Source organism: Mesoplodon densirostris, chromosome 3 (assembly GCF_025265405.1).
Source record: "Mesoplodon densirostris isolate mMesDen1 chromosome 3, mMesDen1 primary haplotype, whole genome shotgun sequence".
In the NCBI taxonomy this organism is placed as follows: Eukaryota; Metazoa; Chordata; class Mammalia; order Artiodactyla; family Ziphiidae; genus Mesoplodon; species Mesoplodon densirostris.
In genome coordinates, this window is record NC_082663.1 from 140894231 (window position 1) to 140952639 (window position 58409).

Sequence of the window (58409 nt, forward strand, 5' to 3'; positions counted from 1 at the left end):
GGCTTCAGTTTCTGCATCTGGGAAATGGGGCAAGGCAAGCCTAGTTGGTCTCACTTTCTTCTCCCCTTCCTCTTCCCTTCTTCTTCCTTCCTCTTCCTCCCTCTCCCCTTTCTTCTTCATTATTATTAGCATCAGCATTATTATACTGTTATTACTACTATTATTACCATTACCATTACTAGTATCATTACTATTTTTATTATTTGGTTGAGTTCGAAGTGTGCGCCTGGCCTGGACGACCCTAGATTCTAATTGAGGTAGACTCCAGTCCTTGGGACATCTGGTCCATAACCTGCCAGTCCTGGGAGTGGGAGTGGGGAAATAGAGAACTCCAGCCACCAGGGGAAGTGGCTGAAAGCCCATCCACAGCACACGCTTATCAGGTGTCAGAAGACACTACAAGTGGTGGAAGGAAAGCATAGAGAATTCAGAAATAGATTTTAGGATGTTTGGTATTTAGTATGTGATGTCGATAGCAGACAAGGGCTTTGGGATAAGGACATTGGTCTCTCTGGCTTTGCATCTGGGAGAGAATAAATGAGGACTCTCATCCTCCATGGACAGAAATAAGCCAGAGCCAGACTGAAGCCTTAGATGTAAAAAAAACACACCAAGAAACTTGACAGATATTCTGTCTGTGTTGTTTACCAGGTACCACTTAGAACTAGGCCTGGCATATAGTAGGTGCCCATTAAATAATGTTCACTGAAGGAATGACGTCATTGCCTCCTCCAGCAGCCCTACGCGAAGACCTGAAGACCTGGTTCCGCGGCGCGGGCGCTGTCCACTGTGCTGAACTCAGTGTCTCCTCCCTGAACTGTCCACGGTGCTGAACTTTTCATCCCTGCCCACGTACCTCCAAAGAGTTGGCACCTCCTTTGCGCCCTATGTATTACTGAGCCCTCCTCAGGCCTGAGAACGCAGTGAGCTCTCGGGAAATGTCCTACACTCGCGGACCACTTTCCAGAAAGCTTTTAGTCCCCATTAATAAAAACACCATCACAGATTTTTCCTGTCTTTGGCTCACACTTATTGACCATTTCCACAAGCCAGGCATCATGCCAAGTTCTCTGCGTGCCTCATATGACTGGAGAGTTCCAGAAAACCTAGGCAGTGGGCACTATTAGTGTGCCCATTTTACAGATGGACACACTGAGGAATGAAGAAGATATGGGACTTTCCCAGAAGTGCTGGATTTAGGGATTCAAACTCAGGCCTCCTGGACTCAGGATGTACTGGTTCACACCTCACAGAGGAAGCTAATTGTGTGTGGGAGGCAAGTGAGGTACAAGATAGGGAGGTGGCTAAGACTGCAGCCCTGAAGATGAATCAGAGCCAACACCGGAGGCATCCTATGAGGTTGTTGAGAGCAAAGATCAGATGCAGACACCCCTGGCTGTGTGGTATCAGAAACAGTAAGAGACAGAGGGATTTGTGAAGCCTTCCTGGGAGAGGGGCAGGGGAAAAGCCATGATGAATGGGGAGATTGTGATATGTCTCTTTGCTGAGTGGATGAAGGAAAAAGGTGATCCCAGGACAGATTCTCACCCCATGGTAGGGACTTAGGTGTCCCCAGGTTCTGGGGGCTGAGGGGAGGCTCGACTTTCACTTTTCACTCCCAGTAGGCTGTGGAGTCAGGCAGCTACACCTCTGGCTCTGTGGCACCAGGCGAGTTGTTGAACCTCCCAGAACCTCGGTTTTCCTCATCTCTAAAATGGGTTGCTCTGAGGATTAAAGAGGGCAATGGGCATAAAAGTCCTCAACAGTGTGCCTATAGAATGCTGGATAGATGGGGCTTGTTGTAGATATTATTATTAGTTGTGCAGTAAACTCACTCTCAGACGCATTTGCTAATTTATATGCAATATTCAGTCATCAAATATTTATGGAACATTTTAAACATTAAGTGGCCTGGCAAAATGTCATGATGCACATAGGAAAGTCTAGAACCAAATCCCTGTCACCACGCTTTTGCGCTTGCTGTGCCCTCCACCTAGAGCATGGTGTCCCTTCTGCTCAGTTCCCCCTCATCTTCTGAGACTCAGGCAAATCATGATGATGGCAACAGGGTAGGCTTCCCAGAGGAAAAGAGCCATAGAAACGCTCCTCTCCATCTCCCGCAGCCTTTTCCCATCTCTCCCACTCTGACCCCACTAGCATGAGGCCAGGAGTAAGGCTGGGTCCCCAGAGCCAGGAACAATGCCTGACATATAGTGGGTGCTCAATGCTTGCTGAGTAAATATATGAATGAATTCACAAAGGAACAAGGTGGCACTTGCTGTTAGCAGCCTCAGAACTCTGCCAAGACTTAGCAAGTGGATTAAGGTGAGGGGGGACAATGGGGCTCCACATAGATAAAGAAATGAGAGGTGGCAGAGGCAAGGTCTGTACAGGGTGGTCTCCCACGTGTTAGTGCAGCATATGCACACAAGAACTTGCATTTGTGTGTTCTTCAATGTGTATTTGCTCGTGTTACCAGTGCAGGCAAGTGAGTGTATATGGGTGTATGTGTGCATGTGTAGAGGGACATGTACTCATGTGCACCATCTGAGTGCAGGTGAGGGTCTGCATGTATGTGCTGGGGAGTGGGGTGTGACTGTATGTGGGACATGCTGGTTTGTGTGAGTTTAGGTACGTGCAGGTTTTTGAGTGATATGTTAGGTAGAAACACATGTTGGGGTGTGTGATATGCAGTTGTATAGCCTGTGTATTTTTGTTTACTTGCAAACATGTACACACTCATGTGTGCATCATTATTCACCTATTCAAAGTGACTGCTTTGAGTGTCCAGGCAAGTGTTATCACGTGTGTACATATATGGCCTTGGCATTTGATCATGTGTATACATGTGTTTCTTGGGATTCAGGGCCCTAACAGGCATATATATATGTACATGCCTGAGGGGTAAGGCATGGGTAGATCCTTAGGCGACATGGCTATTATGAACATTAATCACACATATCCGTGTGTGTGCATGTGTGCAGACACACATGCCTGTATTGTGGGGACAATGTCTATGGCGCAGAGTGATGGTGTCCAGTATATATGTATGTGTGTGTGTTCAAATGGGCATGTGAACCTGTACATGTGTCCATGAATGTGCAGTCACAGACACGTGGTCTTCATAGAGACTTGGTGAATTCTGAGCATTTCTGTCCACCCAAGGCAAGTCCGGGTTTGAACATACCAGTCCAAGTGTATGCAGATGTGGGCAATCATGGGTGGGCCCCTGGTTCGGGGGCAGGTATTTCCTCAACTCTAAGGATGAACTCAGATCCAAGAAAAGCCCTCTCAGCCTAGTTGCCTTGCTCCCTCTTCTTTCCCCCTCAGCCCTCAAGGCCTCCCACTCTGGGCATCTCCCCCACCCTTCTCAGCATTTCCCTCTCCCCACTTCTCCCAGTCTCCCGGCACCCAGCCTCTCCTAGCATCCACTGCTCCCTTTACACCTCAGGGCTCTACCTCCCACCTCATCCCAAGCCTTGCTCTTCCCAGCCACCCCCTCTACTCAGCTGGTGACTCCTTCTCTATAAGTTCCACAAAATCATCCAACACTCTTCTTCCCCTAGGCCTCCGATTTAGGAAGCCTCACCCCTCTTACTGCCTCCGCTTCACACCACCCCTGCAGCCAAGACTCCAGTGTGCATCAGAGTTAAGGGTGAGATTCTAGAGAAGCCCAGCTCCGAAGACGGGGGGGTGAGGGGCAGAGAAGAGCAAGCTTGGAGGAGTCAGCCAGCAACCCACATACCCCCTCCTCCAGTGCTATCCCCTCCCAAGAGTTAGGCAGCTCAGAGGATGGGGAGGGGCCAGGAGGGGGCGTTGGACGTTCACCTCCCCCTCCCCTTGGGCCTAGTCTGTGAGGGGTTCATGGGGGTCCACTCCACCTCCCGACTTCCCTAATTCCCTAGACTAGGGGCTGAATGAGTTGACTTTTGATCTTACTGGCCCTTCTCCCACCATCAGCCCCGACCGTTGGGAACGAGCTCAAGGAAAGGAGGCCCCTGTCCCTTTAAGAACACCCGCGTCCACGCCGGCCCAGCCCCGCGCGCGCAGCACACGGGAAGCCACCGCTGCGGGGAGCGGGCGGGCGGGGCTGGGTTTGTGAATGGAGAGGCATAGGAGGAGGGGGGAGGGGGGAGGGGCAGTGGGGGAGGTTCCCAGCTCCTGGGCCTGCCCACCCGGGTCCAGGAGGAGGCTGGGGTTCATATCTCTCTCCCTGTATCTCTCTCTCTTTCTCTCTCTCTCTCTCTCTCTCCCAATTTTTCTCTCTCTCTCTCTCACACACACACATACACACACAGCACACTCCCGGCAGCCTAAGGTCTCCCTAAGCCTGCCATCTCAGGCTTGGCAGATACACCCCTTCTCCGACCCCAGGCCTTCTTGAAGGGAGTAGAGGCGAAAGGGGTGGACCCCAACCCTTAAAACCCAAGGTTGAGACCCCTATAAGCCTTGAGCCCTGTTTCACCACCACCCCTACCGCCAAGGTTCCCTGCTGAGAACTCAGAATTACCCCAGACGCCTTGGTCCAGGTGGGCTGGCTTCTCCCCCACCCTGCCTCAGGGGTTGGGGGAGGCAGTCATGCCCCTCCCGAGTCTCTTTCCCTCCACCCACCCCAACGCAGAAGGTGGGCCTGGGCGTGGGCCTCGATGCAGATGGCGTTCCGGCCCCAAAATAGCTCCACCCCACCTCTCCTTTCCTCCCTCCAGCGCAAAGTGGGTGAGGTGAGGATGGGTCGTGAGGGGTGCAGGGTGGTACTGTACTTCCAAAGGGTCGGCTCCCTGCGGAGAAGGCCGGATTTGCATGCGGAGGGGCCAGAGAGGGCGGGGAGGGGGAGGCCCTCGGGCGACTGCCCCAGCCTCCACTAGAGAAGGCAAAGAGTTAACCGGAAAAGTGACCCCAGACCCCCAATCACTGCCCTCTCATAATGCTGGAAGGGGTCTCCCCCACCCCAGTCCTCTCCACTCCCAGGGTGTGGGATACCTAGAGCTCACGGTAGTCCTAATGACCAAGCCCCTCTATCCAGATCTTACACGCTCAGGGCTTGGAGACCGCTCCCCCTGCACTCCTCTCCGAATTCCCAGCCCTGCCCGCAGCCCAGCTCACAGCCCAAGACTCCTTCCAAGCACCCTGCAGGATTCATTTGAACTACCCAGCCCGGCTCCTTCCACACGAACCCGCTATTAACCAGTTCTACACAGACGACCCAGTCTAGACCGTTTCCAGATGGAGCCCCAGACCCCTGCCCGCGTCCACACGGGCCTCCGCGTTCAGCCGTGTCCACACGACCCCAGTAGCGGCAACCAGGACCCCCTGAGAGCCCAGCTGCATCTACACTGATCACCTTCTCAGGCGCCCTGACGCTTCTACAAGGGCTACCCCCTCAAAACCCAGCCGCGTGTACTCGGGTCACCCCCTCAGGAACCCAGCCGCATCCACACGGACCCCGAGCCCAGTCCTGGTCCACATCGGTTCCCCGCCCTGCAGCCTCGCCTCCTACCTCCAACGCATAGTAGAGACATGTCTCCAGAGTCGCCGGCGGGCCGGCTCTGTCAGGTCGGTCTTAGCTGCCGCTGGGTTGGGGCATGGCGGGGGCTGCAGCCCGCGCTCAGCTCACGCCGGGGCCCGGCCTCCGCCGCCTGCCATCTTGGTTCAGCACCGGGGGCGCGGACAGCTCCTGACGTGGTGCTGATGCGGGGCTGGCGGGCGGAGCCTGATGGGGCGCGGGTGCTGCAAGCTCAAGGGTGAGGGTGGGGTTTAAAGGGCCGGAGCCGGGTGGGAGCTGAGGGCAGCCATCACGCAGGCTCCCTTCTGGTTCTGCGTGTTTTCGTCTCTCCTTTAGCTCTCAATCTTGAGTCGTTTGCTGTCTCTCTGCTCTCCCTGTGTATCTCTATTCCTCTGTCTCTATATCTCGTTCTCTTTGCCTCTGTTTCTCTGCCTCTCTCTCTGGGTCTCTCTATTCCCCTGACTCTTTGTCTCCCCGTCTCTCTCGGTCATGTGTCTCCCTGTGAACCTCTCTCTGTGTCTCTGCCACGTCTGTTTAGGTCTCTCTCTGTCCCTGTTTCTCTCAGCCTGTGGATCTTGGCACACACTCGGAATGGATTCCACCCTTCACTCCTTTGTGTAACTGGCAAACTCCTATTCATCCATCAATGCCCAGTTTGAATATACTCTTTTCCAGAAAGCCTTACCTAATTCCCCCAAACCAAGCACTTACTCCACATTTCTGGACTCCCCCAGACCCCAACCCTGACCCCAACACAGCTCTGCTCACCACCCCTCCCCACACATCCAACCAGGCAGTTCCGTGTGAGCCGGTGCCCTAACACACCTAATACAAAAACCTGTTCATTGTGTATCTCCAGTACCTAGAACAGTCCCAGAGGCTGAGGCCCACAGAGTCCCCAGCCCCCAGCACACATGACAGAGCTTCATAAACACAAGATGTATATGGAGTTAGTCACAAGGGAGGCATGTGTTCAAAACCCAACTCTGCCTCTAATCACTGGCATGACCTTGGGCAAGTCATGTGACCATTCTGCCTCAGTTTCCCTGCCTGTAAAACAGAGATAACAGGACCTACCTCACAGAGTTGCAGGAGTTATTATATAAGTTAACACCTGAAAGCACTTGGAATAGTAATGTATAATGTCAACCATTGTTGAGAATCTCATTGCTTTCAAAATTTTTATTACATATTGATTAACCATAGGTAAGGAGTAAGAAGCAGCAATGACAGGCTTGAATAAAGAACAATACCATCATAATGGTAGACCCCATAGGCCACTGTCCCTCCCCAATCGATTGTCCCTTCCCTCTGAAGGAAGAGCTACGTCTAATTTTGTTTTTCATTCCCCTACTTTTCCTTAGAGTTTTACCACATATTTATCAGCAAACAGTACAGGGTTTAGTTTTGTGTGTTCTTGAACTGTCCATAACTAAAATAAAACATTCACATTGTTATAACTTGTTTTTTTTGCACAACATGATTTTACTGATATTCATCTGAGTTTCTTGTGGTTAGCTGTAATGCATGCATTTTTCACTGCTGTATAGTGTTCCTTTGAATTAGTACATCTTTGATTATCTATTTTCCAGTTGGTGGATTTTTTAAAAAATAAATTTATTTTATTTATTTATTTTTGGCTGCATTGGGTCTTCATTGCCGCACGCGGGATTTCTCTAGTTGCAGCGAGTGGGGGCTTCTCTTCGTTGCAGTGCACGGGCTTCTCATTGTGGTGGCTTCTCTTGTTGTGGAGCATGGGCTCTAGGCACGCAGGCTTCAGTAGTTGTGGCACGTGGGCTCAGTGGTTGTGGCACACGGGCTTAGTTGCTTCGTGGCATGTGGGATCTTCCCTGACCAGGGCTCGAACCCATGTCCCCTGCATTGGCAGGTGGATTCTTAACCACTGAGCCACCAGGGAAGCCCCAGTTGGTGGACTTTAAGATTGTTTCCACTCTGGGATTATCACAAACAAAGCTTTTATAACCATTCTCAGAAATGTAGGCTGGTGCACAGGAGTAGTGATGGCTGGATCATAGGGCACCTATATGCTCAGCTTCATGAAATAACATTCAACTTGTTTTTGACGTGGCTTCAGCAATTTACATCACATCAGTACCATATAAGCATTCAGCTGCTCCACATCCTTGCCAACAGTTTGAATTGTCTGGGTTTTTGAATTGTTCCAAAATAAGAGGGTGAAGTGTGCCTCATTTTGGTTCTGATTAGCTTCCTGATTGCTCATGAGGTGGAACACTATGTGATTTTTTGGTTTCTTCTTAGGGTGAAATGCCTGTTGAAGTCTTTTATCTATTTTTTTTAATGTGACTGTCTTTTCCTATTGATTTATAGTTCTTTATCCATATTAGATATAAATCCTTTATTAGTTTCACGTGTTGTAAAAATCTCCAATTTTGTGGCTTGTTTTCATTCTATTCATGGTGTCATTTTCTGAACAGAAGCTCTTATTTTTTATCTTATTTTATTTTTTTAATTGGAGTATAGTTGTTTTACAATTTTATGTCAGTTTCTGCTGTACAGCAAAGGGAATCAGTTATACATAGCCACATATCCACTCTGTTTTAGATTTCCTTCCCATTTAGGTCACCGCAGAGCATTGAGTAGAGTTCCCTGTGCTATACAGTAGGTTCTCATTAGCTATCTATTTTATATATAGAAGTGTATATATTTCAATCCCAATCTCCCAATTCATCCCACCCCCCTTCCCCCCATGGTAACCATAAATTTGTTTTCTACATGTGTGACTCTATTTCTGCTTTGCAAAACTCTTAATTTTTTTTTATTTATTTTTTTTATTTATTTTTTTAAATTTACTTATTTATTTTTGCTGTGTTGGGTCTTCGCTTCTGTGTGAGGGCTTCCTCTAGCCGTGGCAAGCGGGGACCACTCTTCATCGCGGTGCGCGGGCCCCTCACCACCGCGGCCTCTCTTGTTGCGGAGCACAGGCTCCAGACGCGCAGGCTCAGCAATTGTGGCTCACGGGCCCAGTCGCTCCGCGGCACGTGGGATCCTCCCAGACCAGGGCTCGAACCCGTGTCCCCTGCATTAGCAGGCAGACTCTCAACCGCTGTGCCACCAGGGAAGCCCAAAACTCTTAATTTTTTTTTTTTTTTTTTTTTTTTTGCTGTACGCGGGCCTCTCACTGCTGTGGCCTCTCCCGTTGCGGAGCACAGGCTCCGGACACACAGGCTCCGCGGCCATGGCTCGCGGGCCCAGCCGCTCTGCGGCATGTGGGATCTTCCGGGATCGGGGCACGAACCCGTGTCCCCTGCATCGGCAGGCGGACTCTCAACCACTGCGCCACCAGGGAAGCCCCCAAAACTCTTAATTTTTAAAATAACTTTTTTATTTTGGAAAAATTTTAGATGTACAAAAAAAAAAAACAAACTGCAAAGGTACAGAGCTATAAAAGGCACAGAGCATTCCTGTATATCCTTCACCTGGTTTTCCCTAATGTTAACATCTTACATATGGTTATACGGTACATAGGTCAAAATAAGTGCCATTGGGCTTCCCTGGTGGCGCAGTGGTTGAGAGTCCGCCTGCCGATGCAGGGGACACGGGTTCGTGCCCCGGTCCGGGAAGATCCCAAATGCTGTGGAGCGGCTGGGCCCGTGAGCCATGGCCGCTGGGCCTGCACGTCCGGAGCCTGTGCTCCGCTAAGGGAGAGGCCACAACAGTGAGAGGCCCGCATACCGCAAAAAAAAAAAAAAAAAAAAAAGTGCCATTAACATTGGCACTTGTTATTAACTAAATTGCAGACTTTATATTTCACTTGTTCTTCCACTAATGTTCTCTATCTAGTCTAGGATCCAATCCAGGATCCTGCATCGCATTTAGTCATCTTATCTCCTTGGTCTCCTCCTCTCTGAGTTTCTTAGTCTTTCCTTATTTTTCATGACTTTGATACCTTTGAAGAGTGCTAGTCAGATATTTTGTAGAAAGTCCCTTGACTTGTGTTCATCTAATACAAGTTAGATGGAGTTTAAGGGGAAGATCACAGAGGTGGGGTTCCCTCCTTGTCACATCATACCAGAGGTCCCTGATGTCCACATGACATCACAGAGGATGTTAATTTTGATTACCTGGGTAAGGTGTTGTCTGCCAAGTTTATCCACTGTCAAGTTATCATTTTTCCCTTTCCCTGCTCTGTTGTTTGTAAGCAAAGCACTAAGCCCAGCCCATGCTCATAGGGAGGGAATTCACCTCCTGAGCGAAGTTTCTAGGAAGCTCTTTTTTTTTTTTTTTTTTTTTTTTCTTTTTTTTTTTTTTGCGGTATGCGGGCCTCTCACTGTTGTGGCCTCTCCCGTTGCGGAGCACAGGCTCTGGATGCGCAGGCCCAGCGGCCATGGCTCACGGGCCCAGCCGCTCCGCGGCATATGGGATCCTCCCAGACCGGGGCACGAACCCGTATCCCCTGCATCGGCAGGCGGACTCTTAACCACTGCGCCACCAGGGAGGCCCTCTAGGAAGCTCTTAATTTTAAATTCCTTTTTCTTATTGCTGTAAAATACACATAACAGGAACTTCCCTGGCAGTCCAGTGGTTAAGACTTCATGCTCCCAGTGCAGAGGACACAGGTTCGATCCCTGGTTGGGGAACTAAGATCCCGTATGGCTCAGCCAAAAAAAAAAAAAAAAAAAAAATACACATAACAAAATTTACCATTTATATATATATATATTTTTTAAATTTATTTATTTTATTTATTTATTTTTGGCTGCATTGGGTCTTCATTGCTGTGCACGGGCTTTCTCCAGTTGTGGCGAGAGGGGGCTTCTCTTCGTTGCGGTGCGCAGACTTCTCATTGCAGTGCCTTCTCTTGTGGCGGAGCACGGGCTCTGGATGCGCGGGCTTCAGTAGTTGTGGCACATGGGCTCAGTAGTTGTGGCTCGCGGGCTCTAGAGCGCAGGCTCAGTAGTTGTGGCACATGGGCTTAGTTGCTCTGCGGCATGTGGGATCTTCCTGGACCAGAGTTCGAACCCGTGTCCTCTGCATCGGCAGGCAGATTCTTAACCACTGGGCCACCAGGAAAGTCCCACCATTTATATTTTAAAGTGTACAATTCACCCCTTGCCGCTTTCCCCCCTTGGTGTTCATACGTTTGTTCTCTACATCTGTGTGTCAATTTCTTCCTTGCAAACCGGTTCATCGCTACCATTTTTCTAGGTTCCACATATATGCGTTAATATACTATATTTGTTTTTCTCTTTCTGACTTACTTCACTATGCATGACAGTCTCTAGATCCATCCACTCTCTACAAATGACCCAGTTTCATTCCTTTTTATGGCTGAGTAATATTCCATTGTATATATATACCACATCTTCTTTATCCATTCATCTGTTGATGGGCATTTAGGTTGCTTTCATGACCTGGCTATTGTATACAGTGCTGCAATGAACATTGGAGTGCATGTGTCCTTTGGAATTATGGTTTTCTTTGGGTATATGCCCAGTAGTGGGATTGCTGGGTCGTATGGTAGCTCTGTTTTTAGTTTTTTAAGGAACCTCCATACTGTTCTCCATAGTGGCTGTATCAATTTACATTCCCACCAACAGTGCAAGAGGGTTCCCTTTTCTCCACACCCTCTCCAGCATTTGTTGTTTGTAGATTTTCTGATGATGCCCATTCTAACCTGTGTGAGGTGACACCTCATTGTAGTTTTGATTTGCATTTCTCTAATAATTAGTGATGTTGAGCAGATTTTCATGTGCTTCTTGGCCATCTGTATGTCTTCTTTGGAGAAATGTCTATTTAGTTCTTCTGCCCATTTTTTGATTGGGTTGTTTGTTTTTTTAATACTGAGCTGCATAAGCTGTTTATATATTTGGGAGATTAATCCTCTGTCCTTTGTATTTGTTTGCAAATATTTTCCCCCATTCTAAGGGTTGTCTTTTCGTCTTGTTTATAGTTTCCTTTGCTGTGCAAAAGCTTTTAAGTTTCATTAGGTCCCATTTGTTTATTTTTGTTTTTATTCCATTACTCTAGGAGGTTGGTTAAAAAATATCTTACTGTGATTTATGTCAAAGAGTGTTCTTCCTATGTTTTCCTCTAAGAGTTTTATAGTGTCTGGCCTTACATTTAGGTCTCTAATCCAGTTTGAGTTTATTTTTGTGTATGGAGTTAGGGACTGTTCTAATTTCATTCTTTTACATGTAGCTGTCTAGTTTTCCCAGCACCACTTATTGAAGAGACTGTCTTTTATCCATTGTATATCCTTGCCTCCTTTGTCATAGATTAGTTGACTATAGGTGCATGGGTTTATCTCTGGGCTTTCTATCCTGTTCCATTGATCCATATTTCTGTTTTTGTGCCAGTACTATATTGTCTTGATGACCGTAGCTTTGTAGTATAGTCTGAAGTCAGGGAGTGTGATTCCTCCAGCTCCGGTTTTTTCCCTCAAGGTTGTTTTGGCTGTTTGGTGTCTTTTGTATCTCCATACAAATTTTAAGACTTTTTGTTCTAGTTCTGTAAAAAAATGCCATTGGTAATTTGATAGGGATTGCATTGAATCTGTAGATTGCTTTGTGTAGTATAGTCTTTTTTTTTTTTTTCGGTATGCAGGCCTCTCACTGTTGCGGCCTCTCCCGTTGCGGAGCACAGGCTCCGGACGCGCAGGCTCAGCGGCCATGGCTCACGGGCTTAGCCGCTCCATGGCATGTGGGATCTCCCCAGACTGGGGCACAAACCCATGTCCCCTGCATCGGCAGGCGGACTCTCAGCCACTGCGCCACCAGGGAAGCCCTATAGTCATTTTCATAATGTTGATTCTTCCAATCCAAAAACATGGTATATCTCTCCATCTGTTTGTATCATCATTAATTTCTTTCATCAGTATCTTGTAGTTTTCTGCATACAGGTCTTTTGTCTCCCTAGGTAGGTTTATTCCTAGGTATTTTATTCTCTTTGTTACAATGGTAAATGGGGGTGTTTCCTTAATTTCTTTTTCAGATTTTTTCATCATTAGTGTATAGGAATGCAAGAGATTTCTGTGCATTAATTTTGTATCCTGCAACTTTACCAAATTCATTGATTAGCTCTAGTAGTTTTCTGGTGGCATTTTTAGGATTATCTATGTATAGTATCATGTCGTCTGCAAACAGTGACAGTTTTACTTCTTCTTTTCCAATTTGTATTCCTTTTTCTTCTCTGATTGCCATGGCTAGGACTTCCAAAACTATGTTGAATAACAGTGGTGAGAGTGGACATCCTTGTCTTCTTCCTGATCTTAGAGGAAATGCTTTCAGTTTTTGACCATTGAGAATGATGTTTGCTGTGGGTTTGTTGTATATGGCCATTATTATGTTGAGGTAGGTTCCCTCTATGCCCACTTTCTGGAGAGTTTTTATCATAAATGGGTGTTGAATTTTGTCAAAAGTTTTTCTGCATCTATTGAGATAATCATATGGTTTTTATTCTTCAATTTGTTAATATGGTGTATCACATTGATTGATTTGTTTATATTGAAGAATCCTTGCATCCCTGGGATAAATCCCACTTGATCATGATGTATGATCCTTTTAATGTGTTGTTGGATTCTGTTTGCTAGTATTTTGTTGAGGATTTTTGCATCTATATTCATCAGTGATATTGGTCTGTGATTTTCTTTTTTTGTAGTATCTTTGTCTGGTTTTGGTATCAGGGTGATGGTGGCCTCATAGAATGAGTTTGGGAGTGTTCCTTCCTCTGCAATTTTTTGGAAGAGTTTGAGAAGGATGGGTGTTAGCTCTTCTCTAAATGTTTGATAGAATGCACCTGTGAAGCCATCTGGTCCTCAACTTTTGTTTGTTGGAAGATTTTTTAATCCCAGTTTCAATTTCATTACTTGTGATTAGTCTGTTCATATTTTCTATTTCTTCCTGGTTTAGTCTTGGAAGGTTTTACCTTTCTAAGAATTTGTCCATTTCTTCCAGGTTGTCCATTTTATTGGCATAGAGTTGCTTATAGTAGTCTCTTAGGATGCTTTGTATTTCTGCAGTGTCTGTTGTAACTTCTCCTTTTTCATTTCTAACTTTATTGATTTGAGTCCTCTCCCTCTTTTTCTTGATGAGTCTGGCTAATGGTTTATCAATTTTGTTTATCTTCTCAAAGAACCAGCTTTTAGTTTTATTGATCTTTGCTTTTGTTTTCTTTGTTTCTGTTTCATTATTTCTTCTCTGATCTTTATGACTTCTTTCCTTCTACTAACTTTGGGTTTTGTTTGTTCTTCTTTCTCTGGCTTCTTTAGGTGCGAGGTTAGATTGTTTATTTGAGATTTTTCTTGTTTCTTGAGGTAGGCTTGTATTGCTATAAACTTCCCTCTTAGAACTGCTTTTGCTGCATCCCAAAGGTTTTGGATCATCATGATTTCATTGTCATTTGTCTCTAGGTATTTTTTGATTTTCTCTTTGATTTCTTCAGTGATCTCTTGGTTATTTAGTAATGTATTGTTTAGACTCCATGTGTTTGTGTTTTTTACATTTTTTCCTCTGTAATTGATTTCTAATCTCATAGTGTTGTAGTCAGAAAAGATGCTTGATATGATTTCAATTTTCTTAAATTTACCGAGGCTTGATTTGTGGCCCAAGATGTGATCTATCCTGGAGAATGTTCCGTGTGCACTTGAGAAGAAAATTTAATCTGCTGTTTTTGGATGCAGTGTCCTATAAATATCAATTAAATCTATCTGGTCTATTGTGTCATTTAAAGCTTGTGTTTCCTTATTAATTTTCTGTTTGGATGATCTGTCCATTGGTGTAAGTGAGGTGTTAAAGTCCCCCACTATTATTGTGTTACTGTCAACTTCCTGTTTTATAGCTGTTAGCAGTTGCCTTATGTATTGAGGTGCTCCTATGTTGGGTGCATATATATTTATAATTGTTATATCTTCTTCTTGGATTGATCCCTTGATCATTACGTAGTGTCCTTCCTTGTCTCTTGTAACATTCTTTATTTTAAAGTCTATTTTATCTGATATGAGTATTGCTAATCCAGCTTTCTTTTCTTTTTTTTTTTTTTTTTTTTTTTTTGCGGTACATGGGCCTCTCACTCTTGTGGCCTCTCCGGTTGTGGAGCACAGGCTCCGGACGCACAGGCTCAGTGGTCATGGCTCACGGGCCCAGCCGCTCCATAGCATGTGGGATCTTCCTGGACCGGGGCACGAACCCGTGTCCCCTGCATCGGCAGGTGGACTCTCAACCACTGCGCCACCAGGGAAGCCCCCAACTTTCTTTTGATTTCCATTGAATATCTTTTTCCATCCCCTCACTTTCAGTCTGTATGTGTCCCTAGGTCTGAAGTGGGTCTCTTGTAGACAGCATATATATGGGTCTTGTTTTTGTATCCATTCAGCGAGCTTGTGTCTTTTGGTTGGAGCATTTAATCCATTCATGTTTAAGGTAATTATCGATATGTATGTTCCTATTATCATTTTCTTAATTGTTATGGGTTTGTTTTTGCAGGTCCTTTTCTTCTCTTATGTTTCCCACTTAGAGAAGTTCCTTTAGCTTTTGTTGTAGAGCTGGTTTGGTGGTGCTGAATTCTCTTGGCTTTTGCTTGTCTGTAAAGCTTTTGATTTCTCCATCGAATCTGAATAAAAACCCTGCTGGGTAAAGTAATCTTGGTTGTAGGTTCTTCCCTTTCATCACTTTAAATATATCCTGCCACTCCTTTCTGGCTTGTAGAGTTTCTGCTGAGAAATCACCTGTTAACCTTATGGGAGTTCCCTTGTATGTTATTTGTTGTTTTTCCCTTGTTGCTTTCAATAATTCTTCTTTGTCTTTAATTTTTGTCAGTTTGATTACTATGTGTCTTGGCGTGTTTCTCCTTGGGTTTATCCTGTCTAGGACTCTCTGCACTTCCTGGACATGGGTGGCTATTTCCTTTCCCATGTTAGGGAAGTTTTCAACTATAATCTCTTCCAATATTCTCTCGGGTCCTTTCTCTCTCTCTTCACCTTCTGGACCCCTATAATGTGAATGTTGTTGCATTTAATGTTGTCCCAGAAGTCTCTTAGGCTGTCTTAATTTCTTTTCATTCTTTTTTCTTTATTTTGTTCCACAGCAGTGAATTCCACCATTCTGTCTTCCAGTCACTTATCCATTCTTCTGCCTCAGTTATTCTGCTATTGTTTCCTTCTAGTGTATTTTTCATTTCAATTATTGTATTGTTCATCTCTGTTTGTTTGTTCTTTAATTCTTCTAGGTCTTTGTTAAACATTTTTTGCATCTTCTCCATCTTTGACTCCATTCTTTTTCCGAGGTCTTGGATCTTCTTCACTATCATTATTCTGAATTCCTTTGCTGGAAGTTTTCTTATCTCCACTTCAGTTAGTTGTTTTTCTGGGGTTTTATCTTGTTCCTTCATCTGGTACATAGCCCTCTGCCTTTTCATCTTGTCTATCTTTCTGTGAATGTGGTTTTTGTTCCATAGGCTGCAGGATTGTAGTTCTTCTTGCTTCTGCTGTCTGCCCTCTGGTGGATGAGGTTATCTCTTGTTCTCTCTCTCTTACCCACACCTCATCTCCCTCCTTCTGCCAAAGCCCCTGATAAACTGATCACTCATATCCAATTAATTTTTAAGTCCCAGTGTCCCATTTCACTCCCACCAACAACTCAGCTCAATCCAAAGTTACTTATTTGAGCTATCTCTTCCCTCCACTTAATTATGCCCAGCTGTTTTCTCTTGTCCTCTCTTCTCTGTTCTTCCCTCTTTCCTTAGTTCTCCTCACTGTGCATCTACATTCATGTCTTTTGCAAACTCAGACTGTCCATCCATATGTCTGTCTGTCTGTCTTTCCATCTCTCTTAGCTTCTGATGTCTCACTTTCTCTCCACCATCCCATGAAATCCACAGATAAAGATTATTGAAAGAGAGGTGATGGGAGATAGTGTACAGACTGGTGAAAAGTACAACACACACACACATACACACACACACATGTGCGTGCAAAGAGACCCCCCTCCCACTCCATCAAATGCACACACACATCCCTCCCAGCCATCCAAGCTCCTGGCCATCCCCAGGGGCCCTGTTCTTATTAAAACTTGCCAATCCCCGGTGCCAAGAGAAGCTCTGGAGACATTTGGGCTTTGGGTGAGAAAGTTCCTCCTCCACAGCATCTGCTGAGCTCAGCTCTTTACTGGGGAATGAGCGGATCTGCTTCCAGAGTCTCAACACAGGGCAACATTGCTTGGTCGTCAAATAAATTCCCAATCCTTGCTGAGTACATGCAAGGTTTATGGCACTGAGCAAAGCTCCATAGAGGAGACAGATATAAATCAGATGTCAATCAATTTGTTCAGCAAATATTTGTCAGCACCATCTGGATGCTGGGGACTACTCTTGTCAACAGGTTCCAGCAAGTGACACGGTCCCTAGCACGAGAGTTGGAAACAAACAAATAAGCACGCACAGAGGAAATCAAGGAAAATTATGAGGAAAACAGGGAGGGTCCCACGATAGAGAGAAATGGTGGAGGAGAGGGTAACTGCCTGCTGGCAGAGGCAACACGTGAGCTAAGACCCAAGGGAGGAGAAGGAGCCAGGCATGGGGAGAGTTGGGGGAGGGGGATTCAAGACAGAGGACAGAGCAGATGTAAAGGCCCTGAGGTGGGACATGCTTGGTGTGTTGGAGGAATACCAAGGAGGCTGGTGTGGCTGGAGCAGAGTGAGAGATGGAGGAGATGGAGAGGCTGTGAGGAGCCTGGGGGATTTGGGGAGGGGTCTGAGATGCAGAGAGAGAAAGAGACTGAGAGAAGGAGACTAAGTGAGAGGAAGACAGGGGACTTCAGCCCTGTGGGGCAGAACACAGGCTTAGCAGGACCCTAGGCTCCATGGGCAACTTGTGGCCACTGAAGCCTCATCCTCACCCATGAACCCCTAACCCTAACCCTAAACTTAACCCCAGACCCCTCTCTGATGCCCCAACTGCACTGGCGGGTGGTGACTGTACTGTGTTGAGACCAGTCTCAGCACACAGTTGGCACTGCATAAAGATGAATGAATCAAGGGCTTCCCTGGTGGCGCAGTGGTTGAGAGTCCGCCTGCCGATGCAGGAGACATGGGTTCGTGCCCCGGTCTGGGAAGATCCCACATGCCGCAGAGCGGCTAGGCCCGTGAGCCATGGCTGCTGAGCCTGTGCGTCCAGAGCCTGTGTTCCGCAACGAGAGAGTCCACAACAGTGAGAGGCCCACGTACTGCAAAAAAAAAAAAAAAAAAAAAAAAAGATGAATGAATCAGTACTTGTCAGAGGGAGAGAGGAAGGGTTGGAGGGAGGGAGGAAGGGAGGAGGTAGTGAGCAGGAGTACAGTCCACGTGGGATCTCCTGGCCACAGGGAGGATTGTGGGTTTTCCTTGAAGGTCAATGGGTGGCCATGGGAGGGCTTTTAGCAGAGGAGGGACATGATCTGATTTATAATTTAAAAAATCTTTCTGAGGCTGCTCAGGGGAGAAGGGATGGTCAGGATGGGAATGTAGGTGGCAGAAGGCCAGGACAGAATCCAGGTGGGAGATGGTGGGGCCCATGGGAGTGCAGGGAAGGTTTGGGTTCATTCTGGAGTCTGAGCCTACACAACCAGCCAATGGACTGGACATGTTGGGTAAAGGAAAAGAAGTGACAAGGATGAGTCCAGGGTTTGGGACCTGGGCACATGCCTGATGGTGGAGCCATCATCTACCATGCTGATGGAGAACCAGATCTCAGGGTGAGAAACTGGGGCCGGTGCTTTGGAGTTGCTGAATATGAGATACTTACAAGGCACCCAATGAGAATACCCAGTACTGTTAGATATTGGAGTCTGAAGCTCAGGGGAGCGGTTGGGCTGGTGATACAAATGGAAGAGGCATCAACATGAGATAGAGTGTAGTCACTTGGGACCAGAGTGTAGACAGAGGGTAAAGGGCTTCCCAGCTTCTAGGACCAAAATCAAGACATCAAACCCAGGGGTCCACCCTCCACCTGTTTGTCTATCTCTGACTCCAGTCCCTGTTATCTGGGTAACAAGCAATGGGATGTTTGGGGAACATGGAATTCAGAGCCCTTGGGACTGTCCTATGCTCTCATCTTCTTCCCCTGACAGTTCTGTTGTCATTGGCCTTGCCCTGGGGACTGCGGCAGGGTGGGGCGTGGGGGAGAACTGAAGTGGATGAAGCAGGACATGAGTTCCGAGTCCAAGGTTCTCATAATTGGAGAGGAGAAGAGTATTCATGCGGTTCCTGAAGGCCTACTGTGTGCTTGGCAATGTGCTGGGTGCCTGCCTGACATGTGTTATTTCCCTCAGTCCTCTGCAACCAGAGGTGGGTGCAATACGGTGCTCTTTTTATAGATAGGAAGACTGAGTTCCTGAGAGATTGGAGAGACAAGGCTGGGATATAAAGTGAGGCTGGACCAACTCTCAGAATAGGCTGTTTCTGCAGCACAGATATTCATGTAACCATTCATTCATTCATTCAACGAATGCAGCCTGGATCCATATACATGTCCATGCCACGTCCATGGTCGGGGTGGGGCTCTGGGTGAGGGTGCTGCCTAGAGCCTGGAAGGAGGATGTGGAGCAACAGAACCCAGTCTCTGAGGTCAGTGCTGGGACAAAGGAAGGGAGATGACTAAGGGGGATGGAGACTCTGATTGGGATGTTGGGAAAGGCGTCCTAGAAGAGAGGAAGCTGGAGAGTGGCAAGGTCTCGCTAAGCACGGTGGAATTGGAGGAAGGCCATTCCTAGCAGAGAGCATGGCAAGTGCAAATGCTCTGAGGCTGGACCTTCTCATGGCCTTAGTTGTGGCTTTCAGGCCGGTGGTAACAAAGAGAAATCGATGAGGGCAATCTTCGTTTATCACCTATAAAATGGGAATAAAATAATTGGTTCCTAGAAAGCCAATGGGACAAGGTCAGCGCTGATCCCTTGCAAATTCCCAGCCCTGAGCAGCATCACTCTGGGGCGTGACTAACTCGAGGAAGTGAAGGGATTGGATTGGCCTGGAGAGTGCTGATAATAAAAGAGAGTGATTGGATTGATCAAGAGGATGAGGCCTCGAAGGGGGCAAAGAAATGGGACTGGTTCAGACAGGATGGCAGAAGGGGCTCTGGCCTCCAAGGTGGGGCTCAGCCCAAAGTCCCCAGAGTGGCCAGCAGAGGGCAGTACTGGGTCAATAGACGATCCTAAGGCTAGGGGTCACCTGGAACCAGGGACCACCTCCAGGGGAGTTAACTTATTCAACAAGTGCCCTCAGTGTGCCAGGTGCTGCACAGAACTCTACAAATGTTCTCTCGTTTAATCCCCAAATTGATTTTACAGGCAGGGAAACTGAGAGCAAAATTGTTCAGTCTCATACCCAAGGTCACACAGCAGGGAAGTGACAGAGCTGGGGTGTGAACCCAGGGAATCCAGCTGGGACCCTTAACACCTACATTCTCAAATCCTCTAAAATGATAGTTTTGTCTTGTTTTGGGTTTTTTGGGGGGGTGTTTTTGGTTTTTTTTTTTTTTTTTTTTTTTTTTTGCGGTACACGGGCCTCTCACTGTTGTGGCCTCTCCTGTTGCAGAGCACAGGCTCTGGACGCGCAGGCTCAGCGGCCATGGCCCACGGGCCCAGCCGCTCCGCGACATGTGGGATCTTCTCGGACTGGGGCACGAACCCATGTCCCCTGCATCGGCAGGCGGACTCTCAACCACTGCGCCACCAGGGAAGCCCTGGTTTTGGTTTTGTTTGTTTGTTTTTTTAAAGTAAGGGCTCCCTCTCAACAATTATTGAGCTCTTCTTGTTTACCTTACCTATGTGCCATCTCTCCAGGTGTGTACAATCATTTCCATTTTCCAGGAAAACTGAGGCATAAAGGAGTGACTCTGGGAGTTGAGATGGATGTATGTCCAAAGTGAAAATCCCAAGAGCTTGTGAGGCTCATCTGCAGTTGGGCCTGGGTCCAGCTCAGGACCGAAGCCAGCAGGAACCCCAAGCCTCTGCCCCCTCCAGCTTCCAGGCCCCTGCTGCCACCACTGCCCCAGCCAAGCTCCTCGACGTGCCCCAACTCAGAGCTGCACCCCCATTCATGCCTCGCCTCCAAGTCCTGCTTCCCCACCCCAGACTGGCTGGAGACCCAGTGGACTCCTGCCCAGCCTGGGGAGAGGGCTGAGGACACTCGACAAAGGGGCTTCAATGATGTCATCTTTGACAGGTGGGAAACTGATCAGAGATGCCAAAGCATTTGCCCAAGCTGCGCAGATAGTATGAGGTACAGCTGGACCAGAAGCCATGCCTCTAGGATAAGGCTGTGTCAGTCCCCAGGTGCTCAGGGCTCCCAAGAATGCCAGAGTCCTTTGAAAAGGTTTGAGACCCAGAAGCGTACACACTTGGGCTCTAGTATGCAAAAGGGGAACTGCAAAATCCAAATTAACTGATTTTTTTTTTTTTTTTTTTTGCAGTACGCAGGCCTCTCCTGTTGTGGAGCGCAGGCACCGGACGTGCAGGCTCAGCGGCCATGGCTCACGGGCCTAGCCGCTCTACAGCATGTGGGATCTTCCCGGACCAGGGCACGAACCTGTGTCCCCTGCATCGGCAGGCGGACTCTCAACCACTGCGCCACCAGGGAAGCCCTTAACTGATGTTTAACCATGTTTAGGAACAGGATGTCAACTTTATTGGGGTTAAAATGGATGCATCTGGAAAGAGGCCTGGGTTTGGAATGCTCTCCCTGGGAAGACCCCAGGCAGATGGCCTCCAGCTGTCTAGAGAGCTACGTGTGGCCAGTCGATTTCCAAAGCAAAAAGATAACTTACAAGAATAACTAACTGGTGGACTTCCCTGGTGGTCCAGTGGTTAAGAATCTACCTTCCAACGCAGGGGACACGGGTTAGCTTCCTGGTCAGGGAACTAAGATCCCACGTGCCCGTGGGGCAACTAAGCCTGCGCAATCTGGAGCCCACGCTCCACAACTAGAGAGCCCCAGTGCTCTGGAGCCCGCGCGCTGCAATGAAGATCACGCATGCAGCAACTGGGATCCCATGCAGCCAAATAAATTAATTAATTAAAAAAAAAAAAAAGAACTAACCGCATGAGCACTTAGCACATGCAGCATCTGGTTCTTGTTGGGTGTGTTTTAACTCCTTTAATCCCAACAGCGCCCCTACTGGGTGGGGCTGTTATGATACAGGTTCAGTTGATGGGGAAACTGAGGCACAGGGAGGTCAAAGAACTGGAGAGGGACACAGCTGGGATTTGAACCTCACCAGGCTTGGGGTCCGTACCCTTGATCCCTGTGCTGACTTCAAGCTTGTGTTTCACGGCGGCATTAATTTTAGGACAGGAGATGCGGATACAGTGGTGACCGTTTGACTTGAATAGGGTCTGGATGTCAGGGCACTGCACCGCTTGGGGGTCCAGATCTGGAGGATGGTGGGAAACTGGGTCAGGACTCCTCTCAATCTCCTCCAGTCCCCATCCTCCTCCCGGGATTGCAAGCCACCCAAGGCAGGTCGCCTCCGGCACTGGACTGGATGCCTGACAGGATGTAGCTCCGCCCCTGACCACGCCCCGTTTGCCGTCGCTGATTGGACCAGGACAGGTGTAACCACTAGGGCAGTCCTTCATACAACAGGTGGTAGCCAATGAGAGGACGTGCTTCGAAAGCTCTGCCCACAAGGCTCTTCTCGCCCGGTGATTGGCAACCGGTCTTCCCTTCTCTTGCATCCTCCTCCAGACTAGGCCTCCCTAAATGTCTTTAATTCCTCCAACAGGCCTCGCCTGCCTGCTTTTGCACGCGCTGTTCCCACTGCCAGAAACACCACTTCCTTTCTCTTCTCCTGTATAGGCTACTTTCTCTCCCTCTCTCAACTGAAACGTCCCCTCCTCCAGGAAACCTTCCTTGATGCCCAAGACTGGGTGGAGACCGCCCCTTGGGCCTTTGGCATCCTGTGTTCTCATACCAGTTTTCTTGTCTGTTTCCCAACCAGGCAGCAAGTTCTTTAGAAGCTAGAACGGGGTCTCAGAGAACACTGTCTCCCCATTGCCTAGCATATAGGAGGTGCTCAAGAAATATATGTCGACTGGAATAATTAATGAATGAATCTGGTATCAAAGATTAGGGAGCTCTCAGCCCTCATGAAACAGAATGGACCCTGTGGGGCCTTCCCAGTGACAGACCCCTGTGTTCCCCACTTCTTGCTTGTAGAAAAAGATTTAGTCTCTCAGGCCTTCCTCAAGAGCAGACTCAAGCAGTTAATGATCAGAGAAGTGGAAAAGCAGGGACAAAGGAGAAGCAGTCAAGCAGGAAAATAATAACAATAACTTAAATAATAGGTCAGCCATAAAAAGAGTCACAGAGCCCCTAGTTTCTCCTTGAGGGATATGGATAATCTTCTGACACACATTCTTAAGTTGTTTTTGCAGAAACCAGGACCCCACCAGATGGAAACTGCTGACCACAAACATATAGATCCTAAACTGGTTGGAGGCAGAAGATTGATGATTGAGATTCCTGAAACATCACCCTGTTACCTCACCACCAAACAATCAGAAAAATGTACATGAAGTGGTCACACACCCTTTGACCCTCACCCCTAATGTTGCCTTTAAAAACCTTTTTCTGGAAGCCATTGCAGAGATTGGGTCTTTTGAGTATTAGCTGCCTGTTCTCTTTGCTTGCTGCCCTGAGAATAAATTCTGTACTTTCCTTCACCACAACCTGGTGTCAGTAGACTGGCTTTGCAGCGTGTTGGATGAGAGGACCCGAGTTCAGTTCAGTAACACTCTTGGGAGCACTGAGCTAGAAGCTCCTGATGAGGGCAGGACCAAGATTCACCCACTACTGGTCTGCCACTCAATACATGTGTGTGGAACAGAGGAGGGAAGGGGTGCATGTCATTTCTGAGGATGACATTGAATACAGTATGTGCTCAATGACTCATGGCTCCACTTCATGGTCCTCTGCAGCTCGCGGAGCCAAGCCACTCCAGCCAGTCACCGCCCTCCCTACTCACCCTCTATCTAGGGCCTGCCCTGAGGTGAGATTTAGAGTGGCCCAAGGGGGAGGAAGGGGGGGCATTCATGTCCTGAGCTGCTGTTAGGTGTCCAAAGTGGGCTGTCTTGTCCAATCCCCTGTGGAGGTGGAGCTTGGCAGGACCCTGAGCTGGTAAGAGGAGAGGGGAGGTTATTGTCATTTGGGGGCCTCTTTGCACTAATTGGGGGATTTGGGAAGGGGCTGAGAGCCACCCCCAACCCAGAGAGGACTGGATTATAAACAAAATGGAGCCTCCCTCCCACCATCCCACCTTACCTCACATCCTGGTGATTTTATAGAATAAACTGATTGCAAGTGAGCGCCCACCCCTGTCAGGGGACTCCCAGACCCCTCTTTCCTTTTTGCCCTATAGTGTGGTGTCTAAGAGCCCAGCCCCTAAAACTAAGGGCATATGGATTCAAATCCTGGGTCTGTCATGTGATTGTGTGATCCGGGGCACATGACTTACTCTCTGCAATCCTCAGTTTCCCCACCTGTAAAATGGGATGGATAGTTACATGTTAATGGTGTAAAATGCCTGGAATCAGTTCATGGTCCTTTTTACAGTTCACTTTCCACGTCCCCTCTGCTCCCAAACCCTCCATGGCTCCCATGGCCCTCAGGGTAAAACCCACACCCTTTCCTGTGACCCTGCATGGCCCAACCCCCACCAACCTCCCTGGTTCCCCCTCCCTGCATCTCCCTGTCACACCAGCCAGCCACTCTGTGGTCCTCTTTAGTTTTTGAACACAGCCAGCTTGTTCTGGCCTCAGGGCCTTTGCACATGCTGTTCCCCTCCAGAGGAAATGCTCTTCCTTCTCCATATGCTTCTCCTCTGTTGTCCCATACTCATGCTGAGGTCCTGACTGACTCAAGCACTACTTCCCCTGGGAAGTCCTCCTAGATCCTTTCAGGTGTAGTTGAGACAACCCTGTTCCATTCACAGATCCCTGTTTATCTCAAATGCATGAACTTCCACCCACAGGCAACAATTTGAGGTCCTCCTCTATCACCAGCACGCCAGGCTCATGGGTAAGGGGCTGTATGTTTTTCCTTCCATATTCCTCACTCAGGGAAACTGAGGCTCCACTGCTGGGAGGTGCCTTGGAGCAAATCCAAGCATCTCTTTGAGGCAGAATCATGTCGTCTTGGCCTCATTTAACCCAAGCAATATATTCCAAAACAAAAACATTCAGCATCAGCTCTTTCTGCTCTTGGGGAGCAAATTGGAGCCACATCCTCTTCCCAGGAGACCCTTGCTGGTCCACTGAAGAACTTCTATGTTCCTCCACCTGGGACACCACCAGCCCCTCCCTCCCCTTCCAGCCCATCCGTGATCCTTTGGGGAGTCTGTGTCTGGCACCGTCTCCCCCAGCCTGAGGACTCCCTGGGACCAGGCTGAGGTGAGGTTGGCACAGAGGATTTGGCTGAGGGTGTTTGTCGAATTAATGAATCCATGATGAACTCATGTGCACTCTTCAAAAGCCCAGCCTCAATGTCCCTTGTCCCAGGATACCTTCCCTGTCTCCCCACACAGAGCCTTCACTGCCCTACTCCTGACTCCTCCAGCTCCAGGTGCACCCTCTAGCCCAATTCTGAATCCACAGCTAGGGAGCATCTGTGGCCTGCTCTTCTTCCTGCAGACTGGGATTTCCTTGGGGACCAGGACTCAGACCTCTTGAAGGCACAGTAAAGTTGTCAGGAAGTGTTTATGGAATGGATGAATGAACAAACGAATAAACAATGAATGAATGAATGCCTCTTTCAGGGCCTGGAGTCACATACCCTGGGTTCACATCCCAGCTGGGGTACTAGACACTGGATCTGTCCCTTGACTCTCCAAATTCCTTTTTCCATGTATTAAATGTGTTTTCTCAGAGCTTATGGCCCAAGTTGTTGCAAGAATGAAATGAACTGATATATCAGCATACAGCCCTCGGGCTCCCTCCTGTCCCAGATTGAGAGCGATTTGTACCCAGCGGCAGGCACTTTGTTCCTCTCCCAGCACTCAGAACTAGAGTGTTGTCAACACAAATGCTTAATGAATGTTGAAGAACAGGGTTGGTGAGAGGGATGGGGGAGGAAGGGAAGAAAGGCAAATATTAAAACGGCTGACATAAAAAAAGAATAAAATAATGCCATTTGCAACACCATGGATGGAACTAGAGATTATCATACCAAGTGAAGTAAGGCAGAAAGAGAAAGACAAATACCATATGATACCACTTTTATGTGGAATGTAAAATATGACACAAATGAACTTATCTATGAAACAGAAACAGACTCACAGACATAAAGAACAGACTTGTGGTTGCCAAGGGGGAAGGAGGTAGTGGAAGGATGGATTGGGAGCTTGGGATTAGCAGATGCAAACTGTTTTATATAGAAAGGATAAACAAGGTCCTACTGTCTAGCACAGGGAACTATATTCAATATCCTGGAATGGAAAAGAATCCATAATGGAAAAGAATACGAAAAAGAATGTATATACATGTATAACTGAATCACTTTGCTGAACACCAGAAACTAACACAACATTGTAAATCAACTATACTTCAATAAAATAAAATAAAATATTAAGACAAACAAAAAAAGACTGAAACCTAAGTGTTGGCAGGACATGGGTGGCATTGCCTCCCTCACAGGCTACCTGAGAAAATAGCCTGGCCATGTCCTACCCCATGACTCAGCAATTCCACCCCTGGGCATTTACTGGGGGAGAAAAGAGTATAGTTACCAAGAGACATGAACAAAAAGGCTCAAAACAGCTTTAACCATAATCGCCCCAAACTGGAAACAACCCAAATGTCCACAAACAGATAAAATGGACAAATCATGAAAAATTGGCACCCGGTGGTTAAGATAGAAAGGAAAAAATCCAAGTGTTTGTAAGGAGGTTGAGATACTGGAACCCCTGTACACTGCCAGTGGGAATGTAAAATGTTACAGCTGCTGTGTAAAAACAGTGTGGCAGTTCTTCAAAAGCTAAATATAGACTTACCATATGACCCAGCAATTCCACTCCTAGGTATAGACCTAGAAGAACTGAAAGCGATGCTCAAGAAAAACTTGCATGTGAATATTTGCAGCAGCACTATTCACAATAGCGAAAAGGGAGCAGCAGCCCAAATGTCCATCAACAGATGAATGGACAAACAAAATGTGGTAGATCCACATGAAGGAATAAAGTGGTCATACATGATACAACGTGGATGCACCTTGAAAACATTATGCTGAGTAAAGAAAGCCAGATAGAAATGGCCACATATGGTATGAACTGTCCAGATGAGGCAAATCCACAGGGACAGAAAGCAGAAGAGTTGTTGCCAGTGGCTGGGAGGGAGGGGGGATGGGAATGACTGTTAATGGGCATGGGGTCTTCTTTTAAGTATTCTGGAGCTAGATACTAGTGAGGGTCATGCTACATCATGAATGTCTTAAATATTCCTTAATTATACACTTTCAATGGTTAAAATTATAAGTAATATGTTATATTTATTTTACCACAATATAAAAAGAAAAAAATGGGGAATTCCCTGGAAGTCCAGTGGTTAAGACTCTGCTCTTCCAATGCAGGGGGCATGGGCTCCATCACTGGTCAGGGAACTAAGATCCCACATGCTGTGCGTCGTGGCCAAAAAGCTTTTTTTTTTTTTCTGTACGCGGGCCTCTCACTGTTGTGGCCTCTCCTGTTGCGGAGCATAGGCTCCGGACGCGCAGGCTCAGCGGCCATGACTCACGGGCCCAGCCGCTCCGCGGCATGTGGAATCTTCCCGGACCGGGGCACGAACCCGTGTCCCCTGCATCGGCAGGCGGACTCTCAACCACTGCGCCACCAGGGAAGCCCCATTTTTTAAAATAAATAAATAAAACAAAAGAAAGAAAGAAATGATACTCAGGAATACTACATAACCACAAAAAGGAACAATTGCCTGCTCTACAAACATGAGAAGCAAGAGAAGCCAGAGCCAAGAGTGGACACCCTACGATCCCATGTGTGAAATTCAAAATCAGGTAAAACTCACCAAAGTGATGGATGTCAGAGTAGTGGTCACCTTGAGGGAGGGGAGAATCAACTGGAGGGTCCAAGGAACTGGCAGAGGCTGGAAATGTCCTATATCCTGACCCAAGGGTCATCACCTCAATCAACCTCTAATCCTGACACTCATGAACTTGACTATGCCTGTGTTAAACCTCAACAAAAATGTTAAAAAGAGAAAAGAGGGGAATTTCCCGGCGGTCCAGTGGTTAGGACTCCGCACTTTCACTGCCAAGCGTATGGGTTCGATCCCAGGTCGGGGAACTAGGATCCCACAAGCCGTGTGGTGTGGCAAAAAAATTTTTAAAAAAAGAGGGAGAGAGAGAGAGAGAAGAGAAGTGCCAAGGGAAGGACACAAGAGCATCCAGCAGTCCTGAAGTTTGAGGGTTTTCCATTTTCACCACAAATGTCATCACCTTATCCCTCTGGGGACTGATGACTTGGAAACAGGCATGGAGCTGGGTGTGGACAAAAGCAGGAGGGCAGTGACTGGAGTCTGATGCCTGGGATTTCAGAGGTGGTTCCCAGACGCTTTTTCATCTCTTGGGAGATGCTCCCCACACTCCCCAGACCAGGGTTCCCAGACTGGGGGACACTCTGGGACAGGAAAACCTCAGGACATTGAGAACATCAGCTCCCAGATCTCCTGGTAGAGACACATCTTGGCACCTCAGGGCCCTTTAAGACCAACTAGAATGAACAGTAGCAATCATAACTTACAGGCTTGGGCAGAAGGAAGAGCATAGCCTGCAGGCAGAAGGTCCTGGTTCCAGTCCTGACCCAATCAATAAATACACATGAATGAATGAATGGATGGATGAATGGTGGATGAACTAGCTTTTCACCCCCATTTCACAACCCTTTATCATGCACTTCCCAGATGCTCAGCTTTGTCCTGCAAAAGGCCAGGACCCCAGAGAAACCTCAGCCTGATCTGGCCTTCAACAATCTCCTATCCTGCTGGGGGAGACAGAACCTGACACAGACACTTCCATTCCCATTATTGCTGAAAGCAATAATAGAAGAAATCATAGGCAGGCAGGAAACAGGGAAGGGAGCCAAGGGGGAGGGACCAGGATAGAGGAAAGATGCCAGGGCCAAAAAGAGAGAGAGGAAGTGGAGCACCCAAATGTTAGACATTAGATGGCACGTGGCCAGTGACGGTTACACACTGACCAGGGAGGAAGTTGTGCTGAACAGATAATGAAGGGCAGTGGGAAGCTGATCCTTCTTGGCAGATCTTTTCATTTGTCTTGATTGGTTTTGTATACCTCCAAAGATGCGGAGCTCACTCCCCAGGGAGACAGCCCAGGTCTTCCTGGACATGGGCAACTGTCAAAAAGTTTGCTGCAACACTTCCAGGTAGTGGCCACCATGGGTAAAAAGGCCAAATGCAATTGTCTGGGGAAGGAGGGCTACCCATGTGAGCCAGGCAGTCAGTCTCTGCCACAGACTAAATCTGGAATCAGACCTGCCTGGATTTGAATCTCTGCTCTACCTCTTATGGGCCTGGTGACTTCATCTCTCCAAGTCTATTTCCTCTCCATCCTTTTCTGAAATGACTGTAATAACAGTGCCGACTTCATAGGTTTATGCATGTATTCAGTGAACTAATGGAGTAAAATGCCTGGCATATAGCAGAATAAGTGTGCCCTGTTCCAGGCCCAGAGTGCTCTGGAATGTGTCCCAAATTCACATGTACTTTCCTATCTTTAAAACTTTGCACATGATCTAACTTATGCCTCACATGTCATTGTCCCATCATCCACACCTTGCAAACTCCTATGCATCCCTCAAAGCCCTCAAAGGTACCCCTCTTTTCTCTGCTTAAGCCCTGACCTGGGGAACTGGGACCATCTGGGACCTGGTTCTGACTGGGCCCACTGTGATGTGATGTGAGTTTCCAGAGGGCAAAGATTCCGACTGGCATGTAGTAGGCATGCAGTCAGAACTTGTTGAGTGAATGAATGAATGAGAGAATGAATGAGTGAATGAATGAATTAGTGGTTATTTGGGAGGGGTGCCCAAAGTGGGTACCCAAGGCTAGGCCAACCCTTAGGTGTCCATACTCCCATCTCCCACGACCTCAATGGGCGGGAAGGGGCAGATAACGGGCGAGGAGGGGCTTCCGGGCGGGGTCTTCAGCCCTTCCGGTCCGGCCCCTTTAAGGGGCGGGGACAGCAGGGCGGGCGCTCGGAGCGTCTGGCCGGCGCGAAGATGGCGGTTTCGGCGGCAGGGCCCGGGTCGGTGGAGGCGCCCAGTTCACTGCTGCTCGTGGTGGGCGGCGAGTGCGGGTGCCCCGGGCTGCTAGCCTATGTGCTGGAGGAGCTTGAACGAGGTCGGGCCGGCCCGGGAACTCGGTGTCGGGGAGGCGGGCGCGGCGGCGCATCTCGGCCTAAGGGCCGGGGGATGGGGCGGGGGGCGGCTGGATCCGGGGGCCCCGGTGCCCCGATCCCCTTACCGTTAGGCACAGGGCGCAGGCAGAGGCCGTGGGTGCCCGCAGAGGAAACAGCGTTCGGGTTTGGGCTGGGCTGCACCGCCTCGAGCGGGGTGCAGACCGGGGAGGGGATACGGGCCCAGGCTTTGGGACCCACGCGATTGGGCAGCATGGGCAAGGGCTCCGCTTCCCGCCCTCCGGGCCCTCCTCGAATCCTCGGGCCTTAGCGGCCTGGAAGTCTTGGAGGGAGGAGCAGGGATGGGGAGGCTGGGCCCGGAGCTCCAGGGCCTACTTTCCGCAGCTCCATGAGGAACTGCTAATTGGGGTGTGGGCGGGTGCTGCCTGCTCAGGGGATTTGGCACCTGGGGATGTGAGTCATAGGTGCACCTGCAAGGTTTACCTGCAGCCACTTGGCATGGTGGGACCGGCAGGCGTGGTGCACCCCAAACCGTGATTGTAGGGCATTCATCCATCCCCCATCTCTCAGATCGGCAGGGCCTGCCGTCCGTGGCCAGTAAAATGGGACGGCAGCACACATCTCGGTTCACAGGATTAAGGAATGTCACCCCACAGGGCATCAGGGATAGCGTGGGGACCATGGGCAGGCTCAGTCCTGCCCTCACAGGACTAATGGGTCTGGTTGGGGGGCGGGTACCGAAGTGAGTGAGGAGATGGACCAAGTTTTAAGCTCAGATGGTTACAGGAGTGTTCAGAGGATGCAAAGGGCTGAGAGGACCTGAAGGGTGGGGAGAAGGACCTCTGGGCAGTGGGAACAGCTCACGCGAAGGCTCAGAGATGGGAACTGTGCCTGGCAGGGCTGAGGAACAGTGAAAACAGTGGTGGGGTTGGGAGGATGACGGAGGGGACAAGATGACTGTTTAGGAGGCCGGGACTTTCTTTCTGATGTCCTGAGTCTTCTCTGTAAAATGCCTGAGTTACACTTTGGGTTCCTTGAGGGTGGAGGCAGTGGGCTCCAAAGGCACATTGGATGGTTCTGAATTTCCAGGCCGTCACGTGCAGGGGCAGGTTGAGGGGAGGGGCCTGTGGCAGCCCTCACCAGCCATCCGCTAGTTATTGAAATATTCTGGGAGCTGGGAAGTCCAGCTGATTTCCTACCTCCCTTCCCCCCTCTCCCTACCAGGCATCCGGTCATGGGACATTGACCCTGGCGTCTGCAGCCTCGATGAGCAGCTCAAGGTCTTCGTGTCACGGCACTCAGCCACCTTTTCCAGCATTGTGAAAGGTGAGGCTGGGGACCCTGCATGCCCCAGCTCTCCCCTTCTGCTCATTCAGTGGACAGGTGTTCTTTGAGTGCCAACTATATGCCAGGCATGGGGGTCAGGGAATGGCTGTAAGCAGCAACAGTAATAATACAACTGAGATCTACTGAGTGCAGAGCAGGGGCAGGCCCTGAGCCAGCACTCAGTTCCTTTGGTCCTCAGCAACCCACAAGGCAAGAACTTGTGTTTTTGTCCCCAGTTGACAGGTAAGGTAGTGAGGTGTGGGGGACAGGGAGACCTCTGAGGAGGGTCTTTTTGGATGAGAAGCAGCTGGGGCTGGTGTGGAGGGTGGAGGGAAGGGCCCAGTCAAAGGGACAGGACATTTGGAAAGTGAAGGGCTGCTGAGTGGGACTGGAGGGTGGAGTGTAGGCCTGGTGTGGCAGGGACTATGTCTGGTTTATGCTTGTGATTCCTTCACAGGGCCAGGTGCACAGTAGGTGATCAATAGATGGGGAGCTGAGAAAGCAGGATCGAGGAGGGAGTTGGGGTTCCTGGGCCAGCCCCACATGTCCCGTGGCTCCCTGGGGATTCTGCGGTGACCAGGGTGAACAGAGCAGCTGCTGGGCAGGGCCTGGGTGTTGCCTGCAGCTCTCCCCTGCCTCAGCCAGCCTGTTGAGTCACCTCCAGGCCGCTGCAGGAGGGGAAGGAAGTGTCCGTCGCCTCATTGTCCTAGTGGTTCTGGGTGGCTTCCTGACCCTCACCATTTGGGGGAGCTGGAAATCCCATCCGCTCTGTGTGGCCTTGGCAGCCACTTCCCCTCTCTGTGCCTTAATTTCCCCACCTGAATGGGGCAATATCCGCACATGATAAGAACCCCGTGATAAACTGATAAAGGGTAACCAGTAGTAGAGGGTCCTTGCCTCTCCAGACCCAGGGCTGGGTGCTCCATATTTGAAACACATCTGGTCTCTGGGGGACAGATGAGGGTTCGGATCCCAGAATCAACCCCACTCCCCTCTCCGTAGCCCATGAGGCCTCCCTGCCCTCGGCTCCCTCCTGCTACCCCTCGCTGCAGCCCCACCTGCCCCTTCCTGATCCTCAGACACAGAGAGCTCAGTCCTGCTGCAGGGCCCTTGCCCATGTTGTGCCCTTTTCCGGGTGTACCCTCCTTGGCCCTCCCTGGGCTCAGGCTCCTTGATTATAAAATGAGGGTGACAGTGGCGTCCCCCGCAGGGCTGAGAGCTGTGAATTGGGCCCTGCCAGCAGTGGAGGCCTTGTTTTCCAGCGTGGGGCCTGCCAAGGCGGTTTCCTGTTCTTGCCTCATCCTGACCTGCAGCTTTACCACATGCCTGTTAATCCCTGGATGACCCTCTGGCTGGGGATCCTGGGAAGCGGAGTCCTGGAGGGGCTCATGGCCGCCTGGGGTTACACAGTGAGGCAGGGTTTGACCTTGTCACAGGCTGACGCCCATGTATGTGGCTCAGCCCTAAACTCACAGGGCCCGGTTCCCCCACAGGCCAGCGGAGCCTGCACCACCGTGGAGACACCCTGGAGACGCTGGTCCTCCTGAATCCATCAGACAAGTCCCTGTGTGACGAGGTAGGGAAGGGTAGGCTCCTGGGGGGAGCGGGCTGCTGGGACGAGCACCATCCCCTGGCCTCACCTCATGTGTCCTTGCCTTCGTGCTGCCTGAAATCCTCTTCTTGACACCCAGCAGCAGCGAAGCCTCCCCCGATGACTCCAACCTCGATTTATTCCCTCCTCAGAGCTGATGGTGGGAGCGGGTGGAATCAGAAAAGGCTGGAGTTTGGGAGGAAGGAATGAAATAGGGAAGGGCTGGAGGTGGGAGGGCAGAACCCAGCTGATGTTTGCGTCCCGTGCGTTCCCTTGGGCTGGGCCCCGCTAGTTGTCTGAACTGACTTAATACTTCTAGCTTGTGGACATCTGCACTCTTCTCTCAATTTCCCATGAGAAAGATGAACAAGATAGAGCTCCGGGACACCCCTCTAGATACTCTTGTACAGGTTGATTCCTCTGATCAAAAATGCTCCCTTTTGCTCCCTGAAGGGGCTGGAGGAGACAGAGCCAGACACAGGCCCCTCTTCCCCGTGGCACCGGGGCTGGGCCAGAGGGAGAGGTGGGCTTCGGGGAGCCCAGAAGGGGTGTGCAGGACTTCCAGGAGGAGGGGGCACTGGAGCTGGGCTTTGTAGAATGAGCAGGAGTTGGGAGCGGGGATAGGGGGTCGAGCCCAACTGGAGGCCTATAGGCTACAGTCCCGGCTTCTAGTTTAGTACTGGCCAGGCCGTCATGGGGACAGGAGTGGGGTGGTTATATATAGATTAGGGTCTGGGGACCACCCCAAAGAGGGGTGCTGACTGTCTCACTGCACAGAATAGGGCCTTGAACACTCTCCCTCTCTCTCAGCTCCGGAACCTTCTGCTGGACCCTGCCTCTCACAAGCTGCTGGTGCTGGCTGGGCCCTGCCTGGAGGAGACGGGGGAGCTGCTGCTCCAGACAGGGGGCTTCTCACCCCGCCACTTCCTCCAGGTCCTGGGGGACAAAGAGGTAAGCCGCCCCCTCACCATCCTGCCTCTGAAGCCTGGCTTGTCCCCACTGGGCTGAGTGGCTCCAGCGACCTGCTGTCCCCCTGAACATCGTCCCTTCTTCCTCTGTGGAATAATGGTGGTGGCGTGTCTTCCTCCTGGGCCCAGTCCCATGACCCACTACAGTGTGTGGGCCTGTAGATCAGTAGATGTCTCAGAGGCTTCAAATGGCACCGCAGATTCTAGGTCCCATCTGAATGGGGGTCCCTTCTGAATCCCTTAGTCTGGGTGGGGCAAAATGAGCAAAAAACTGGCAAACCACGTTTGGTTTGATAAGAACCAGTACACAGGGGTGGTGGTGGGGGTGAGTGTAGAAGGTCTCTCTGGAGGATGCTGTGCTTTAGGAGTCGAGAACAGCAAGTGCAAAGGCCCTGGGGCAGGGAGAGAGAGAGAGGGTTGGGGAGGGTAGAGGTGGACCGGTGGTGATGGGCCCTTCTGGGATGTGGGGAAGGCTGGGTTTTTGTCCTGAGGGTGACAAGGGCAGGCAAAGGGCCTTAGTTTTCCCAAGGGGCTGGGTGTTGCCTGGCTCCAGGTGACCCCTTAACCATTCCGCCCTCTACAGATCCGGGATCTCCTGGCCTCCGCACCCCCGCCTGCAAACCCACCCAAGCTCACCATCACTTGCCCGACCTTTGGTGACTGGGCCCAGCTGGCACCCGAAGTGCCCGGCCTCCAGGGCGTGCTCCAGCTGCGGTTGAACCCTCCAGTGCAGCTGCCGGCTTCTGAGGGCCTGCGTGAGTTCCTGGAGTACGTGGCTGAGTCGCTGGAGCTGCCGTCCCCCTTTGAGCTGCTCGAGCCTCCGGCCTCCGTGGGCTTCCTCAGGCTCGCCCGGCCCTGCTGCTACATCTTCCCTGGCGGCCTTGGGGATGCTGCCTTCTTCGCCGTCAATGGCTTCACCGTGCTGGTCAATGGTGGCTCCAACCCCAAGTCAAGCTTCTGGAAGCTGGTGCGGCACCTGGACCGGGTGGACGCCGTGCTGGTGACCCACGCGGGCGCTGACAGCCTCCCCGGCCTCAACAGTCTGCTGCGGCGCAAGCTAGCGGAGCGTGATGAGGCGGCCGCTGGCGGGGGCTCTGGGGATGACCGGCTGCGCAGGCTGATCTCCCCCAACCTGGGCATCGTGTTCCTCAATGCCCGTGCAGCCGCCTCGCGGCTGGTACGCGGGGAGGATGAGGCAGAGCTGGCCCTGAGCCTCCTGGCCCGGCTGGGCATCACCCCCCTGCCTCTGAACCGTGGGCCGCTGCCGGCCGAGCCCACTGTGCTCTTCCAGAAGATGGGCGTGGGCCGCCTGGACATGTACGTGCTGCACCCGCCCTCGGCCGCCACTGACCACACGCTGGCCTCTGTGTGTGCCCTGCTGGTGTGGCACCCCGCAGGCCCCTCTGAGAAGGTGGTGCGCGTGCTGTTCCCTGGCTGCACGCCACCCGCCCGCCTCCTGGATGGCCTGGTCCGCCTGCAGCACTTGGGGTTCTTGCGGGAGCCTGTGGTGACCCCTCAGGACCTGGCGGGGCCTCGGCGAGCTGAGAGCAAGGAAAGCGTGGGTTCCCGGGACAGTTTGAGGAGAGAGGGCCGGACGACGGCACCCTCCAGGCCCACCCAGGAGCGCCCCGGGGTGGCCCAGAAGGAGCCACCACGGGCTGAGGCCCCTCGCAAGGCTGAGAAAGAAGCCAGGCCCTCCCGGGAGGTGAAGAAGAACCCCAAGCCGAGCGCCCCTCGGACCCAACCCCGGGAGGTGCGGCGGGCGGCCTCCGCTGTGGTCAGTGGCAAGAAAGCAGGCGCCCAGGTGGCTCCCAAGCCCCGCAGAGCACCCAACACACCCCGCCCGGGTGTCCCACCAGCAGAGAATGGGCCCCGCAGCCCACCTAGCTTCCGGTGCAGAGAGGCCAGCCCCGCCACGGAGGCCTGCGGCTCCCCGGCCCCCCGGCTGGTGGCCACGCCCAGCCAGGAGAGCAGCCTGGAATTGGGGCTGAGCCCAGCCGGGGAGGAGGGCGGCAGCTTGGAGGAGAAGACCCTGGAGCTGCTGTTGGCGACCAGCACCCCCGAGCCGTGCACACCCTCACCCGCCGGAGCCCACCAGGGCCCAACTGAGAGCAGCGGGCCACTGTCACTGAGCCCACTGCGGGGTGGGGAGCCTGGGCCGGATGCGTCCCCCACAGTGACCACCCCCTCGCTGCCCGCCGAGGTGGGCTCCCCGCACTCCACAGAGGTGGACGAGTCTCTGTCCGTGTCCTTTGAGCAGGTGCTACCGCCACCACCTGCTGCCGCAAGTGAGGCTGGGCTGAGCCTCCCACTCTGTGGCCCTCGGGTGCTCCGCTCGGCCTCCCCACACGACGTGGACCTGTGCCTGGTATCACCCTGTGAGTTTGAGCACCGCAAGGCTGTGCCCATGGCGCCGGCACCTGTTTCCCCCGGCAGCTCCAATGACAGTAGTGCCCGGTCCCAGGAGCGGGCGGGTGCTCCAGGGGTGGAGGAGACACCACCCACGTCTGTCAGCGAGTCCCTGCCTACCCTGTCTGACTCGGACCCCCTGCCTGCCGCCCCTGGCACCGCGGACTCGGATGAGGACACAGAGGGCTTTGGGGCCCCTCGCCGTGACCCACTGCCTGACCCCCTCAAGATACCCCCGCCACTGCCCACCCCACCTAGTATCTGCATGGTGGACCCTGAGATGCTGCCTCCTGAGCAGGCCCGGCTGAGAGAGGGCCTCGGCCATACCCGGAAGCCCCTTACCCGCCCCAACCGTGGCACCACTGCCCCCAAAGCCACTCCAGTGACCGCTGCCAAGACCAAGGGGCTGGCCAGTAGGGACCGGGCCAGTCGGCCACTCAGCGCCCGGAGCGAGCCTAGTGACAAAGGAAGTCGGGCACCCCTGGCCAGAAAGTCCTCAGTCCCCAAGACAACCACTCGAGGTCCATCCGGTAAGTACCTGGGGGCTGGAGTCCTGCAGTGGGTTCCCTGCCCAAGTCCTCCTGTTCCCTGCTTGCTGTGTGGTCTCGGCCATACGCACCACCCTCTCTGGGCCTCAGTTTCTCCAATAAAATGGAAGCTCAGGTCTGACTCTTCCAGCACTTGCAATTCCAAGGTGCTCAAGCAGTACCGTCAATGGAAATGTAATGTGAGCAACATCCATCGTGGTGAATTTTCCAGTAGCCACTCTAAGCAAAAAGAAACAGGTGAAATTAATTTTAATATTATATTTTGTTAAACTTATTTGTGTGGAGGGTCCCAAGACCACCCCCAGATTGGATGATTGCCTAGGAGGACTCGGTGTATGGTCATACTCATAAGTTTATTACAACAAAGAGATACAGAGCAGGATCAGCAAAAGCAAAAGACATGGGGGGAAGTCCCAGGGAAACCAGGCACAAGCTTCTGGAAGCCTCCTCCCAGTGGAGTCACATACCATGTGCTTGATTCCCTGCGCTCCAAGCTGTGACAACACGTGTGAAGTGCCGTCGATCAGGGAAGCTCCTTAGAGACTGAGGGCCCAGGGTTTCTATTGGGGCTGGTCGTGCAGGCACCCTCTACCTCACACGTACACTGGAAAGGTTTCCAGGATCCAATTCTTGGACACCAACCGGGTGTCCCACAGTTGCCTGCAGTTCTGACACTGTCTACCCAGAGGCAGAATCACATTCCACAAGTAAAGGGCCCGTCCCCCGAGCACCCTCCACTTCAGGTGCCAGTCACAAGCCCAGGCTGTTACCCATGCTTCTGACTAACTGGTTGTAAATCGGAGGTTCCCATGCCCGCCTCCTTTGGTTTGATTAATTTGCCAGAGCTGCTGACAAAACTCGGGAAAACCCATTTACTCACTAGATTACCAATTTAGTATAAAAGGCTCTTAAAGGATACAAATTAACAACCAGATGAAGAGATACATACGGCAAGGTCCCAAACAAGGGATCTTATGTCCTCATGAAGCTTGGGGCCCTGCATGGTAGCACAAAGCGTTCTGGTTCCCTGGTGTGGAAGCTCTCTGAAAAAGGGCCAAAAAGCTGCCTTTTGAGGCTTTTATGGAGGCTTCATTACATAGTCATGATTGACTAAATCATTGGCCAAAGGCGATTGACTCAACCTGAGGCCCCTCTCCCCTGCCCAGAAGTCAGGCCGCAAGACTGAAAATTCTGACCCGCTAATCACAAGGTTGGTTCTCCTGGCAACCAGCCCCCACCCTGGGGTGGGATCCAAAGTCACCTTCATTAACATAAACCCAGTAGTGATGGAAAAGGGCTTCTTATTAATAACAAGACACCCATTTCACCTTTTGGGCCCTAAAGTGTTTTCTGGAACTGAGGACTAGAGACCAAATATAACAAAGATGCTCCCATTGTTCATATTGATCAGAAAATTCCAAGGGTTTTGGGAGCTGTGAGCCAGGAACTGTGGATGAAGGACCAAATATATCTGAGAATGACCAAGTATATGTATTTCTTACAGATCACAATACTGCAGTCCACCCCCTGGTGGAACAGATCCCTTACAGCAAAGCAATCATACCTATCACAGCACTTATATTTGGGGTCGCATTTATTAGATGTAGCAATAGTACCAACATAAATAGGCCAGACATTTGGAGAAGCTGGTGTCGGGTAGGGATGGATGGATTGATGGATTTTTGGCTGCATTGGGTCTTCGTTGCTGTGTGGAGGCTTTCTCTAGTTGTGGTGAGTGGGGGCTACTCTTCGTTGTGGTGCGTGGGCTTCTCATTGTGGTGGCTTCTCTTGTTGCAGAGCATGGGCTCTAGGCGCGCGGGCTTCAGTAGTTGTGGCATGTGGGCTCAGTAGTTGTGGCTCGCGGGCTCTAGAGCGCAGGCTCAGTAGTTGTGACGCACGGGCTTAGTTGCTCTGCGGCATGTGGGATCTTCCCGGACCAGGGCTCGAAACCTGTGTCCCCTGCATTGGCAGACGGATTCTTAACCACTGCGCCACCAGGGAAGTCCCGGGATCAATTTAGAGAAACGTCATTTGCTACTTGTACCTTACGATCAATTTGTGCAGAACTATTCAGCACAGAAATCAGCTGGTGATTAGCTATCCTGCTCCTCAGGCCAGTCATTTTCCACAGGTATTACCTCCCGAGGGGGCTTTAACTCAGGCTCTCAATACATTTGATCATCAGTATCAGTGTTACCATAAGACTCATTTACATAAGGTAGTTGAATCTTACCAGCAGACAGGGTTACACCGTATCAAAATATGGTTACTGTACAATTCATTTTCATTACAGAACAAATCGGTAAGAGCTACAGACGTGTTCACTTTGCCTTCCCAACAGAATCTGCCTTTGCCCATATACCAGACGGTATTAAGGACAGAGGTCGTGACCACTGGCCACGATTCAGTTAGCTCCGGATTCCAAGGTAACTAGGGACAAGTTCACAAGCTTGTACTGAGTCTGATTTCCATCATGTGTTGTATCGCAGGGCCCACCTCCCTTCTATGGGGAGGACACGAGTTGTATTTAGAACATTCCTATCCCAACTAACTGTGCTGCAGGGTATATTTTATTTCTAGCTTTACTGGAGGTGCAAGCAGTCAGGGTGCATCTGTGTAAATTATAAATGTCCCCAGAGAACTTCCATAAGCTTGGAGGGCCGTAACATTCCCATAGGTGTGTGCGCCCCGGAGTCTCAGCAGCTAGGATTGAGGGCCACTGCCCCGTGGCCACTTCAGCCTGCATATGTATTTAAATAGTCAAGAGGCCTTGTTGCATCAGGGTGCACGGCCCTTCCCAATGCTAGTTCTAGCATATCCAGCATTATTGGCAGTCTGCCTGACCCACTTTGCTAAAACCTCATTCTCTTTCCAGGCTGGCTCCCATCCTTCGCCTTCCACCTGGAAGAGAACTCCCCCTAGTCTGCCTATTCTAATTAATTTTTTTCCTCTGAATGCCACTCCTCATTAAAAGCATATTCCACTTGTCCTAGGATACCTACTAGCCCCTATTTACCCTAAGGCTGTTTCTGGCTTGTGGGCCAGAGTTGTTGAATCCACCAGAGACCTTGTTGCCATTGTGTACTAATGGCCTGTGTGCAGATAGGGTGTATGTTTTGCACCCCAAAATTTTGGGTCTCCTAGACTAGGCTTAGATGCGTGGTAAGCACACCTAGATGTAATTTAATTTAGTCTGAGTATGTCATGAGGCTTCCCATGGCCTGCCTTGTCTCTGGTAGGGCTGTACCCCAGGGGAACTTGAGCTACCATGTGATGCCCACTGCTTTAATCCCATCAGGGACCCACTGTTTTTCCCTATTTTGATGAATCGTTTTCCATCCACAGAAACAGGGTGACATGTGCTTGTGCACAGCACACTCTCCCATGTTGGGCATGCTGCCATTATATTTTGTCCATCATAACCAGGGACCTTTCTAAGCAATTGATTGTCAAGATCTATCATTACACAGTGATTACATAGATCAGTCTGCTGGGAGCTATACACCACACAGTTTGAAGTCCCAGTAGGAAGCAGTTCCCAAATGTTATCCTTTGTAGTAGATGTAGCCCGAAAAATAGGAGTCAGAAGATACAGGCGCATTGCTAGAATTCCATTTAATCTTTTAACAGTTGGTCCTGTTCATAAATATATCTCAGGACCAGAATGTCTTTCCAGAGCAATGCCATTCAGGTGTGCAGGCTGCTGTTCAATCTTGTCAGGTCCCCAAATCAGGGCTGATCTCAGCAAACTAGCTTCAGCCTGCTGGGCATCTGGTATGCTTCTGCTAAGAGATTATATTATTCTCTTGCTCTGAGGCTCTCTTCAGGTGTTAATAAAATGTTGGATTTCCCTCATTGCACAACCCACTTATTCATCCCTTTACCCTCAGCTGTTATTTTTCCTCTCCATTTGTCATTTATCTTTACCCACACTTCTCCACTCTTGGAAGGGACGTTAGTTTGGCCACCGTGCTGATCCAGATTGCTGCCAGGAAATTAGGCTGGCAGGTGTCTCCCCTGCCCCATCCACTGCCGCTCACATAGAGTAGGGTTACACAGGTACAGAACTAGTGGGCTCTTGCAACTGCTAGGCAGCAGGGCAGCATTCACTGTCCACACCAACTTTGCCAGAGGGGGTTGAAGGCACATTCCGGGCCCATCAGGCCCTTAGGAATTCTGACATAAAGGTTTAAAGGTATAGTTACAGTTTCTTGTTTAGGAATCATCCCTGCTTCTGGCCCCCACAGTTGCATCCCTCGTTCTGGGACCACTGCATCGAGTAGGAGAAGAAAAAAAAAAAGTTGCTGTGATGCGGGGAAGAGTTATACAGTCACGTCAGCATCCTCCCCTGCCCCGCCTAGCCCACACTCCCAGAAAAGTGGAGGAATCTATCCAGTGGGGACCCGCCTTCAGCCCCGCTCACGTTGAGTGTGAGCACATGCTTGTGACGGTGTGTAAGCCAGCCTCTCAAGCCTGTATCTCCCCTGGTTTTAGACAGCAAATGCTTCAGCCGCCCATTCCAATTTTCTATTAAACCATTACTCTGAGGATGACACGCAACACATCTCTTGCCACTGTTGGACAGTATGGGCTGTAAAGTGCACCCATTGGTCCGAAGAAATGTAACTCAGTGGCTCTAATTGTTACAGTATTTTCTGTTCCAATCTTACAGTATTTTGAGCATTTGCATTTACCATCAGGTATGCAAACCCAGTGCAGGGTGTCTGTTCCTTTTAGGGCTCATTTATAGCCCCCCGCCCCAGGGCTACTGGCTTTGGTCCAATGTAATCCACTTGCCGGCTATGTGTGGGGCTCTGCGTTGCTGCAGCCCTCTCCCCATGCCGACTCATTCATGGACTGCCCTCCCAAAACGTTCACTTGGTGGTTCAGTGACCTTCCAAACCTGGAAGGGGTTCTTCTGGTGGGCATTGACATGTCCTACTTTAACACACCCCTTAATTCCCCAGAGTGATTTCCATAAGGCCGCGCCCCATGCAGGCATCCCTTTAATAGTACAGGCTTCCACTGCCCATCTGCCCGACCACACAGCCACGCCACAGGCTGCGGCCCAGGAGTAAAAACCCAAACATAGGGGCTTTTACCATTGCTCCGTTCTTCCACCACTGCTAGGCAAACAGCGTGCAGTTCAGCCCACTGAGCCAATTTCTTCTTGCTGCCTCCAATCAGGGTCTCGCCATCCCCTGGTCTTAATGCAGCCGCTTTCCAAGCAGGTTATTATCCATTCATCTTGAAACTGCCATCCATAAAACAAGCGCGCTTTGTGGTTCAGTTGAGAGCCGTCCATAGGGCAAGGCCACGTGCCAGTCGGTTCCAGCAGCTCCTCAGGTGGCTCCAAAGTCGGTCCTAGAGGAACAGAGGCTACGTGCTCATGATCCAGTGGGTGCCTCCCTGCATTACCCTGGCAGCGTGCTCTCGGGTGAACCATTTCTCTTTGTATTATGGAACACTTCTGGGCACTGCGTTCATTGGAGTGTTCCTCCAACATCACCCAAGACATTATGGGCATCTCAGGTTTCATGATTATTTTATGTCCATCAGTAATCGAGGTGATCTCAATTAATGCCCAATCGCAGGCTACTAATGGTCTCTCAAATACTGTGTATGGGCGGCAGCATCTTGGAATTTTCTGGTCCAAAATCCCGGTGGTCCCTGCTGGGAGGTGCTCGTGGGCGTTTGCCAGAAGCTCCAGTCTGCAGAGTATACAGAGGATGGCAGACACTTCGCAAATCACATCTGAGTGGGGGGTTGGCAGGGCCCAACGGCCAAGTTGAGAGGGCTGCCACCGTTTGTAATTCAGACACAACCTGGTCTCGTTCGGGTCCCTAACTCAGAGCTTTCTTTCGGGTGGTCTTACAGATGGAAGCAACATTCCCAGATGTAAATCCAAATCAACCAACCAAACGCTGGGCTTCTGGTTTGGTCCTGGGGAGGACAGTGACAGCAGTTTATTTTTCGTCTCTTGTGGAATATCCCAGGTGGCCCCTGCCCAGGTTCTTCCTAAGAATTTGACTGTTCAGGCAGGCCTGGGAACCAGTGCTGGATTTATTAATCCACCCCAGTTGGTCACGTGCGTCACTGTTGCACTCAGATCAGTCCTAGCCTGCTCTTTGGTTTCCGCTATCACCGTAACGCCGTCTGTATAGCGTATGATTACACTGGCGACCCGCATCAAGTCCACGTCCCTTCTGACCAAATCACAACAGTAAACCAGTGAGTTCAGATGCCTCTGTTGCAGCACAAGAAAGGTAAATTGGGATCCTTCCCATGTGAAGGCCAACTGCTGCTGGCTCTGTTCTGAGATCGAGACAGGGAAGAAAGCACTAACGAGGTCACTCACTGAGTAGCAGCCTCCTTGCATTTTCTGTGTGTCCGGAACGGCTGAGCCAATGGGTGGTACAACTTGGTTTAAGCCTCGATAGTCTACAGTTAGACTCCATGAACCATCCGTCTTTTCCCCAGGCCACACAAGGCTATGGTACAGTGAAGTCGTGGGTACCCACACTCCAGCTTCTAGCATATCATGAATTAAAGTGGTCGTCTCTTTTTGTCCATCAGGCGTTCTAGATCACTCTGTGTTAGCCGCCCGTGTGTGCTCGGGCAGTTCTTGCAGCTCCCATCTGGCGTCCCCAATTAAAACTGGCCGGAGGGTGGACTTACAGGCCTCTGCTTTACGATATCAAGTAGGGGAAGCAATCCCCAGTCAGCCATGATCTCCATCCCAGTAATACAGTCAGGTAAAGGAGATGTGACCACCTCACACAAAATCTGTCCACTCACCCCAGTTTTCATCCCAGTGTTCACCTTAATCCCATCGACGTTTGCATCTCCAGTTCCTCCCAGTCTAACCTTAGCCCCCGCTAAGACCTCACCAACAGGTGTTGGAATCACAGTGCTTTGGGGTCCTGTATCTAGGAATCCTGGGAAGGTCTCCTTCCTCTCCTGGCCGTTTTCTCCATGCCTGTGCAGATGGCCTTGGGTCCCCACCCCCGGGGTGGAGCCAGAAGATCCTGGCCTCTGCTTCAGTCTTTATCTTGATTAATCTTCCTAATCCTCCCCGCAGGGGATTCCTGGTCAGGTTTCTCATTGTAATCTTTGCCTCCTGGCTTTCGAAATCCCTCCAAACTAGAGTAGATAGTGGACTTGTTTGGGGCCCTTTAACAAAACGTTGGGGGCTGCACTGGTCCACCCAGTCTCTGGCAGTGCTGCATCTGTTGCCGAAAACTCGGCTTCTGTGAACCAGTGCCACATCGAATCTCGCAGGGAGAGTTTTGGGTGAGGTAGAAAAGAATAGCTTTAAAAAAAAAAAAGAACAACCTTATTGCTTTGCCAGGCAGAGTGGGGCACAGTGGGCTCATGCCCCTGAAAAACTGTGTCCTCCAACCCGGGGAGGGGGGGGGGATTTGGTGAGGAGTTTTATAGCAGTGTGGTTCAAGGGCGGGGTTGTTGATAAGATTAAGGCGTGGGGGCGGGCTGTACTCCTTTAATCCGGTCTCAGGTAATTTGATGAGCTTCTCTGGTTTCTTTCATCTGGCCTCAGATGCTGTTCTCTGGAATGAATAATGCTGACATCTTCCATTTGTTGGGGGTTTTAGTTCTGTAAAGAGCTCAAAGGTATTGTTAATGTGTATCCCTTGAGGGGGAGCGAGGCCCCTGCCCCAAGGCTGCCCTATTGTTTCTTGGCTGCTCCTCCCTTGTCTCTGCATCCCCTCCCTTCCCTGATTAGCAACTGTTTGAATCTGCCCTTTGGGTCTCAGGGAAGGTCATGGAGGCTGGAGTCTGTTCCCTGCAAACAAGGAACAGGGTACACAAAGGCTTCCATGTCCAGGAGCCCCACAGGGTCCTGCTCAGTTTCACCTGTTTCAACTTTATCAGTGTCTGCTTTATTCATTCTACATTTCAACAGCCATCTGAAGATTACCACTCCACTCGGTCAAGTCCCTTGACTCTCCCCTTTGTCTCTCCCTGTTTTCTTAATTACTTTAATGTTCTTGGTGTCATCAGAGAAGCTGAGATAGCAGATCTGATAAGCCTTCTTGAACTGTTGTTCAGTTTTGTAGCAGTAAAGTTCCATGGGGTGCCCATGCAACAAGGGTCCCGTTAATCACAGCATTTACCAAAACCTGGGTAACAGGCATATTCAGTGGGTGAATGTCCCAGTTATAAACTTAATCCCACATGGCTTGCATAGGAAGGCATCTCAGCTGCTTCATCTGGGGTGTCCCACTTGGCATTTATGGGGTGAGTTGGGCAGTCCCCCCTTCTCAGGATAAACAGTCTTTTCAGTGGGGTTTATCCAGTCGACCAGGCTGGTTATTCCTTCGGGAATAGCCTCCTGTGTGTCTGGAACAATCTGTGGTTGTTCATAGTGAGCTTCGGGTCCTGCATCAACCCAGATGTGCTCTTCTCTGCAGCCTTCAAAACCAAAGACACAGCCCCCAAACTGGTTACTCTCACGATCCATTTTGGTAAAGGTTCTTCAGGAACCTGATGATACCAGTCCACAAAGTGAGTCAGTTTCTTTACATTCTATCCCCTGGTTTTAGTTGTTTCTTGGTTTTGCCCTCCCCCTACATTAACTACCTTCTTGGTGACCAGAGACATTAGAGGTATTTCCTGTTGCCCCTGCATAATTTTTCCCTCTCTGGGCGGCTTTGAGGCTAATGACCAAACCTCAGATCTACCCAAATCTGAACTTGGTTCAACATCAAGACCCGAATGAGCACATTTTTTAACTTTCATTTTGGCTAATAGAGATACCAATAACCAGGAAACTGTGTATTCAGCATGCTGCTTATTATTTTGCATTTCCTTATATATCCAGTGAGCCAACTCCTTGGGTGTTGGGTCTACTACCATTACTACATTCCATTGGTAACTGATTGCAGTGGAGCTGCAGTTTCATACTGTGGGTGACTAGGTAGCTATCTGGGGATCAGCGTTTGCTCATTCCCCACACTTTTATCCTTTCTCTTTAAAAAACACATGTTTCAGGCTTCCCTGGTGGCGCAGTGGTTGAGAGTCCGCCTGCCGATGCAGGGGACACGAGTTCGTGCCCCGGTCCAGGAGGATCCCACATGCTGCAGAGCGGCTGGGCCCTTGAGCCATGGCTGCTGAGCCTGCATGTCCGGAGCCTGTGCTCCACAGCGGGAGAGGCCACAACAGTCAGAGGCCCACGTAGCGCAAAAAAAAAAAAAAAAAAAAAAAAAAAACCACATGTTTCTGTAAGCCAGGGTCATTCTAGCAAATCCCACTCCTGACACCAACCAAAAAGGGTTCCTGGACCCAGTTCCACTGTGTGTGTGTCTGTGTGTAGGTTTCCCCACACCAACAAGCAATTCTTGGATGCCAGCAGGGTGTCCAGGAATTCAAATCAATTCTGACACTCTCTACCCAGAGATAGAATCACATACCACAAGTAAAGGGCTCAGTCCCACAAGACCACCCTCCACTTCAGATGCCAGTCACAATCCCAGGTTTCTACCTGTGCTTCTGACCAACTGGCTGCAAACTGGGGGTTCTGATGACCTCCTGCAACTCAGGATGCCAATCGCAAGTCTAGTTTGTTACCTGTGCTTCTCACTGACTAGCTATAAATCAGAGGTTCCCATGACCCCCTCCTTGGGTTTGGTTAATTTGCTAGTGCAGCTTACAGAACTCAGGAAAAACCCATTTACTCCCTAGATTACTAATTTATTACATATAAAACGCTGTTAAAGGATACAAATCAACAATCAGTTGAAGAGATACATAGGACGAGGTCCCAAACAAGGGATCTGATGTCTTCAGGGAGCTTGGGGCCCTACACAGTGGCACGTAGAAGCAATCTGTTTCCCTGATGTGGAAGCTCTCCGAAAAAGGGCCAAAAAGCGGTCCTTTGGGGCTTTTATGGAGGCTTCATTACATAGTTGTGATTGACTAAATTATTGGCCAGTGGCCATTGATTCAACCTCAAGCCCTTCTCGCCTCCCCCAAAATCAAAGGGCAAGACTGAAAGTTTCAACCTCTTAATCATATGATTGGTTCTTCTGGCAACCAGCCCCCACCCTGGGGTGGGATCCAAAGTCACCTTCATTAGCAGAAACCTTGTGTTGGAAAGGGCTTGTTTTGAATAACAGACACTCATTTCACTTTTATGGCCCTGAAGTGGTTTCAGGAACTGAGGACAAGAAACCAAGTATTGTAACAAAAGATGCTCCCATTGCTCTTACTGACCGGAAAATTCCAAGGGTTTTAGGAGGTGTGAGGCGGGAACTGTGGATAAAGACCAAATACATCTGAGAATGATCAGATTTTATATATATATTTGGAAGGGTTCCCACCATTTCCCAAATGATAAGAAGAGTGGCTCACCATGCCTACACTACTTGTACAGCAATGTAGTTTATGCTGTACACTTGCTCACCCCTTCCTGGGGAGTCTGGAATTTTGGAAATGGTGGGAACCCTTCTGAAATCCAAGTTCCCAGAAGGCAGCCAAGGGCCAACCTGTCAGCTTTCTAAGGATAGCAGTCTTGGGCTTGCTGTGTTGTTGTTTTTTTTCAATTTTTAAAAATTGTGCTAAAATTAATGTAACATAAAATTGACTACCTTGGGCTTCCCTGGTGGCGCAGTGGTTGAGAGTCCGCCTGCCGATGCAGGGTACACGGGTTCGTGCCCTGGTCTGGGAAGATCCCACATGCTGTGGAGCGGCTGGGCCTGTGAGCCATGGTCGCTGATCCTGCGCATCCGGAGCCTGTGCTCCGCAATGGGAGAGGCCACAACAGTGAGAGGCCCACGTAACGCAAAAAAAAAAAAAAAAAAAAAATTGACTACCTTAAGCCATTTTTTTGGTTTGTTTTTTTGTTTTTTTTTTGTTGGCTGGCTCACAGGCCCAGCCACTCTGTGGCATGTGGGATCTTCCCGGACCAGGGCACGAACCCGTGTCCCCTGCATCGGCAGGCGGACTCTCAACCACCGCGCCACCAGGGAAGCCCTCTTTTATGGCTTTTTGATAGTAGCCATCCTAATGGGTGTGAGGTAGTATCTCACTGTGGTTTTGATTTGCATTTCACTAATGATTAGTGATGTTGAGCACCTTTTCATTTGCTTGTTGGGCATTTGTATATCTTTTTAGAAATGTCCTTTGCCCATTTTTGAGTCAGGTTGTTTGTCTTTTTGTGGTTAGGTTGTGATAGTTCTCTATATATTCTGGATATTAATCCCTTATCAGATAATGATTTGTAAATATTTTCTCCCATTCTGTGGCTTGCCTTGTTACTCTGTTGATAGTGTCCTTTGATGCACAAAATTTTTTGATTTTCATAAAGTTGAGTGTGTCTGTTTTTTCTTTTGTTGCCTGTGCTTTTGGTGTCATTGCCAAATCCAGTGTCATGAAGCTTTTGCCTTATGTTTTCTTTTAAGAATTTTATAGTTTTAACTCTTATATTTTGCATTTTGAGTTAATTGTTGGATATGGTGCTAAATAAGCATTGAACTTCATTCTTTTGCATGTTGATATCCAGTTTCCCAGGGCCATTTGCGGAAAAGACTGTCCTTTCCCCATTGAATGTTCCTGGCACCCTTGTCACAAATCATTTGACCATATATGTGACAGTTTACTTCTGGGCTCTCTATTCTATTCCATTGATCTATATGTCTGTCTTGATACTACTACCACATTGCCTTGATTACTGTAGCTTTGTAGTAATTTTAGAAATCAGGAAATGTGAGTCCTCCTACTTTGTTCTTCTTTTTCAAGGTTTCCTTGGCTACTTGGGATCCCAGTGAGCTTCCATATGAATTTCAGAATGTATTTTTTTCTATGTATGCAAAAAAAAATCACTGGGATTTTGACAGGAATTGCATTGAATCTGTAGATCACTTTGGGTAGTGGTGGCATAACAATATTAAGTCTTCCAATCCATGAACATGGGATATCTTTCCATTAATTTATGTTCTCTTTAGTTTCTTTCAGTAGTGTTTTGCAGTTTTCGTGTACAAATATTTTACCTCCTTTTTAAGTTGATTCCTAAGTATCTCATTCTTTTTATGCTATTGTAAATGGAATTGTTTTCTTAATTTCCTTGTTGAATTGTTCACTGTTAGCATATAGAAATGCAGTTGTTTTTGTGTGTGTTAATATTGTATCCAGCTCTTTTCTGAATTCATCTATTAGTTCTAACAGGTTTCTTTTGTGTGTGTGGAATCTTTAGGATTTTCTACACATAACATTATATCATCTGTGAACAGAGATAACTTTACTTTTTCCTTTCTAATGATTCTTCTTTAAATGTTTGGTAGAAACCCAGTGAAGCCCTGGAGGTTTTGATTACTGATCCAATCTCCTTACTATTTATAAGTCTATTCAGATTTTCTATTTCTTTGTGAGTCAGTCTTGATAGGTTTTTTGTTTCTAGGAATTTGTACATCTCTTCTAAGTGATCCAGTTTGTTGGTGTATAATTGTTCATAGTATTCTCATAATGCTTTTTATTTCTGTAGATTGGTAGTAACATCTCCACTTTGATTTCTGATCTTACTAATTTGAGTCTTCTCTTTTTCTTTTTTGTTTTGTTTGTTTGTTTAAAATGGAAAGTTTATTTGCTCAGTACACCAAATAGAATGCAAGCACTGTCATGACAAATATACAGAAATAATGCAGATCAACATAAAATAGTAATTTAGTTTAAATGAAGGGAAATCTCTTTAAATGTTATGACAACGTACTCCCAAGAATTTTTCAGTTAATTATACATTTCAATAAAATAAACGGTAATGAATTAAGTGGAAGTTAGCTTTATGAATTCTTCTTAAAAATAAAAATCCAACCCTATTAATCCATGCCAGTTAAACACTCTAACTAAAATCTCCAAGTAAGTGCAAAAGGAGATGGAGTTAGTTACCTTTTTTGCTTGAACAGTCCCAAGGAAAGTGGTTACTACAAACACAGCAGGCAAACTGTTAAGAATGACCAATCTAGAACATAGTGTTGAACTAATTTCAGTCTCAAGTTGTGCTAAATGCTCATCATTAGTATGGCACAGTTTGGTCCATTATATGGTTTAATGCCAAGACAGATCCCAATTTGTTACAGAAACATATAGATTACTGTTGCTTTTTTTTGTTTTGTTTTTAAATATATATTTTTTTTAAAAGCCAGCTATACTTCCACGTACAAAGGCAGGTTTTCCCAGGAGGAATTTACAGAAAGTAGTCTGGGGTGCACTGGGTCACATGAGGCTCTCCACGACGAGGTGCTGGGTCAAACTGAAGGAAGGAATACTTCAAAGTGTCATCTAATTCCATGATAGCAGCCTGGTTCCCACAACGATAACAGTAATTGGGTGCACTGAAAGTGGTAACCACATTCCGATCGTGACACCAACTGTATCCCTCCGTTACAAGTTGGTGAACATGAGAAACCAGTGTGAGACCACTGGCATGGTTAAATGTTTCAGAAATATCTTGTCCAAATGTGTAGCCAGCACCATGTGGTGAAATACCCCACCCACCACGATCATCTGGATCTGACCATAACGGATCACACATTGGGCCCTCATGTGGAACTTCTTGTAAACGATCCAAGGCTCTTCTATGATCCAGTGTATCTATGGATGGGGAAAGGCCACCATGGAGGCAGAATATGTGTACATCTACTAAAGCTGTAAGTGGCAGATAATCAAACAGATCTGTAAAGAATTTCCAAACATTGGCATTTCCATACTTTCACAGACATTCATTATAAAAGCCATATACTTGGGTAGTTTGTCAGCTTTCGTGGTTTCCTCTCAATATTGTAATATGTTCTGGATAACGCACCTTTAATGCCACAAGAAGAGTCAGAGTCTGCACAGAATAATAACCTCTGTCTACACAGTCACCCATGAATAGTTTGTATCTGGTGATTTCCCACCAATTCTAAAGAGTTCCATAAGATCATGGAATTGACCATGCACATCTCCACAGACGGTAACAGGACAACGGACCTCTTGCACATTTGATTCTTTTGTTAAAATTTCCTTAGCCTGGTTCTCTTAAGTTGTTTACACTCGTTCAGCTGCTCGACCCCACTGGTCCAGCTCCTTGGTGAACGCCTTGTCGTCCATGGTGGCCCGAGCCCCTCCCCCGCTGCCTCCGGCCCCCCCTCTCCGCCCCCTACGCACCCCAGCGCCGGGAGCCGCTCCCCTCGCCCGGCGCCCTCGCCCGCAGCCAGCTCCCAGCGGGAGTGGAAGGAGCCGGGGAGCGCGACCCCACACCCCTCCCAAGCCCCGCGGGTGGTTCTGGGCGCACGGCCTCCAGGAGACCCCCGCCCGCACTGGCGCATAGGGCTGCGCGCTCCTGGAGTAGGTGAAGGGCGCGGGGAGGTGCGGGGCTTCCGTGCAGCTCCCGCCGGACAATGGGCACCTGCCGCTGCCTCCCGCCCGCTGGCCACTCCCGGTTCCCTTGCCCCTTCTCTCTCGCTCTTTCTCTCTTTTTCTTTCTTAGTCAATCTAACTAAAGATTTGTCAATTTTGTTAATTTTTTCAAAGAACCAACTTTTGGGTTTGCTGGTCTTCTGTGTCATTTTTCTACTCTCTATTCTTAAAATCTTTGCTCTAATCTTTATTATTTCCTTCCTTCTGCTAGCTTTGGATTTACTTTTGTTCTTTTTTCAGTTCCTTAAGTTATAAAGTTAGGCTGTTGATCTGAGATATTAATAAAAGTGTTTATAGCTATAAACGTCCCCTTTATCACTTCTTTCCCACAAAAAGATTCTCTTTGTCTTTATCTTTGAACAATTTGATTATCATGTGTCTCAGTCTGGTTCTCTTTGAATTTATCCTATTTGGGGTTCATGGAGTTTCTTAGATGTTTATGTTCTTGTCTTTCATTAAATATAAGAAGATTTTGGCCATTATTTCTTGAAATAATCTTTCTGCCCCTGTCTCTCTCTTTTTTTTTCTGAGACTCCCATAATGTGTATGTTGGTCCTCTTGATAGTATCCTATAGGTCCCTTAGGCTCTGTTCACTTTCTTCAATTATTTCTCTTTCTGTTCCTCAGACTCAATAATTTCCATTGCCCTGTCATCAAGACGGCTGATTCTTCTGCTTGTTCAAACCTTGAGTGGAATCTTCCTAGTGAATTTTTCATTTCAGTTACTGTATTTTACAGCTCCAGAATTTCTTTTCATTTACTCTTATGTTTTCTTTCTCCTTATTGATATTTGTATTTTTTCCATACATTGTTTCCTTGGCTTTTTCCACATCTTCCTTTAGTTCTTTGAGTATCTTTAGGACAGTTTTTTAAGTCTTTGTCTGGTGAGTCCACCATTTGGTCTCTCTTAAGGATGGTTTCTGTTAAATTTTTTTCCTTTCACTGGGCCATACTTTCCTGTTTATGTACCTTGTGATTTTTTTTTTATTGAAAACTGTACATTTGAATCTAATAATGTGATAACTTGAGATCCAAATTTTCCCCTTCCCCAGGGTTTGATGTGGCTCTTTCCTTTTTTGATTACTGTGGGCTGTCTCTGTGCTGGGGATCAGTCTGGTGTAAACTTAGGGTGTTCTCACGTCTTTTCTGATCCTGTACCTTTTGCTGGCCATCTGTGGTTGCTTTCTAAATTCCCCTGTATGGTAGTTGCTTTTGAGTGTCCTAGTGCTTAAATGTTTGGTTCCCGGAAGGGGAAAAAGAAAAAAAATGAAGGGGGAAGAAAAGAAGAAGAAAAAATTTACAGTCCTTTAAGTCCCATGCAAGTTGCTTCAACCTTATGCTGAGGGGCTGCCAGCACAACTGTCTAGATGGGGAGCAGATTCTTGGAGCTTCCTACTGTACCATGGTCCCAGAATCCTGCTGTGTTCATTCTTTCCTGCATACTACTATATCAAAATGATATTTCAGCATGTAATCAATATAAAATATTGCTAGATAGTTCCCTTTTCTCTTTCCACACTACATCTTGGGAGCCTGGTGCGTGTTTTGCACTCCCAGCATGTCTTGGCTCACACCACGTTCCAGTGCTTGGTGGCCACTGCATCAGTCAGAGCTGGTCTAGAATTACCAAGAGAGGGCTGGTGAGAAAGCAGTGGCAATGATAACAGTCATAATAACTCCCAGTCGTGTTCACTGAGCGCTTGGTCTGGACTGAGCCCTATTCTAGTTGCCTGGGGTGGTCCTGCCCTCCGGGAGCCGACAGGCGTCTCCAGCTTCTCTCCCCATGTGGCTTGTCCTCAGCTCCTGGCCACCCTGGTCTCTTGATTGTCTTCTAGCCTCAGCACCCCCCTGAGCCACCACTTCTTGTCTTTCCTGGGCAGATTCCAAGAGAGGCATCTGATGGGCCCTTGTGACCTTTGGCAGGTCAGGGGCTCCCAGCACAGTGGCAGGGAGAGGGAGAGGGTGGCCCCTAGGGCCCATGGGCAAGGCTGGCACCCGGAGGCTGGGGATCATCTGAGACCTTCTCTTCCTGGGCATTTGGCCTCTTTCCAAAGGCCACAGTCTTGGCCACTCAGGGTCTCCTGCTACCACTGCTTCTGATAAACCAGCCATCGACATTAGTGTCAGCAAAGCCTGTCTTAAAGGGCCAAAGGGTAAACATTTTAAGCTTTGTAGGACAGATGGTCTCTCTCAGCTACTCAGCTAGCTACTCACTCAACTAGGTGTTGTAGCACAAAAACAGCTCAGTAAGTACTCCGTGGGTGTTCTAGTAAAACTGTATTTCCAGAAGCAGGCAGTTGCCGTATTTGGCCCACAGGCCACAGCTTACCAGTCCCTGCTCTACCCCTGTCCTCCTGCCCCATGGCTTCTGCCCACATTCCCTTTGTCTTCGCTTTGCTGTTCTGCCTCTGCTGCTCCTGTCCCCCTCTCGCCTTCCACAGCCACGGTGGCTTTCCCTTCCTGGGGCACCACTCAGGGTCCTCGACACCACTGTCCCCAGTTATGAGTGAGGGGCGCTACTTGCCCAAAGCTGGGCATTTCATTCATTCTGCAAATGCCCCAGCAGCCTTCTGGGCCCACACCCTGGACTGGGCAACGTTTATGATCTTAAGACACCAAACACCTGGCAGGCTTCCTGTGGCCAAGACCTGGCTACGTCCTCAATCAGTTGATGAGTTCACTGGCCCAGGAATGGTGGCCTTGTCCCCCTTGCACAGGCTTTGGGTTCAGGGCATGGACAACGCCCTGAGAGCAGCTGCTCCAGCTCCATCCAGGCTGCCCAGCCTGCATCACCCTCTCTCAGCTCTCCTTCCTACACCCACTCTGGCTCCCTGTCAACCTTGAGGGCAGGGATTTTTGTTTGTTTGGGTCACTGCTGTGTCCCCAGGGTGCGGTGCCCAGGAGAGTTTGATAAATGCCCGATTGGCTCCCCTTGAGTAAATAAACAGGTGGATGCTGCTGAGAATTCCAGGTACTGCTACTTTAGGAACTCAAGCTCTAAAACCCCCTCTTCTAGGGAGCCCTCCCTGGCTGCCCCCTCCCTCAGGCCCTGGGGATGTCTGTGTCCAGGGACTGGCCAGGGAGTATCCAGGCACTGAGAGGTTGGCTGGGGTGTTTGCAGGACAAGCCAGGGAGAGCTTGTCAACCATAAAATGGAGATCAGGCTTCCTGCCAGGGAGGGAGCCACTCAGAGAGGTTCAGGGAGCTGGGAGCCTTGTCCCGGGCCCTGGGTCTCAGCCCCTCCCTGTCCCCAGAGCTCACGACTGACCCCATCTCTCTTACCCACAGGGTCAGCTGGCAGTCGGCCAGGAGGGTCACTGGCCCCGCCGAGCTCCCCCGTCTACCTTGACCTGGCCTACTTGCCCAGCGGGGGCAGTGCCCGCCTGGTAGACAAGGAGTTCTTCCGGAGGGTGCGTGCGCTCTGCTACGTCATCAGTGGCCAGGACCAGCACAAGGAAGAGGGCATGCGGGCTGTCTTGGATGCACTTCTGGCTGGCAAGCAGCAGTGGGACCGTGACCTCCAGGTACGTGACGACCCGGGTGTGAGACAGTCCCGATGACAGCAAATGTCACTGGGACGTTGCCCAAGCTCTTGGCACTGGGCAGGGTCAACACTTCCCGGTGTCTTCCTGCTGAGCCCACACTGTCCTGTGAGGTTGGTGTGATCTTCACCTGCATCCAAGGAGGGAGTGGGGCTCAGAGAGACTAAGCCATGTCCCCAAGGCCATGCGGCAATGAGGTCAAATGCAGGAGTGCCACCCAGCTCTCGGGACTCTGTTCCTGTTACATCCACTTCCTTGTCTGCAGCAAAGCTGGGTGAGGTCGCAGGGTGGGGCTGGTTTGATCACCTCACCTGACCCCTGGCACTGAACCTCCGTAATGTTATGAGAACCAGCCAGGAGGAATAGGTGAGATGTGTGGTGTCTACACAGCCAAGAACGTTGAGAATTGACCCTGAGGGCTGGGGTTGTCCCCATGGGAAGCCTTGAAATAGAACCTTGAAGGGTGAGGCGAATTTGGATAGAAGGAGCCTCCAGGTACCTGGCCACCCACTCAGCCTGTGAGTGTGCTGACACCCAGCCTTGCACACAGCTTATGGAGCAGCTGAGAGGGAGCGTCCCGGGCAGACGGCACAGCGTGGGCGGAGGCCAGCGGCAGGAGCAGGCTTAGTGTATTCAGGGAGCTGGAGGGAGGCCTGGGCAAGAGAAGAGGGGGAGATGGCAGCGGTGGGGGTGGGCGGGAAGCATGGAGAAGAATTCGCAGAAGAGTGGTCCGGTCTCCTGGGTTGTGAAAGGGTCCTTTGGGTGCCATGGGAAGGAGAAGGGACTTCGGGGACAGGCTGGCCGCCGGCTGCAGACATCCAGGCAAGAGGTAGTGGAGGCGGAGACAAACGCGGTCAGAGAAGTGGGACCTCAGATGCCTTGGGGCTGGGCCGGGAGGGCAGAGGGCGCTCCCCCTCACCGTTGGTCCATCTGTCCCACCCACAGGTGACCCTGATCCCCACCTTCGATTCGGTGGCGATGCACGAGTGGTATGAGGAGACACACGCCCGGCACCAGGCGCTGGGCATCACGGTGCTGGGCAGCAACAGCACTGTGTCCATGCAGGACGAGGCCTTCCCCGCCTGCAAGGTGGAGTTCTAGCCCTGCCCCCAGCACCACCCCCCGCCCCAAGTCCGCCGCTGTCCTGAGGTGCACCTGTGTCAGAAATAAACCAGGTACTCCGCGTGGCTGTGGCCTCAGTTCCTTCTGCTGGCAGGAGACTTGGCAGCACCCCGGGCGGTCATTGCTGCTATGTGGGTCCCCAGTTTTGGGGGGAGACAGCTTCTGTGGAATCCCCAGTAGCCTCCAGGTCAGGCATGCTCTGGCTTCCGTGTCACAGATGGGAAAACCCAGGCCCAAGGGAGACAGTGCCTCTCAGGTGATGACCCCTGGCCAGTGGAGCTTGCTGCTGACCATGACCCTCCAGCCCATCCCAGCGGCCGTGAGGGCCCCGTTTTATAGACGGGAAAGGCAGCTGCCAGACCCCGGCCACACAAACCATTTAGTGGCCTAGCAGAGATTTGAACCCCAGTCTCTGTGCTCCAAAGCCATTAAATAAAAGTTGCCCTCTGTTCCTAGGGATAATTGGCACTCATGGCAGGAAAGTCTCACTCGACAGCAAGGTCTTAAAAAGTAATCTGAGGGAATTTTCTGGTGGTCCGGTGGTTAGGACTCAGTGCTCTCACCGATGTGGCCTGCGTTCAATCCCTAGTCAGGAAACTAAGATCCCACAAGCCACTTGGCTTGGCCAAAAAAAAAAAAAGCAATCTGAAACTTAAAAGCTACAAAACATCAATCTCCTGATGAAGCCCCTCCCTGATCTCTCTATTCTGCATGTACAGAAACACCTAGATCGTGTTTTCAATAAGATGCCATCTGCACTGGGTAGAATGGTGACCTTAAAAAACTTATGACCAAGTCCTAACCCCTCAATACTTACCTCCCTTTTCCCACGAGGAGAGACTTCTTAGTCCAGGGTCTCAAGATAGGTTACTGTTTATACATGAAGTCGTATCACCCTGAGTTTTCATCTTGGCCAAACTGTTGAGTACATACAGGTGCTGCCTCTTTGTTCTCATTTCATTTCTTTCCAGGGAGATTTTCTTATATTTATTTTTAATTAGCTGGTTCACTTTTTTTTATTAGACATTTGTTTTTTTCTCATTCATATATCATAATTCCTTTTTTTTAAAATAGGGACAACAAACTTGTTAAAAATTTTAATTATAAACAAAAACACGTAACACAGGGACTTCCCTGGTGGTCCAGTGGTAAAGAATCTGCCTTACAATGCAGGGGATGCAGGTTCAATCCCTTTTCAAGGAACTAAGATCCCACATGCTGTGGAGCAACTAAGCCTGTGCGCCACAACTACTGAGCTCACACGCCTCAACTAGAGAGCCTGGTACCACAAACTACAGAGCCCATGCGCTCTGGAGCCCGCGCACCACAACTAGAGAAGAGAAAACCTGCTGCCACAACTGGAGAGAAGCCCATGCACCGCAACAAAAGATCCCGCGTGCCACAACTAAGACCTGATGCGGCCAAAAATAAAATAAATAAATAAATAATAAATCTTTTTAAAAAATCCTCAAGAAAATATTTTTAAAAACCACACACATGGGCTTCCCTGGTGGTGCAGTGGTTAAGAGTCTGCCTGCCGATGTAGGGGATGCAGGTTCGTGCCCCGGTCCGGGAAGATCTCACATGCTGCAGAGCGTCTGGGCCCGTGAACCATGGCCGCTGAGCCTGCACGTCTGGAGCCTGTGCTCCGCAACGGGAGAGGCCACAGCAGTGAGAGGCCCGCGTAACGCAAAAAAAAAAAAAAAAAAAAAAAAAACCACACACATAACATAAAATTTACCATCTTAACAATTAATAAACTTTTGCGTTGTACAGTTTTTTCCAAATTTACCTTTCAGTTTTGTTTATGAATAGTTTTGCTGTAAACATTTTATTTTTATGATTTTCAAACCACAGTTCTTTAAATGTCTCTCTTTTGTGCTTTTAGAGGCCCTTCCACAGTTGGCACAAATTCTCCCAGGGTTTTTTTTTTTTTTTTTTTTTTTTTTTTTTTTTTTTTTTTTTCCTTTTTTTGCGGTATGCGGGCCTCTCACTGCTGTGGCCTCTCCCGCTGCGGAGCACAGGCTCCGGATGCGCAGGCCCAGCGGCCATGGCTCACGGGCCTAGCCGCTCCGCGGCATATGGGATCCTCCCAGATCGGGGCACGAACCCGTATCCCCTGCATCGGCAGGCGGACTCTCAACCACTGCGCCACCAGGGAGGCCCTCCCAGGGTTTTTTATTTGTTTATTTTTACCCACCTAGGACTTATTTTGGGATGAAGAGAGAGGTAAGGATTGCCCCAACCTGGGCAATTCAGTTGTTCAATGCTATGTACAGATTTGAAACACTCCCTCCTCCCTGAAAAAGATCCCATGTGTGTCATTGTTTGTTTCTAAATCTGTTCTAATCCATCGCCAACTTTTCTGGCCATCTCCTTATTTTCGTTGGTATAGCTTTGTGTGCCTTAATAGCTCACCAGGCAGGTTCTTTCTCCTTAATTTTACTTTTTTCCTTCACAAAAAATTGATTTTACATTCTGATTCTTCTTGGAGTTCTAGAATCTCCACGGAGGGGACCCAAACACATGCATAAGAAGCACTGTCAACTTCTGCTTATGACCAGATATTGGGCTAGAGTCCCAATAAAAACAACTAATATTGCTG

The 58409-nt window shown here is 49.5% G+C and overlaps 1 protein-coding gene and 1 pseudogene across 1 annotated transcript; one reads left to right on the forward strand and one right to left on the reverse strand.

Moving 5' to 3' along the window:
- The first annotated feature begins 29717 nt into the window (after positions 1-29717).
- Positions 29718-56821, forward strand: MAP1S (microtubule associated protein 1S). Its single transcript, XM_060093860.1, has 7 exons — positions 29718-29870; positions 31111-31212; positions 32706-32788; positions 33614-33754; positions 34355-36710; positions 54429-54664; positions 55628-56821. The coding sequence occupies exons 1-7, from the start codon at positions 29750-29752 to the stop codon at positions 55781-55783; spliced, it is 3195 nt and encodes a 1064-aa protein (XP_059949843.1). The 5' UTR covers positions 29718-29749; the 3' UTR covers positions 55784-56821.
- LOC132485609 (serine/threonine-protein phosphatase 2A catalytic subunit beta isoform-like) lies at positions 49927-50831 on the reverse strand (annotated as a pseudogene).
- Positions 56822-58409: the final 1588 nt, after the last annotated feature.

What these genes read in the sequence shown, in the direction of transcription:
- MAP1S (XM_060093860.1), top strand. Translation starts at nt 29,750, where the DNA reads ATGGCGGTTTCGGCGGCAGGGCCCGGGTCGGTGGAGGCGCCCAGTTCA. An exon ending in GCTGGAGGAGCTTGAACGAG is followed by an intron (nt 29,871 to 31,110) that starts GTCGGGCCGGCC and finishes TCTCCCTACCAG; the next exon opens with GCATCCGGTCATGGGACATT. An exon ending in AACCACTCGAGGTCCATCCG is followed by an intron (nt 36,711 to 54,428) that starts GTAAGTACCTGG and finishes TCTTACCCACAG; the next exon opens with GGTCAGCTGGCAGTCGGCCA.